At 30.2% G+C, this 72,089-nt stretch overlaps 5 protein-coding genes across 5 annotated transcripts; 4 read left to right on the forward strand and 1 right to left on the reverse strand.

The window, feature by feature from the left end:
- Positions 1 to 5,666: 5,666 nt before the first annotated feature.
- On the reverse strand, positions 5,667 to 8,980 carry LOC114192477 (uncharacterized protein At2g38710). Its single transcript, XM_028082212.1, has 5 exons — positions 8,684 to 8,980; positions 7,890 to 8,009; positions 7,645 to 7,759; positions 6,331 to 6,424; positions 5,667 to 6,150 (listed from the first exon to the last, which is right to left on the reverse strand). Exons 1-5 carry the CDS (start codon positions 8,785 to 8,787, stop codon positions 5,948 to 5,950), a joined length of 636 nt encoding a protein of 211 aa, XP_027938013.1. The 5' UTR covers positions 8,788 to 8,980; the 3' UTR covers positions 5,667 to 5,947.
- A 20,136-nt stretch (positions 8,981 to 29,116) lies between these two features.
- LOC114189658 (guanine nucleotide-binding protein-like NSN1) lies at positions 29,117 to 36,766 on the forward strand. Its single transcript, XM_028078290.1, has 10 exons — positions 29,117 to 29,135; positions 32,272 to 32,516; positions 32,847 to 32,931; positions 33,057 to 33,230; positions 33,322 to 33,476; positions 34,660 to 34,921; positions 35,736 to 35,921; positions 36,042 to 36,253; positions 36,358 to 36,608; positions 36,646 to 36,766. Exons 1-10 carry the CDS (start codon positions 29,117 to 29,119, stop codon positions 36,713 to 36,715), a joined length of 1,659 nt encoding a protein of 552 aa, XP_027934091.1. The 3' UTR covers positions 36,716 to 36,766.
- A 10,522-nt stretch (positions 36,767 to 47,288) lies between these two features.
- On the forward strand, positions 47,289 to 51,596 carry LOC114192810 (putative expansin-B2). Its single transcript, XM_028082631.1, has 4 exons — positions 47,289 to 47,504; positions 48,062 to 48,174; positions 48,472 to 48,662; positions 51,069 to 51,596. Exons 1-4 carry the CDS (start codon positions 47,315 to 47,317, stop codon positions 51,391 to 51,393), a joined length of 819 nt encoding a protein of 272 aa, XP_027938432.1. The 5' UTR covers positions 47,289 to 47,314; the 3' UTR covers positions 51,394 to 51,596.
- A 1,977-nt stretch (positions 51,597 to 53,573) lies between these two features.
- On the forward strand, positions 53,574 to 54,756 carry LOC114192771 (expansin-B15-like). The gene is made up of 4 exons (XM_028082584.1): positions 53,574 to 53,785; positions 53,914 to 54,026; positions 54,130 to 54,314; positions 54,380 to 54,756. The coding sequence occupies exons 1-4, from the start codon at positions 53,608 to 53,610 to the stop codon at positions 54,699 to 54,701; spliced, it is 798 nt and encodes a 265-aa protein (XP_027938385.1). The 5' UTR covers positions 53,574 to 53,607; the 3' UTR covers positions 54,702 to 54,756.
- A 2,809-nt stretch (positions 54,757 to 57,565) lies between these two features.
- Positions 57,566 to 58,486, forward strand: LOC114190266. The gene is made up of 2 exons (XM_028079079.1): positions 57,566 to 57,942; positions 58,141 to 58,486. Exons 1-2 carry the CDS (start codon positions 57,566 to 57,568, stop codon positions 58,484 to 58,486), a joined length of 723 nt encoding a protein of 240 aa, XP_027934880.1.
- Positions 58,487 to 72,089: the final 13,603 nt, after the last annotated feature.

A 72,089-nucleotide genomic window follows, 5' to 3' on the forward strand; every position in this document is an offset into this window, starting at 1 on the left:
GTAATTATACAGTATCATTACAACGTTTTATCACTTTTTAAGGACAAGGTTGTCTTGTTTATATCAACAAAATAAAAAAGGTTAATGTTGAAGTCAATATGAAATTTTTTAATAATAAATCTTGTTGAGTTTGTCTTGGAAGATGTTAATCTATATATAAAATTTTTAACGAATTTTTTGAAATACCGAGTCACTTTTTTTGTTTTGGGTCTGTTCAACATAAGCATATAAGTCACTTTTGACACCGATTTTGGGCGAACCGAATTCTATAATCCTCTTTTTTTTACCTCGGAAAAGTTGTCTGAAATTACAAAAATGTCACCGCGTCATTATATGTTTCAATTCCTGGCCAACCGAGTCATATAAGACGAGGTAAAAATGTGATTCTACACTAGTATAATAATCTAATATCTCTTGGTTAATTTAATTATGTTTAATCTTATAATGTTAATTATACTTGGCATTTCATGTAATTGAGATGTACTTATTATTTCAATTTTACTAAATATAATACTAGTTAAATTGTTGGAAATAAACATAGACTATAAGGTATATAATCAAATTTACATGGTTTTTTACGAATATACTTTTGATTGTTGATTTATAATATTAAGTTTACTTTTAATCTTGTAAACTCAGTTGGTTAATTTTAATCCTTAAATTCTTCGAACCTTCTAAAATAAATTTTGCAACATCTTGATTGATGACTTAATTTAATTAAATTCATATAATTATACTACTAAGTAATGTTGTAAGTTACACCGGAAATTAATTCCAAAAATTTTGAATTAAAAAAAAAATACATAGAATGAAAACATGTGCAATATATTAAAATACATGTTATTTTATACTTGTTTGTATTAAGTTTTGTTTATGTTTGGTTTTGTCATTGAAATGGTTATTATTATTTATAGAATAAGAAGTTATTGTGCGTAAATATCTGGTGTGTATCACATCATCACCGATCACGATCAAATCATCAACAATGGGTACTTACTTATCACCATTTGTCACCACTAATCACTAAAATGATTATCACGTAACACATTTTTCTGAATCATACTTATAAATAGTGGCTGGGGATATTGTAGCAAATTTCCTAAATTGTTATTGTGGACAAACAACGTGTCATCACTGTGCATGGGAATATCATTTCATTCAAGAATATTGCTATTATACCCGTGAGTATCAGAGTGGTTGGTGCTTTAAATTTTCTGCAGGTAAATTCATCTTATTTAGAAGGAAATATTTAGAATTTATCTTATTATAAATATAAACAGATTTATGAATACATTTTTTCAAGGAAAATATAAACAAATTATCATTTTAATCTATTCTTTTGAAATATATTTCAAAATATTTTATTTAAAAGTAAGCGCATCTTAATATATATTTATAATTAATATTATATGTATGTGATAGGAATCTAAGTGAGTCTAAGTCTCACATTAGCTAAACATGAGAAAGTAGAGTACTATATGAGAATAAAGATTCATAAACTTATTCTCTTAAGGTTTTTGGTTGAGAGTAATGTCAATTTCTTATGTGGTTGAACTCAGACGAGTGCAATATGGTCCTAGTATCAAAAGTCTTCCTGACAAAACTTTTAGGTAAGCGTGTTAAGAAAAATGATGGTACAGAAAAAGGGAATGAATTAGTATTTTAAAAACCTTTTCTTAGTAATAAATTTTCAAATAGCCTTCTTACAACAGTGAATTATGAAATTTTATTAAAATGTAAAAAAATAATATCACATGTTAGCATGAAAATATGAAAGAATTTAAGATGTAAAGAGTAGAAAATGTCAATCATCACAACTTTAACGAGTCACTATCTTAAAAGATAGATTATAATCATATGTCACGTACGAAATAATACACTCAATCAAAATAAATAAATTTCTTTAAAATTTATGAAAAAATTATACAATCATGCAAAACTCTATTAAGACCTCTTGTGATTTTTCAAAATATTAAATTAAGACCATGAGTATATCGAATTATTTCACCTATTTCATTCGAGTACAAAGTTCTAAGAAACTTTTAAAAGGTAGAAATTCGATTCTAAATGATTTAAACTAATTAACTCCAAAATTCTTTATGAAAAGCTTTTATAATAGTTGATTTAATCTAGATCTAACGAATTAACAAAATCTTTATTTAAACTAAACTCCAAATAATCAATTATGGCTTAATATAATTGATTGTCTCACTTATAATTAATAATTAGTTATAATATGATTTAATCAATTATTTATAAATCTTTCGCTTAAACAAATAGCTTATGTTTTAATTGATTTATGATGTTTATAAAACATTTTAAAACTATTTCAAAAATATTTAAGGTTCTCTCAAAGGAAAAAACAATTAATATTAATATGCATAAACTAAAAAAAAAAGTACTAATACATGATTCACACACATCAAGAGATAAAAATATTACACAATTAATTGTTCTAAGATACATAATAAAAACACAAATTATATTTTAAAAAAATTTAAACTTCGCAAGAGTCTTGATAAACAATGTGTCACTTTTTTATGATGACGCAACAAATTCCATGTGATAAGATATGTGGCACATATATAATAGCATAAAATACACTTTCTCCTCCTTTGGGGCATCTACAAAATTAAGAAAATAGATAAAGAAATTTATTTTATTCATTGAAAAACAAGTTCACTATAATATGATACAAGCAAATTGATAGAAGGTCATATATGAAGGCCATATTACACTAAGATTCCCCAAAATTTATATAAATTTCATAATTTTATTATTATCTTTAATTAATTGTAGTGATTATTCAAAAGAATCAAATTTTACGTATTTTTCATCTAAAATATCATAAATTGCATAAATATTTCAAAAGTAAAGCAAATTTAAACAAAAAAAAATGTATAACTAATAACCAAATAACTAACAAATGTTATGAAAGTATTAAACCATTGTTACGTATTGAACTTGAAAGATGTGATAAAACATATTCAAGTAACTACTCACTTTTTTAAAATATGTAAAAGTCAATACTTATAGCAAATAAATTAATGGTTTTTTCAAGAGTCCTTCTTTCAGGTTTACATGGTAGTTACTCCTTTGAATAAAGTAGTGTAATAAAGATTTTGGTATAGTGTTTTAACAGTGGAGTTTTTTGGAAAATATCTGGTATATAGAGAATAAGTTAATCTCATATCATATACAAGAGAGATAAAACAGGGAAAGGAAATAAAGAATAGTTAAATCAATATATTTATGGGGAGGTTAGAAATTAAGTTTGATCATATTCAACATTGTAGAAAAACTACAGTTAAAGCTCTCATTTGATATTTTCAAATATTTTCTTGAAAACCATAAAAGTTTGAACTAGTTGAAATGGTTTTTAACTTGTTGAAATGTTTGAATTGATGAAAACAAGATTTAAATCAATTAAAATACTAAAGTTTTTGTTCAGAAAACCATTTTATTATGTTCTAATTGATTAAAATATGAATCAATTGATTAAACCCACCGAAGAATATAATTCATCCAAAAAAAAATGTGAATTATGACAATTTTTTAAACCATCACAAATGTAAATGATAACGGTCAAAACCGACACAATATATAAAATAATCGTCACAATTTACACAATTTTTTAACTATAATTTCAATTTCAATTGATTAAAATCTATGAAAATACACGTTTATGAGAAAAAGAACATAACTTGGAAATTGGTTAGGTTTTCATTTGTGAATTTTTATCTCTCCTTATTTAAAAAACATATAGTATTATGCTTGGTTACATGAATAAAAATATACTTTGCTTCCTCATCTTGATTTTGCTTGTTTTTGTTTCTTTGTATTTAAAATGTGAATGTTATTAGTCTATATTTCTATAATTCTACATTGGTCTTGTGATTCTATCATGGCTTCTTCCTTAATTCATCTAGAAATAGAATGAATAGTCTTTTTTTGTCTATCTAGACCTTGTGGAGATTTTTTATACAAATATGAAGTTTTAAGTGATTTCAACCCATTAAAATGAATATATGATTTTTGTCTATCTATAGAATGAATAGGAGAACTTTTATTCATAACAAAATTCTCACTATTTCAACCCATTAAAATGTGAATCATCAATTCATTAAAATCATTAAAATGTCATTTTAAGTGATTTCAATAAATTAAATTGAAATTTTTTTAGCAACTCATTTTACAATGTTTAAATCAATTGAAACAGGTCTCAATCTATTCTTTTTATCAGTTTAGCAAATTAGGTTTCTATCTTTAAATGTCTCTAAGATAAATTGAAATAGTTTTTTGAAGTATGTATTTTACACATTTGAAACTCTTGTTGGGAAATAAAAATATCTTTCTCAAAACAGTCTTTCAAATATTTTTTGAAAATCAAGACTCAAGTTTTAAATCCCACTTTTATTGTGAATCACCTAGCATTGCTTCTAGAGGAAAGTAATCCTTGTGCATCATTGTGGATGTGATTTCGTTCCAATTTTATCTCTCTAAATGTGTAATTAGTTTCTTGACAAAGCTTTCTTGTAAGGGTCAACGAATATAATTCTTGATGTTATACTATTTTCCTTATTTATTAAAGTTCATTTGAATCTAATACATGGTGCATGGTTATGAAAAATTAAAGAACATTTAAAATAACATTTCTTGAAGTTGAAAGTAGATATCTTTGAAATTATTCATTGATTCAAAGTTAATTCTTCATTCACTTTGAAAAGTTTATAAATTGTTTGAGAGTGTAATTTACTTCCCCTGTTGAGCTTAACCTATTCTTTTTAACACTATAAAAGGAGAACTATTTATTGAGACCCCACGTAGTCCAACCCTAATATAATAAATTGAAAAACGAAACATATTTAAATAAATTAACTCACCTAACTCACTAAAGTATGATGATGAGTTTAGTCAAGTTGCAAAATTTTACCTCATTATAAGCTAAATTAAGTTTATTTGCATGTGAACCCCTTTAACCCGTTTTACAACCCTAATTGGGATAAGGGTGAAGGACAAGTCTTCATGCTCAATCATTGAAGGTATTTAAAGGTGTGGGACAAACGATTAATAAGGTTGACGTATGTTGGATTTTTCTTCTACATTTATCTTTCATTTGGATTGCTTTATATGTTTACTCCACTTGTCCAAACGTTGGGACATCTTAAGATAATGATATATATATATATATATATATATATATATATATATATATAATCTACAACTTAGTTAATTTTTTTTGTGATTGCATAAAAAGTTTATAGTAATTACACATAATGATTAAATCGAATATATAGAACTGCTATATATGCTTAATATTGTGAAATTCACTTGTTATATAGTTATGATTTAATATATGTGATGCGGATTTTAGAATTTATAGAAAAATATATTAGCCATAACTAATTTTGATATTTATGTGAAAATAATTACTCACATTTTATCATTTTATAAAATTAGTTTCAGTTGTTTTTGAAAGGCAAAGATATAGTACATTACTTTCCAAAGTAACAGAGATCTACGAAAAACTCAAGAAACTTTACTAATCCTGAGAGGTGCTGAGATAATAATACATTAATTTTGTTTATATATTGACGTAAAATAAAGTACTTTTTTATTTTTCAACATTGTAAATATATTGATATATTTGTGAACATAGGAGAAAATGAAATTCCTGTAATGAATAAGATTGATGGACAACATTTCAAGCATACAGAAGTTTCATAAACTGCTGAAATAAGTCACATGAAATAAGTTCAAAATCACACAAATTTGAAGAGTATAGAAAAGTTACACCAATCACTTCAGTAGTTAGGGTTAGACAAACATTGGTTCCAACCCTAGGCAAGTGGGTTTTTTTGTCTTGTTTATTTTTTAATTCTATTGTAAATAGAATTCTTTTTCAGCAAATATATTATGCAGCCTTTAGAAAGTTTGGCTGCAGAATTTAGTAGTGAGGTGATTTAGCTGCAAGAATAGGAGCTTCACCTCTTCTCTCCTTCACATAGGAGACGTATTCACTATAATGCATGGTAAACAAGGTGCTTTGGTATCTTGTTAGCTGTAATTGCATCCTAAGTTCATCGGTTATAGGACCATTGTACCCTGATTTACGTATCAAAGAATCAATGGCCTCTGTTTTTGTCCAACCTGAAACCCCAAGCAAAGAAAAACAAGGAATAATGCATCTTTTCATTTCCACCATGGATGGAACAAATTCAAGGAATTTTCAAAAGATGATGTAAATTTATCTGTGGCATCTCAATTTGGTATATCTCAGATATCATTTCCAAAATGTAAAAAGAATATTCAATAGAGAACATAAGTTACCTTCATTGGCAGCCACTTCAGGTAGGTATGTGGCACTACGCCTTGTGCTATACACAGGATCAGAAAATTCAATAATTATACCATGCTTTTCTATCTGCAAATAAACAAACACACACAGTCTAAAAGTGTCATAGAATAAATATTTTATATCACTGAAAATTGTGCATTATCTAACAAACACACATACTGTTTCCTTTCATAGATTGTACCAAAACATTTGCAAACAACAAATTTATAAGAAACGACAGGTCGGCAGAGGAAACCTTCTCAGCAAGTGATAAAACCTTCTTGAACATTCCAACAGCAACTCCTATCAAATCATCAAAATCAGAAGTCTATTGCTTGCAAAAAAACATTGCATGACACTATTAGGGCAGCTAGGTTCCATAGAGCTCCTTCTGTTCAAAGGGAAGGATCAGACCTAATGCTTGAGTCTTAGGGAGGCTGGCTGATTCCAAAATTTGAATCTGTAACCTCTGGATCACTTGTTTCTATCACAACATTACTAGGCCCCATCAAATGTTCCAGAAGTCCATTTTATTGTTCTCACTTTCAACCTTTTTGTTGGGACAACCCTATTGTCCCAATTTATTCATATTTTTTTATTGCTAATAAAAAAAAAAATAAAATAAAACTAGGCCTCATCAAATGTTCCAGAATCCATTTTTTCAATCAAGGTCACTTTTAGTTTCTTCCAAAGTAAACTTCAGTCTTCCTCTATCCTTTCTTAATAAAACTATTTTCTACTTAATTCACTTTTCTCTTAAAGTCTCAAATGTTCTCCTTACAAAACGAATCACTGAAGATAAATTAGAAGATTAATACATGATTCAAGACCAATTTTCTCTTCCAAATTTATTGTGGACAAGGATGATGCTAGCATTTAATCAGATTATGTCAACTACTGAAAATGCAAAAAGCTTCCAAAAGAAACATCAAAGCCAAGGGAAAATAGTTATTTGGTTACAATAACCAAGGCAACCTGACCAGGGAATAACTACAACCCATAAATATTTACACAAACTTCTAACAGAAGGCAAAACTTATTTACAAATTTTACAGATCCAGATTTGTAATCCAAATACATAGTTCATAAACACAAAGAAAGAGTTATGTTAGACGTCCGATTATCCAAGAATCACATGAGAAAATAGAGAAAGAGGAAGAACAAAGATGAACAAGAATAACATAGGATTATATGCAAATAGCAGAAATCACATAGGGGGCAAGTTTTAAAAGCTCAAAGAAATTGGGGCAAAATAAAGACAAAGGGTAAAATAGACCAGAAAGCGAAACAAGCAAATCAGCACATACCTCCCAATCTAGATAATTGTTAGCAGTTTCATAGTCAGTAAGAATAGACACTGTACACTCCAAAAACGGCAGCTCGTTAGCCTGTATGGGTGGAAACCTTCTGTCCCTGAGGGCACTGCAAGATGATTATGCAAGCACAGAACACAAACACATAAGTACTATATTAATGATGCAAGTACGAGGAGCAACGTAGTTAGTTCAAATAAATGTCAACACAACATGAGATACCTATAACATCAACAAACCTGGTCAGTGCATAATCTTTGATTCCATTGATCAAGCTGCGTGCTTCCAGAGTTCCAATGCATCCTCGAAGTCGAGGATCTCCTCCATTCACCACTTTCTTCCATGTAACAAACAATGGGCTAAAAACAAAAACACAGTTGCTTCAAACAAGGACACCATATCATGTCATGTTGTTAACTCACAAGTAGAATTTTGTTTGGCAAAAAAGGACATCCCCAATCAGAAATCATAGATTAATCCCTTACAAGGCAAATAAATTTCTTAACGAATACGTCTTGTAAAATATTCTTCTCCATACCACAGCTCAGCTATAAATTCTGACTTAACTAAACAGAAAACAAATATTTTCTTTCTCTAAACCAAAGACGAAATATTTGTTCCTCCATTTGTAATTAAGTTCTGTTTGGATCAACTCCTCTATAAACAAGAGAGAAAAAAACCTCCCAGAAGTTAAAATCAACCCATGCACTTAAACTTTACAGCAGTTATCTTATCTAACTCCTCAAAGAGGTGCGTGGATTGATTTTTAACTTAGAACAAAGCTCAATTTATTTCACCTTTTTCTTCTCTGGGAAGTGACTAAGAAACTTATGACCTTATTTGAGCATATTCCCATGGTAGAACGAGCAAAAATTAAGAAACTTTTAAACATCACAAAATTTAAACAGTAACTCGTCAAAAAACCACAACGATTTTCTTCCCATTTACAAAGAAAAATACATATTATGCCAATAAAGAAAAAAAATTTATAAAAATTTATAAAAAAAAAAAAAAAAAACGAGAGAGGAATTACTGCTGAGCCTGATCGAAGGCCGGAGGAGGAGCTTCCTGGTTGTTGTAGTGAGCGACGAGGGTGTCGAAGCAGTAAACAACCATTTCCTGGTTCGCCGACACCATTTTTGTGTATTTCTCCGAAAAGGGTCTTCTTGATTCGTTATTGTGTAATTGAAATCAATAATCGGTGGTTGTCGGGGATTTTAGGTTTGGATGAAATAAACTTAACAGAGAGAAGGAAAGAAGGTTTTCCTTTTTCTCTCTCCCAGCTTCTTGCTTGCAAGCAACCAGCACTTTAAATAAATTAATGAAAAAAATATTCAACCTCTCTAACTTTTGTGGTTAAATTATTCAATTTATTTTTCTTTCTTTTTTTATTCCATTTTATCAAGAGGTGTAAACGATAAGGTTGACAAGTTTGGCCAATTTTCAACACTTTTAAGCTTAATAATGTCGGTTTCTTATATATACTATGTTAAGCATATATTACATTGTATATTTAAACGCAGAGTTTTTGAAATATTTAATAATAAATGATATTATGTTTTGGTTTATATCATAATTTGATTAGTGTGAAAAATAATTTGAAAATAATTTGAAGTCTTAATGACAAAATGTTTCATAAAAATTCACATAAAAGTCTCATCAAAGACAATATGAAGAAACTTGTTTAGAAACAAGATATGGTAAAAAAGATAAGACTTTTACAAAGAATAGACAAAGAACTATTTCTCACATCCTATCCATGAAAAACAACATCTTATTTTCAAAAGAAAACTTATAAACAAAAATGTATGAATAAGTAAGCACAACTTATTAAAATTTGATATCCACGAAAATGAATCTTGTTCAATTGTAGATTAGACAACCTAAGTCAAGTAGAAGAGATGCAACCCATGTATACATATCTTTGTGACATATTATTAACTATGTTGATCTTGACACAGTACTAACCATGAATGTCTAAAAGCTCCGTTTGGCATCGCTAGTGATAAAAAAAAAAATTATAGTTAGAAACGTGTGTTTTAACCACTTCATCATATTTCTAGTAGAGAATGCTAGTAAAAAGTCACGCAAACTCTAACAACATTACTTTAAAGCACATTAAAAGTAATAAGATAGTGGCATGTGTTTGATTCGACAGATAATATCATAACTTTGGTGTAAATCTCTAAAGTTATAATGCAATATTTTCTAAACATAATGCATTAAATTAAGATAACATTTTTTTATTATCTAAAATATTTGAATATTTTTTTATTTTCTTAAGATGACAAAAAATTAAGAAAACAAAATGAGATAATGGATAGCATACGAAGACATAAACATAAATAAAAAAAAATCATAAAGTAATAATTACCTACTGTTAAAATAAATAAGAAATAGAAAATAGTATAAATAGGTGTAAAAAGTTGAATAGAGAGAGGTAGTAAGAAAAGAGAAAAAAAAAGGAGAGAGAAAAAGAAAAAGAGAAAGAGAGAGAGAAAAGTTTAAAATATTATTGATTTAATTTTAGTGTTACATATGACGACAAAAACATTTTTATTTATTTATTTATTTACATGTCCAGTCTAATTAAAAAATGGTTATAATTAAGTAGCTATTAAGACTTTTTCTTATTAGTTAAGATCTTGAATTAATAAGTAATATGAAAGTTTAGACATGTCTTAATTACAAAGGAAGTCATTATTATTGTAATCATTAGAACTTAATTACAAGATTAACAAGTAATCCTTATTTATATAGGCATTATTTTAATACATAAGGCATCTTGAAAAAATGCATAGCTTTACTTGCATACAATGATCCCCAAGACTTGAGTGTCACAGAGTTTTCTGCAAGTGGATTCTTCCTTATTGGAATCATCATGTGTGACACTCGAAGATCCTAGGATCGTCCACCTCAGGATCTGTGTAAGAACATTTAGCGCCCACCATGGGACCTCAGTGAAGGTTTTCCTCGACCTAGGCCCTTCATGGTAACCACCCACAGCCAGGCACAACCCTCCCACGAGATGAAGTCCAACCTACAAGCCACCCTCTATAGCCATATCCAAGCTCTATAGCCTCGAGTGTGCAATAGGGACAGTGTCACGAGGAGGCATTCCACTCCTTGCAGGAGCATCATCAGGCTGAGCTGCAAACCATCAACCAAAAGCTCGCCAACTTTTAAAACCGAGGGTCCCGACCTCTTCTAAGGGCCCCATCACCCATGGTGGAGTCTTGGCACTCGTCAAACAACACCAAGTCCACTTGCCAGTCCCAACATAATGTCCCACCCCGTATCCAGCCCCTAGTCCCCATAGAAATAGGGACAATGAGGGGGATGAGTGTAGCCCCCCACCACGAAGTAACCATCAACATGCATTGGGTCACTCTCCAACAAGGAGAGGTAGAGGGGATTGAACCTGGTCCCCTCATTCGGGGGACAGGAGAAGCTCGCGTCGCGCTCGCCACTCTCGGAGAAGCCTAGAGGAGCGACGCTAAAGATGTTGAAATTCGGTTGAATCCCGTCACTACAAAGCGCATTCATGGCAGGGACAACGACGAGATTGACGACGAGCTTCATTTAAGCAAGCCTACTCTCCAATTACCAATGGTTTCCATCCATTCACAACTAGGGTAGCTCGAGCCAAAATCCCTAAAGGAATCACCTTCAATATTCACAAATATGAAGGAACCTTTGACCCAACGACACATCTCTAGGTGTATCATATATAGGTTAGTATCCATACTCAACATGACCGAGTTTTTTGTAGGTTATTTCCCACTACCTTGCATGGCTCTTCCCTAGATTTGTACTACTCGCTGCCTCCAAGCTTAGCCAATTATTTTAGCACTCCAAGCAACATGTTTAAAGCAAGGTTCATTGATCGTAAAGTTGTGCCTAGTACCTCTACCGCCTTCAAATATGTAGAGCAAGGGGATGTAGAGACTCTCTGCCATTTCATGGAGCAATTCACGACAGCCACTACATCTATACATGACCTCACCACTTTTCTGGTCATGCACGCTTTACTTTGCGGGTTTTTTCTCAAATTCCCTCTTCACGGACAAGCTAACGAGCATGGATGAGGTTCGAGAGCGTGTAACTTGATACATGGCCATTGAGGAAAATCGAACGAGCTAGAAGGGTTTCAACCTCAGCCGCAAACGTTAAAGACATGAAAGGTTCTACACCCCCAAGGCAAATAGCCACATCACATTATCCAAGGTGCACCTTCCTCAACGTCAACCAGGATACCGTCTTGAGAGAGACATGCAACCTGGAGCTCATCCAACTTCCCGAGCCTCGCCCACCCCCTCGTCACGCCAACCTGGACAAGGTATGTGTGTATCATCAAGCTATAGGCCACACCACTAACTAATGCAGATATTTGAAAGACCTTATAGAAGATCTAGTCCGTTTCAAGGCCTTAACTCGCTTTGCACAACAATGGAGTAGCTAAAGTCGGGGACAAGGCAGAGGAGGCCAGGGTCGAGGTAAGGGATGCCAAGGATACCAAGGTCGAGGTCGAGGACTAGTGGAACAGCCTAACATGGTTGTACAAACACTAGTAAGTGAGTGACATGATGTCCAACCTCAACAAAGTGCATAATAGGTGGTACGTAGCAAATCATACAGTTGAACCCCGCTATTGAAACCAGAAAAAATCATCCACATAATAACGAGAGGTTTCACCGGAGTTGAAAGCTCCAGGGCTGCCTAGAGGTTCTCATCTCGAGGCGTGCCACCTGTCACATTTTTTTATGACGATTTCAATACCAGTGATCCAATCAGGACGACTTAGTTGTCATCACACCAAAAATCGTCAACTGGCGAGTTCACAAGATACTGATAGACCAGGGGAACTCTGCTAACAGTATGTTTTGGTACGCTTTCAAAAACTTCAAGTTGATGTCAAGCTCGTCCAACCTCACTTAAAGCCCCTCCTCCTCTGGTTTGTCGGAGTTAGAGTTCACACTAGGGGCTACATCGACCTTCCAACAACATTTAATGCCACAAAAGTGTATTGTATCATAAAGGTCATGTATCTCGCAGTTAAGGTAGATACCTCTTACAACATCTTGATCGGAAGAAAAATTTCAACCAGCTCGAAGTAATGGTATTTATCCCGTACAAGGCCATGAAGTTCCCATTTGAAGACCATTCCTCGATCATAATTGTTAAGATAGACATGAATGAGGCCTGTATGCACCACCCAACTCGACAACACCGCTAACGACGACTTTCACAGATCCCCCACAAACATCGCTTAAAGGCTAGGTGCGTGAACACATCCACCAAGTGGAAACCCCTGACATGGGGACATAACAACTTAGTATAGAGTTCGACCCCAATGTCGAACTTTAGGACGACAATCGACCATCTTTCAATGAGCTTATGCAAGAAGTTCCCCTAGGCTCAAGACCCTCCTAGGTCACTAGGGTAGGTACTAATGTCAAGAAAGAGGTAAGATAGTAGATGAAGCGTGTCCTCGCCCAAAAATGTTTTTCTTCAACCATTGCTTCCACAGTTTGAATCTGGTAAAAACATGTGTGTTTGAACAAACGCCTTTCTTAAGATGATATACAGTGTTACATTGAAGAAATATAATGTTTTCTTCGACCAGTCATCATAGCCTTATTTTCAACATCAGTTAAAACTACCTAATTCCAAGCTCTCAACATAATCATAGGAGGAAAGAAGCGAATTGTCATCTTGGTAAGATTCACGATCTTCTATAGTATGGTTTGTAATGTTGTATCGAATAACCTCTGATGTATCTATGTTTGCAAGCAACAAAACATCATCATCTTCACTAATACTAATAATCTCCAAGATATATGGAGAGTTGTAACAGAGACCATGAGGATCATTCTGATAATCAAGATTCAATAATTTTGATTAAGACACAAACAACCTTTCAAACCCATTCTGATCTTTAGCCACACCAAAAAATTACTATTGTGATTGTGAAAAAGACACAAATAACCTTTCAAACCCTCAATGACATACAAAATAGGCTTCACTTCTAAAATGTCATCAAGCATAGAGAAATATCTACAGGTCTTGTTCTGTAGATCATACGAAAATATCTCTAACTCATTCATTTTGAAGCTTCTTCTTGAATCATCATGATAAAATTTGGGATATGTTAACCAACTTAAAGTACTACTCACACATATACCATTAGGAAAAATGGTGGGAACAACATTACATGTTAAAATAGTTCTCTAAGTGTTCCATAAACAATAAACTCTTATATGTTATTTCTGAGAACCATTCGTGTGAGTTTCCAAAGACACAACTTGGTAAGTACAATTCTTTTCCTTGTACCCAAAACAAAACATATACTAACAGCTATAATTCTCTCTGTAACAAAGACGAACATGTGGAAATTGTCTTTAGAAATGACATTAATGTCTAAATTGTGAATTTGAAAACGGTATATTATAAGTTTTTTTCACACCAGTGCAAAAAGGGTATTTGACCGTGGTTATTTTTACTATTTTTTCCTGGTTCCAGAACCGGGACATATAAATTCGAGGCAAAAAAGGATAAGCTTTTGGCCTCGGGTGTTACTCGAGGCAAGAAACTCCTTTCTGCCTCGGTTCTGCAGAGAATCAAGGACATATATTATCTCTTTCTGCTTCGATTATGCAGAGAATCGAGACCATATATTGCCTTTTTTTGCTACCGTTATGCCACCATAACAGTCACCATCACCGTAAAAAATACTTCAATAGAGGCGACACCGAAGGCTAAGTTAGTCCTTTATTATTATCCAAAACCAAGTCAATGGGCTTGAAAATCACGGAGACGTGCAGGAGTTGGCAATCGATGATGGAAGAAATAAAGAAGTGGAACGTGTTTTCAAAATGAAAAAAAAAAAAACTCATTTTCATAGCCATTCTGAGGAACTAAAATTTTAACTACCTAATTCCAAACTCTCAACGTAATCATAAGATAAAAGATGTGATATGTCATCTCGATAAGATTCACGATCCTTTATAGTGTTGTTTCTAATGTTATATCGAATAAACTTTGATTCATCCATGTCTTTAAGCAACACATCATCGTCTTCACTCATACAAATGATCGCAAAGAAATGTGAAGAGTTGTAACCAAAACCATCAGAACCATTATGATAATCAAGATTCAATAATCTTTATCAAGAACTTTCATCATTGAACTTTTTCTTTAGCCACACCACAAAGTTACCCTCATGATAATAAGAAAAACCCAAACAACCTTTCAACCCTTCAAAGCGACAATAAGTATGTTCCACTTCTGAGGCGCCATCAGGCATAAACAAATACCTACATGTCTTTTTCTTGAGATCATAAGAGAATATCCTTAACTCCTTCACTTTAAAGATTGTTCTTGGATCACCACGAAAGAATATGGGACATGCCAACAAACATAAAGTACTACTCACACGTATACCATAAGGAAAAAACAGCGGAAATAGCCTCATATGTTAACACAGTTGTCCAAGCGCCCCCTAAACTACAAACTCTTATATGTTGTTTCTTATAGTCATTTGTGTGAGTTTCCAAAGACACAATTTGGTAGGTACACTCCTTTTCCTTGTAGCAAAACCAAACATATATGGACAAATATAATTTGCCTCCCAATGAAGACGAACATGTGGGGGATTGTCTTCAAAGATGACTTGAATGGCTGGATTGTAAATATGAAAGTTGTATTCTATAAGTTCTCTTTTTTTTCCAAAACAACCACGCACTTGTTGTATGCATACCAAGCCATTGCAAACACCTAAGACCCGATAATCGTGCTCCATTGGGTTATATTCTTGATACAAACGATTAAGAGTTGAAGACGGGTTATCAAATATATTTTGGACAGGACAAATTACAACATAACTATGTGTTATTTCAGCATCAAAGGTCAATAAAATGTGAGTGTTTATTGAATACCTTTGAAGGTGTAGTTGCACAAATACAAAATTAGTTATAAGTCGATTCCAGTCTTTTGAAACTGTCTTGCACCGAGTGACATCTTTCACAGGACACCACGATAAAATTTCCATAAACTCATCTTATCAAAGTTTAATAAATGAGATTTTTAAATCTGTTTTGCAAAAATTTGTACTTGTATTTTTCGATGACATACTAGTTTACAGCTCAACATGGACTAACAACCTTCACCACTTGAAAGTTGTTTTATAGATTATTTAACTAAAGTTTGGTCAATCACCTTCTTTGTTGCTTCGTCGAGGGTGGACCCTATTTTCAAGCTTGGTCAATCACCTTCTTTGTTGCTTCGTCGAGGGAAGGTTAAAGCCCTTGTTTCCCCCACTGGTTTAGATGTGCGTTGTTGTTCACCTTGGGATCAAAGTCCTCTTCTTCTATCATAACATCATTTACTTGGGTTCTTTCGACGTTATTCGTTGTCAGCGAGGAATTGGTAGTTTCAAGCTTGTAATGTGGCATTCCCTGGTCATTTTCTTATCTTTGTGCATCGTTATTATATCTTTTGACGCAGAGGGAAATTTCATGGCGAGGTGCAGGATAGATACCACTATTCCTAACAAGTTCAACGAAGGTCTCCCAAGCAATACGTTGTACGATGTATGAGCATCGATAACTAAATAACGGACGAGGATGGTCTTGGTCAGGCCTCTTTCTCCAAATGTTGTATGCAAATTAATGTATTCTCTATTGGCTACTCTTTCTCATGAGAAGCCATAAATAGGTTGTCAACACCCAATTTCGTCCGAATTATTTTTTTTATTTATTACCTTATTTTTATTATTATTATCATTATTATTATCTTATTTTACTTTGATTTTATTATGTCTCTTTATCTTTCTTTTTTTCTTTGTTTTCAATTTTTTTCATATTTATTTATTTGGAAAAAAAAGTAAAGAAACAAAAAAAAGGTGTGGAGCATTCAATTTTCTGCACATGGTAGATTAGTCATTTCCTCATTTGGTGCCCTACCTCGTACATTGGCTGAACTAATGCAAAAAAGGAAACTGTGCATGGTGACTGACCAGAGATGAATGGATTAATTGAAAAAGTGGCTATGCACATGTTGTTGAGCTTGTTTTATATTTTTTGCTGCAACCCTCAAAAGTGGCTATACATACACCACACGTCTTGTTTTGGGCTTTATTGCTTACAAACACCATTGCTCTTCCCCGGCTACTTCTCGCACCATCATGTTTACTGACTCCACTCCCCCTGCATGTTTTATTGTCACTTTTGGGCTTGTTTTATATTTTACTTCATGCACCTCCCACGTTATTCATGCACCATCATATTTTTGTATTCCACTTTTATTCTCCTTAATATAATTTCATCCTTTTATTTATTTGTTTATTTTATTATTATTTAAAAATAAATAAATATATTTGAAAATTATAAAAATTACAAATATAGAAAAAAATTCAAAAAAAAAAGTTTCCCTTCTCTTTATTATGTCTGTCTGGTCGCTCGCACTGTGTGACACTTATTTTCTAAAAATACTAAAAATATTTTATTTTCTTTTGGTGTTTGTCCAGCCGTTCGCGTCGTGTGACACCATTTTTCAAATAATCTAAAAACAAAAAAATACAAAAAATTTCAAAATACAAAATATCAACATTTTCCAACAAATATCTTTTAAGAACTACGTGATATTTGATTCTCCACTGTGAGATAGGTAGGAGCAAGGTCAGTCTTTGTCAGGTTCACCTCCAAAAAATCAAATCATTTTCTTAAATAGTTTTCCAAATATCTTTTAAAGAACTACGTAACCCTGATTTCTCATTTTGAATGAGAATACGTAGGACCAAGGTCAATCCTTGTCAGGCCCAAAAAATTTTAAAAAATATTATGTTTCTTTTAGCATTTTTGTCTTATTATTTTTAGGGAAAAAATTAAAATTTTAAAAATCACATCAACTTTGCATAATTAATTAAAGGTACCGCCCTCGAACGAGCGTTGTAGGGTGCTAACATCTTCCCTATGTGTAACCGACTTCCGGATCCAAAATCTAGTTTTTCGCAGACTTGTCTTATCTTTATGGTTTCTCATAGTTTTTCAGAATAATTATGGTGGCGACTCCAAATCTCTTTTTAAAATTTGTTTTCTTTTTTTGGTTCGCCGTCCCGTCACGATTCTGGTTGCGACACAGGTTCATCGTAAGGAATCATGGCATCCTCCATAGTTGGAGCTTCTTATACGTCTTTCGATAATGTATGTCTACGAAGCTTCCTCGGTCAATCGGGATCTTCTTTACTGTAAAGTTTTCCATTTCTATCGTGATGACCATATGGTCGTCTTGCTCAAGGTCCACTCCCTGGAAATCCGAATTCGTAAAGGTTATAGGGGGCATCATTTTCCTGTAATCCCTGGACACGTCGTGCACTGATTGTACCGTGTAGAGGTGCTTTCTCTTTTCTGCGAATTATGAGTCGCCCTTAGCAAATCCCTCTGAAATGGTGTTAATGACTCCCTTTAGCGGAGGTCGTTCGTCGTGTCGGTCTCGCCTTCCCTCGTTCTAACATTGGTGTACCCTGACCCGCTGCTCTTATCTTTTATTAGCTTGCCAAATTGGTCGTCTCTCGTCGCTCCTATCATCATCCTTACAAAATTTTATCCTTTCATTTCTTGTTGATCCTTCATTCTCTCTTTTTATTAAACGCCTGAGATGGCCAACCCTGATAAGTTCCTCTACTTTGTCCTTAAAGGTTATGTATTTGTCTATGGTGTGCTTGTTATTACGATGGTATCAAAAATATTTATTCATATTTGCATCTGGCAGGCCCTGGAATTTCCTTGGGGGTGGGATGCGATCTGGTTGCAATGCTTCCTCTAAAATTTGTGATCTGGGCGCATTGAGAGGAGCGTATCTAGTGTATCTGATTTGCTTTCTTTCCCTTGGTTGTGCTTGGACTTGTCACGTACCCTTAGAGGCTTGTTGTGGCAACCTATTGATCTCCACCTTCTCCACTACGATGACTACAATTTTGGCTTACGCCTTATACTTCCTCATGTCCTCCACCCTCATAAACTTGGCGACGCGTTGCCTTAATTCATTCATGTTGGAGGGTTTATGCACATCTCATCTACGAATGGGCCTATCTGCAAACTGTTAACCATGTCATGCAGGATTCTCATAGAGTCTAGGTCTTTCACCTTAAGTGTTGCGGTCCTAAAGCGATCGATGTAAGCCTTTAAAGATTCTCCCTCTTCCTATTTTATGTTGAGTAGGGAGATGGAAATGACATCGTGCCAACGAATTGTCTTAAGATACATGGTGAAGGAAGTCATTAATGTATCGAAGTAATTTATAGAGAAGGGGCAGGTTGGCAAACTAGTCTAAGGTTAGTCCCTGCAAGGTTAACGAGAAAGCCTTGAATAAAATGACGTCGTTGGTGGAATATAGGTTGATATGGTTTGTGTACACGAACAAATATTTGTCAAGGTTGGTCGTGCCATCATAGCTTATTGTGGGTGCCTTCCATTGCTTTGGGAGGGGGGTTTTCGTGATCCCATTGAAGAAAGGGTGGCGACGATTGTTGTGGGTAGCAATGGAGTTGTTGGTTACCCTTTTGGTGGATTGGGTGTGATTATATTCACTTTCCTCTTTGGTATCGTTGATCATGGCTCTTGGGCCTGCATGCCCAGATTTGTTCACTCGTTTTCCTTTGGTGATCTCAACTCTTTTCTTCAACCTTGTGTTTTCCTCCCGTAGCACTTCCATTTCCTCCGCATTCCTCTTCTTGTAATCGACAAACTCTTGTTGCATTTTGGCCTGAGCCTCCAATATGACTGTCAGGTTGACGAAATGGCTGGCTCCCCTAGCTTCTATACCACGGGTACTTCTTTTGGACACCATCTTCAAATCTTCTCAGGTCTTCAATCACAGTTTTCTCTTCACAGGATATTTATCGGCCCCACAGTGACGACAATTGTTCTTACAGGGACAATATATACCATATGAAGCTCTTCGTACTATCTTTCAGGTCTCTACAGTCTTCTCTACGAGGGTAGTCTATCTACAACTCTTGGACATGGAGGAGGGTGCTTGCAAAAGACACTTTGATACTTAAGTTAGTCAGAGCTTATAGGTTCTCGAGACAAAATACTAATGTAATAATATGTTTCGTAAAACATGTCTTTTATAATGAGTTTTATGGGCCTTATATGGTTGGACCTTGATCCAATAGTCTAATTACGATTAGTTACTTACTTGCAGTTACTTCCTTCATGAATGATTAGCTCTATATTGTCATTGGCGGATCTTAGTTGATCCGTATGGGGCCATGGCCCCCCAAAAAATTTAAATGTTTTTAAAATTATATACAATATATATTTTATTTATGAAAATTAAATTATATATTTTTATTTCTTTTATAAATTATAATATTAATGTTAATAAATAATAAAATATAAAATTAAGGAATAAGGAATAAACAATTTTATTAAAATATTTTTTATGATCTCTCTTATTATGTTTTGATTACACATATTTATCTCTTACTCTCATATATTTCCTTTTGTTTATGAAAAAAAAAAAAAGTTAGACAGACACAAACTCATCTTTGTATTCTGATTTTTCATATGTTCTAATAATAAAGGTAACTCTTTTTTGTCTATATTGATGGGGAATATTGTTTAATAAATAATATTTTTTTATCTCATGAATTTTTTATGTATTTTTTTTTGAATATAGAATAAAAGTTTATGTATTATATATTTTTTTCATAATCGTTCCGTGACACGATTATCATAATTTTTTTTAACAATTACATCTCTCAATTTTGTATTAAATTTGGATAGATGATGGTATCCTAGGATAGATTTTTCTTTTAACATATACAATACTGTGCACAATATTTACGTGCATAGCACGGTTTTATTCTACGTTTAGAATTCGATTTCCGGGCAACCGAATTCTAAATCCAATTTTGCAATTTTTTTTTCTTATACCAGTCTGAATTCGGTCCCAAGGACCCGAATTCTGTACTGGTTTTTTTATTTTTAAAATGATGGAAAGATAAAGTTTTTTTAAAATAAATATAATTAATTTTTATTTTTGTTGTTAATAAAATAGAAATAATTAAATAAATTATTTAATATATAATGTTTAATGTGGTGTTGTATTATTTATATTTTAATGTTTATTAAATATTTTAAATTAAAAAATTTGTTTGAAATACGAATTATTTTTTATTTATATATTTATATTTTAATTTGTTTATAAGAATTTTATTGATAAAATATTTATTTTTACACAAAAATAAATAATGTAAAATTTATGGTTAGAATTTATAGTAGGTATTAAGTTTAAGGTAAATGATATATTAACATCCATTTATTGAGAACTTCACTCACAAGTTGACGTTTTATTGTCATTTTCTATTTTATTTTTAATTTTTTGAATTTTCACGTTGGTTTTCTTTGGAAGCAAGCAAAAAGAGAAAAAAAAAAAGGTGGAAATGCAAATTGGAAGGGAAAAAGCAAAAAGTGTGAAATGATGTGTGAGACCACTGTGCAGTATTTTTGGTTACCCATGGCTACATAAGTGCTAACCTATGGTATACATTTTGAACATGTGTGAAAGGATGTATAAAACTTATTTCAATCTTCACTCTCTTCATTATCAGTTGGGAGTATATGTTGGTGAGTCAAGGAATAAAATTTTTGTAATTTAATTAACAACATATGAATTCATTCCCTATGTGCCAACCCGTGACTTAATAAATGGTAACCCAGGTGCAATGTTTTGCACATGAATTTTTTCTTTCTTCAATAACTTCAATAGTGGCACTTTCATGCCTTGAGTTCATATGATAAAGTTAAATCTTCATACTCATATTCCTTCAAATGAGTCTAGTTTGCCCCTATTTGTTGTTTGGAAAAGGAAAATAAAGGTGTATATATTTCTTATTCACTACCAGTGTGTAGTATTTTTGGTTACCCATTGCTACATAAGTGTTAACCTGTGGTATACATTTTGAACATGTGTGAAAGGATGTACAAAACTTATTTCAATCTTCACTCTCGTCATTACCAGTGGGGAGTATATGTTGGTGAGTTAAGGAATAAAATTTTTGTAATTTAATTAACAACATATGAATTCATTCCCTATGTGTCAACCTGTGACTTAGTAAATGGTAACCCAAGTGCAATGTTTTGCAATCCCAGAGAGGTTCGTCCGGTAGGAAAATTTGTAGTCAGGTTAGATGAAAGGTGGTGCGATTGTGGAAAGTTTCAAAAACTACATCTACCATGTTCACATGTTATTGCAGCTTGCAAGCATGCACATCACGACTTCAGCATGTACATAAGTCCACATTACAGGTTGGATGTCATCGTCAAAGTATATGACAATTTATTTGGCGAGTTAAGACATGAAGAATATTGGCCACCATACCAAGGGCCACAGGTTTGGCCTCATCATGCCACAAAAAGGACTGAGAAGGGTCGTCCTAAATCAAGTAGAATTAGGACTGAGATGGACATTAAGGAAGGAAGACAATCAAAAAAGTGTTCCTTTTGTAGAACTGAAGGACACACAAGAAATCATTGTCCTAATAACCCTGCACTTAGATGATTCACATCAAACCACTTAGTTTATGTTGTACTTTTAATTGTGTTCAATAAACTTGTACTTGATTCAATTCAATGGTACATCTTTTCTTATTATCTTTTATTGTTACTTATTTTACATAAGCCAAAAACAAATAACAAAATTATTTAAAATACAATAATGAAATGCTTTTAAATTATTTTAGTTATTTCCATCATTTTTAAAATATTTTTAACAAATTTTCAATGTTTATAATATACAATTTTTTAAAATTATCAAAAATTAAAAGATAACTGTAATTTTGATATTTATAAACATCTATTAAAAATAAATAATATTACACAAATTATAAAAAAATTAAATTAAATTAAATTGACTTTTATATTTTTAAATTGCACATAAAATAACTTACTACACAATATAAAATATATTTTTAAATCAACAAATTTAAAAACAAAAAAATATTATTTATTATTTTTTTTCTTTCAAATAATACCTAAAATAACTAAAAATACAATTCTATATCTATTTCTAAAATATATATATTTAACCTTTAAGATAAAATTTTTACAAAAGATAAAAGATAAAAAATAAATCTTATATCTATTTTATTACAAAAATTTTAAAAAATTAATTCTAATTTAAAAAAAAAAACCAAGTTCAGAATTTGAATATCTAGAAACCGAATTTTGACTTAGAAAAAAAAAAATAAACATAACAAGTTGGAATTCGGTTTCCGGAGGACTAAATTTCCAACTAAGATAAAAAGTGTGTCATCCATTTAATATTAATGCACAGTATGCTATTCACGTAAAAAAAAAAAAAGCGGAACAGTGCTGTCTCGGAAAAAAATCTCCTAAGATATGCAGCATGTTGAACAATGCAGTTTTTAGCTACCATAACTTTTGTTTTAAGTTGTGCGATCTTCTTCTTAAAAGATAATTGGAAGATTTATTATAAATGACATTGAAATTGGTTAAATGAATGAGTTAAATCTAAGGTATACATAGATTTTTTTTTTTCCTATTATGATCCGTGATTTGTTGGTAATTATTGAAATTAATGATGGACTAGGAATAGTAGAAAGGAATATTTATATTTTAAATTTGTAATAAATAATTTAAATTATTGATAATTTATTTTAAAACTTATGAAATCAAATTTAAAAATAAATATAAAATATGAAAGATTTGGTAGACAAATAAGAAATCAAAAAATATTTACAAACAAATTACCATTATTTAGAGACCACTATAATGATCTTTTGATCTTTAGAATATACTGTAATTATTAAATTGATTTCTGTATAATATGTCACCAAATTGATCTATATATAAAATATCACTAAATTAGTTTTTATATAAAATAGTTATCAAATTCATTTTCATATATTTTATTTCTAAATTGATTTTTATATATTTGATTACTAAATTAGTTTCAATATAATTGATAGTTAAGTTAATATAATTGATAATTAAGTTGATATTGCTAAATTGGTTTTAACATAATTAATTATTAAATTAGAAATTAAATTGATAAATAATATTAATTATTCATTTTATTTTATTTTATTATGACTATTAAATATAGGTTAAAAGTGATTTGTTTTAATTTATTTTAGAAACGATAAAGACCACCGGTTCTATAACATGCCATATAAAAAAGTAGAAGGGTTAAAATTCTGTTTTTATTAGTATAAAGAATTCACATATATAATAAATATATATAATTATTCATTAACATAATTTTAAAATATAATAATACTCATATATATATATATATATATTAATTTATATTTTTATAAAATTAAATTGTACTAAATTATAATAATAAAAATTTATAAATTGTAACCTTACTACCGACTAGTATTTATCAAAAACAAGTGCTAAATTATTTAAGGACAAAATATTAAAAAATTCGGCTTCAGTCTAAGAAAATCCCTTTTAAAATTTATGGTACATTAAGATTCCTTTTATAATATATTTAAGTACATTCTCTTATAAAAAAAATTTAGGCATATTAAAATTCACTTTTTGGTATATCAAATTAAACGATGAGGTTATAAAAAATTATCTTATATCACTATTTCATAACAAATAATAAAATCAAGAAACAATGTTTTGATGATGTTCACTAGCAATATATGAAGAATTATTTTTAAGAAAGTATCCATATAGTCTAAAAAAGCATAGGTAATATTACAAATTTTCTGTCATGCTATTCAACAAAATATAAATAAAAAAATTATACATTTTTTTCATGCTAATTTATAATTTAGAAAAAATTGTTTATAAGACGGTTAATTGAGTAATTTACTATAAAAATTATAATTAAAGATTAAAGTATCAACATATATAACTTGACAACCAAATTAATTAAACATTCAAACTATTCGAATATAATTAAGCAACATTATAGCTTTTAAAAATATGAAATTGTGAACAAATATAATAGAAGTAGTAAATAATTATTAAAAAAATAAAAAAATAAAAGAAAATTTAAAAAAAAAAAATTCTAAAAAAATGTTGGTGGGTTAAGTGGGTTAACCCACCTTCAACCCGGCTCGAACTCGTTTAACCCGTAGATTGAGTAAGCCGGGTTGAGTTCAACCCACTTTTAAAAAAATTGAATTTTTTTCAACCCAACCTGACTCGAACTGTGGTGAGCTAGGTTGGCTCACGGGTTGAGTGATAAACAAGGCAGCATATTCATTATTTAAACCATTATTAAATTATATGCAATTTTAAGAAAACATACTTTTGCACTTTCTTACAATACTGGTCTTCACACATTTATTATCGTCAAATGACCTATAAATAAGGGAATTGAAAAATGTTATTCAAACTTTTAGAAATTAAAATAAGATAAGACTTCACCAACCATAAAACTGAAACCTTTTCGATCACAATTCAACCATTCCATTCACAGTTTAAATCAATGTAAAATCTATGTGGACAGACGTCTTCCTTGAGAGCACGTACATGTTACATTGAAGAAACAAGATGTGATATGAAACCATTGCTTACAGAGACCATCGTAGCCTTATTTTCAACATCTTAACTACCTAATTCCAAACTCTCAACGTAATCATAAGATAAAAAATGTGATATGTCATCTCGATAAGATTCATGATCGTTTATAGTGTTGTTTCTCGATACAAAACTTTGATTCATCCATGTCTCCAAGCAGCACATCATCATCTTCACTCATACCAATGATCGCAAAAAAATGTGGAGAGTTGTAACCGAAACCATGAGGAATATTTTAATAATCAAGATTCAATAATTTTGATCAAGAACTTTCATCATTGAACTTTCTCTTTAGCCACACCACAAAGTTACCCTCATGATGATAAGAAAAACACAAACAACCTTTCAACCCCTCAAAGCGACAATAAGTATGTTCCACTTCTGAGGCGCCATCAGGCATAGACAAAATACCTACATGTCTTGTTCTTGAGATCATAAGAGAATATCCTTAACTTCTTCACTTTAAAGATTGTTCTTGGATCACCACGAAAGAATCTGGGACATGTCAGCCAACATAAAGTACTATTCACACATCTACCATCAGGAAAGACAGCGGAAATAGCCTCACATGTTAACACAGTTGTCCAAGCGCCCCCTAAATTACAAACTCTTATATCCTGTTTCTTATAGTCATTTGTGTGAGTTTCCAAAGACACAATTTGATTGGTACACTCCTTTTCCTCGTAGCCAAAACCAAACATATATGGACAACCATGATTCACCCCCAATGAAGACGAACAGGTGGGGGATTGTCTTCAGAGATGACTTGAATGGCTGGATTGTGAATATGAAAGCCGTATTCTACAAATTTTCTTATTTTCCCAAAACAACCTAGTACTTGTTGTATGCATACCAAGCCGTTGCAAACACCTAAGACCCAATAATCGCGCTCCATTGGGTTATATTCTTGATACAAACGATCAAGAGTTGAAGACGAGTTATCAAATATATTTTGGACAGGACAAATTACGGCATAACTATCCGGTATTTCAGCATCAAAGGTCAATAAAATGTGAGTATTTCTTGAGGACCTTTGAAGGTGTAGTTGCACAAATAAGAATTAGTGATAAGCCGATTCCAATCTTTCAAAACTGCCTTGCACCGGGTGATATCTTTCACAGGAAGCCACGATAAAATTTTCATAAACTCATCTTTTTGAAGGCGACAAGAAGACATTGATAACCTAACTATAATATGTATATGGAAACGAACTCAGAACCAATGAAACTCCACAACACAACTAAACGGTGAGAAATGTAAAAGAAAACATGAATTAAAGGTTAGAAATGTAAGAGAAAACATGCATCGAGAGAATAGAGTATACCAGTTTCTTGAACTCCTAGCAAGAAATGAGAGAAAAGTCGAGATATCTCCCCTGTTTCTTGAATTCCAAGTAAGCCAAGAAATGAGAGAAAAGTTAAGAGAGTGAATCTGAAAAAAGCAAAAAATTCGTTGAGAAACAAATGCTGATATCATGAAAAGAAAGTGAAAAAAAAAAAACGTACGTAGAGTTAAGAAAACGGTGAACAACGAACCTGAGTAAAGAAGAGCAAAAAACGGAAGAGAAAAGAGAAAAGTTTTTCTGTGTTGCATGACATGCAAAACGAAGGTGGCAATATATAGAAGGTTTCATATATATATTTTTGTAATTTTAAAATATAATAATATTCATATAATAATTTTTGTAACATAATTTTAAAATATAATAATATTCATATATATATATATAGAGAGAGATAGATATATTTATATTACTTTATATTTTAATATTAAATTGTAGAAGATAATTATATACTAAATTATAATAAAAAAATTTATAAATTGTAACCTTGCTACTAACTTAGTATTTATCAAAAGCACGTGAGAAATTATTTAAGCACAAAATATTAAAAAATTCGGCTTAAAGTAGCCTAAGAAAATCCCTTTTAAAATTTTTGGTACATTAAGATTCCTTTTATAATATATTTAAGTACATTCTCTTATAAAAAGAATCTAGACATATTAAAATTCACTTTTTGGTATATCAAATTAATCGATGAGGTTATAAAAAATTATCTTATATCACTATTTCATAACAAATAATAAAATCAAAATAACAGATTTTTTTGAATATCATATTTAATATGGTTAGTTTTACCTTTTAAAATTTAAACTAGTGCTATACCCGTGCATACGCACGGGTGCTGTGTTTTTTATTTTTTTTTAATTTTGTTATATTTGTAATGAATGATTATTTCATACATATCATTATACAATTTTATTGTTTATACAAATAATAATAAATATTATAATTAAATATTATTAGAATTAGTATAGATAAATGTTGCTTTAATTTTTGTGTTATATTTTTTAATGAACTAATTCAAATTTGGTTATAAATAAATTTATATATTTTATTACTTCAAATAAAAATATTATTGTTTATATGAATAATAAATATTAGAGTCATATATTATTAGGATCAGGATGGATTAATGTAACTTTAATATTTTTAGTTATAGTTTTTAATGGAGTAATTTAAAATTGGTTACAAATATCTTCTGATATTTTGTTACTTGAAATAAAAAAAATATTATATTTTTTAATATATTATTTTAAAATTGTTTACAAATAATCATAGATATTTTGTTAGATGGAAAAACAAAATATTATGTTTTTTTAATTGCTTACTATAAATAAATTGGTTACAAATAATATTATGGTTATTATCATTGTGATATTTATGTATTAAAATGTCACATGGTTATTGGTTACTATAATCTTTGGAAGGATATATTAATTAAAAGTTTAAATATAGTTGCAAAAGTGAGGAATTGTTTTTTTTTAATATTTTGGGATACAAAATTACAAACATTGAAAGTTATACATGGAAAAATGATGTTTTAAGAGGGAAAAAAACTGTTTGATGGATTTGTTTGCGTTCAAAGAAGACCGTATCAAGAAGATTGTGCACTAAAAAATTTCAAAATTCATTACCGTGATTTCATAAGTTTATTTCCAAAATTCGTTACCATGATTTCATCCTGAAAAAATAAATTTGTTTGTATATAATATGAAAATGCATTGGATTGGAAAACAACTATTAATTCAATATTTGTATAATTATTGTTATATTTAATAGAAAAATTATATTAAGTGTTATAATATAATATCTAAATAAATAATTTGATAATATTTATATGAAAATTTATTTGCTTTAAATTATAAAATTGATTAGTGATGTGTAATTAAACATATGAAAGGTTGAGATGGAGTTTACACTTTTCTATATAAAATATAAACATAAGATATTTTAAGAATTCAAACAAAATAATAATAAGAATAACAATCACAATAATAATAATAATGATAATTATTGTAATTCTAATACAAAATAATAATACTATTAATAATAACATTAATATTAATAATAAAAGTAATAATAATACTAATATTTATTAATACTAATATTTACACTAATACCACTGATACTAATAATAATAATTCAAATAATAATAATATTATTATGAATCATGTAAAAAAGAGTAATAGTATAAAAACAATTAAATAACTGATCAAAGTATTTTTAGTAATAAATATCTCAGAAAAATAATAATAATAATAATAATTTTTAATAATAATGTTAAAAATAATACTAATGTTAATAAAAATTATCTTATATCACTATTTAATAACAAATAATAAAATCAAAATAACAGATTTTTTTGAATATCAAATTTAATATGGTTAGTTTTACCTTTTAAAATTTAAATAACAAAATATACAACAGACTCCTTCACCCTCTTCTCTATTCTCTCCACGCCTCTTCCAAAATCTGTTGGCTTCTTCTCTCCCTCTCCGTTTTGTCTTCTGACTTGTCATCTCTCTTTTCTCCTGACGATAGAGAACACACTATGGTGAAGAAGAGCAAGAGTAAGGAAATTCTAATCCCTGTTATTGTTATATATCTATAATAGTATTGCAAAGTTTTGCAGCGGTTACAAAAAAATCTCTCTTCTTTTTGGATGATGTAACTTGTTACAATGAGATCAATGTTGATCCCACATCATTTTTTATGGAATATTATTTTTGACATCAAGTTTCAATTACATAGAAGTGTTTTTTACGCAAGCAAGGAATTTACATATTTATGTTCTGATATATTTTTTCCTACGATCTTAAAGATCTATCTTGTAAAAATAAGCACTATTCTAGCCATTACATTACACATAACACAGCACAAGCATAGAGAGAAGCCAAAATCAAAGCATGGGTTTACTGTGGTGGCGAAAGGGGAATAAACCCCAAACCCAAGACAATTCCCAACCAAACCTATCCTCCTCAATTCACAAATCCAATACAACAAAACCTCTCGCTGAGGGCACAGGCATAAACAGCGACGTCTTGCCTCAAACCCTTATTGTGTTTCCTTCAAACCCTCTCAGTTTCATCTGCTGGAAGAAGCCCGCCAGATCTTTGACAGCGTCCAACATATGCGAATCACGTGCGGCTCAGGCGAGGGCTGCGGCAGTTTTTTGCAGCAATGTCACGGTGGCGTGATTGGTGCTTTCGGTGTCGTCGTGGCGACAGCAAGCTGGTATGGGTTTTCCATGGCTTCCAATTAGGAGTTCCAGAGGGAAGACGAGGAGAGGCGTCGGTTATGCAGCAGTGAAAACCTTCTCACTGACATGAAGAAGGCACTAGAGAGGATGACGCCACGGACAGTGTCGGTGTTGCGGGAGTGGTGGTCGTGCGAATGAGGACGGTGGTCGGCGGAGGCGCATTGCGGTGGTTGCTGTGTTTTTGTTCCCAGGAGAGAGAAGGGAAACGTGATGAACGGTTACAACATGAGTTCGCCAGAGATGAAAAATAAACTGCCCCTCCTCACGTCTCTAAGAAAAAGGAGAAGCTACGAAAAAAAAAGAGAGGTTTTAATGCATCAAGATAGGATTTGAAATCATGGTTGAACTGGTGGTCCCTTTATTGAATAAATTTAATTGTTTGAAAAAATGGTGGTGCGCCATGGATGTGCATTCTACGGATAATATTAAGGTGTGAAGTTGGTCCATAATGTTTTGAGATCAAAATGAACTTTCGTGAGAGCTTATATTCAATGATGAAGTTATACACGGCGGATGATATCATCAGGTATTTTTTGTTTGCCTATCATGAATATTTAAGACTGTGGGGGTGTAGGTAATTTTACTCGATTACTCGAAGGATTTGAAAAAAAAAATTGAGTGAATCTAATCCCATTTTCAAAGTAAAATAAAATAACTATTTGGGATATGGCTTTTCATCTGATGATTGATATATGCAATTTGATAGTTTCTAGAATTAAGTTTTTTAAAATTTTATTCTAAAATATAAGTTGTTCTATATGAAGCCATGTGATTTTTATTTTTATATTTTTTTTAAAATAAGATCATAAGGAAGGGTGATAGTATTAATTACTATCCCAAAAGTGTTATTTAGAAACTTCTTAGGAAGTTTAGAAATTATAAATAAGTGAATATCCCTTATGATACTAACTAAAGAAAAATAGAGGAGAATTATTTTCTCAATCTCAGTATGCCAGATAATTAGGAGCTTACTACTTGTGATGGTCTTTTCTAGACCAGGTGTTGCTTATGCAGTATGTAGACTAAGAAGATACTTAATATTCTAATTAAGAATATTGGGACTTATGAGATGCTTACGAGATTTAATGGAATATGTCATTGAATATAGTGGATTTTCTCATTGTACTAGAAGGGTACAGTGATGCTAATTGAATCTCTGATTCAGACGATACAAATCTATTAGTGCTAATAGATTCACACTTGGGTTAGTGTGATTCCTTGGAGATCAGCCAGGCAAATGATATTGCTAGATCAACAATATATATGAGTATGTTGTTCTTGAAAAGGGCTGATAGTGAAGCTGAGTAGTTGACGAACTTCTTAGCTAACATTCCACTAGGAATGAAAATACATTGTGATTGCCAATCAACAGTAGCTAGTGAAACAATTTTCATTGAGTATATGAAGTCAAGATGGAATCTAGTAGATCCTCTAACAAAATCCTAGGATGAAATATGATTATAGAAACATCGAGGGGAATGAGAGTTGAGCCACTTGCAACAAATAAGTGATGGTAACCCAACCTTTGTGATTGGAGATCCCATGAATAAGGTTCATATGGGTAAGAACAAGTCACTTGTTAGTTCTGATAGCACTAAATTAATTGATTGATTTTAATCAATTATGTCCATTCCTATGGTGTATGTGAAAGTGCTAGAGATTGCATTGTTGAGAGGTTAAACTTTGTAATTAAAATTCTTTGAGGTGTAAGAATTTTAACTTAAACAAAATTTTAATGATTTTCATATCCCTTATTTTAATGATAAATCGCTAAACACACATAAAGTGTCCTTGGTTCATATAGCTTGCTATACCAACTACACTGCGTGTTAAGTTTCTCAATCTAAGATTGGTTCATATAGCTTGCTATACCAGCTCAGATGCATTACTTCCTATGTGAAACCCAAAATTTTCTTTCTTTCTTTCTTTCTATATCTTATCTTTTGTAATATGTGGGGGATTGTTATATATTGATAATAATATTGCAAAAATAATAGCGATGCAGTTGTTACAACGTGAGCAAGCCTCCCTCCTTTTTAGGATGATAGCAGCGAGATCTCCTCCACATGTTGATCCCACATCCACTTTTTATGGGATATTACAAAGCATGGATTTTTAAATCCATTCAACACACAACCATGTTTTGGTCTCTCCTTTTCTTATTTTCTTCTTTTTCTCTCTTCTCTTATATCCTGGGTTATTTATTGTTTAAAGAGTACTTTTTCTTGCTAGTTTCTGTTATCCTCGGAATATATCCGAGATGTTCCTGTCATATCCTGGGGATTTGCGCATATATTGCGAATAAATCCTTAAGGGCAGTGTTTTTTACATGCCTCAGGAATTTACATATTGATCTATTTTTTACCAGAGTTCTTTGATATCAGTAGTACACATTGATTTTGTTTGTTTAATTTTTTTATTATTGTTGTGAATTTTGTGCGTTGCAGAGAGTAAGAGTAAGAGAGTTTCATTGAAGAAGAAGTACAAGGTGATACGGAAGGTGAAAGAGCACAACAGACAAAAAGCGAAGGAAGCGAAGAAGCTTCGGCTGAGTGGGAAAAAGAAGGTTGAGAAGGATCCTGGTATTCCCAATGATTGGCCCTTTAAGGAACATGAACTCAAAGCCCTTGAAGCTCGAAGAGCGAGGGCCATTGAGGAATTGGAGCAAAAGAAAGCTGAACGCAAGGAGAGGGTAATTGTTTTATCATTATTGAACTCCCATTTCATGTTATGTTACGAGATAAGCTAAATGAATGAATAAATAAAAAATGTCAGGTAGAAGTTTTATGTAACCTTGTTCATGTAGAAAGTTGTTCATGGACAGGAAGAAAGATATATGATAGAAGATAATGAGGGTGCTTGACTGTTGGTATATTAAAATGTTTTTGTATTATTGTATCACTGAAGATTGATGTCCACTTCAAAATGGGGTGGGAAAGAGAGGAGTGCTACTAAGAAAAGAGTCCTTTGTGATCTCTGTTTTCCTTGCAGTTAGGAACTTACTATTCATTCCTTGTTTCAGGCTCGTAAAAGGAAATTGGGCTTGCTAGAGGAGGAAGATGACTCTAAGTTGCTAGAGGATTCTAAAAAAAATACTAATGATTTTGGTAATGCTGCAAAGACCAGAGGTGTGCATTTATTTGTACTTTCCTGACAGTTTGGTTAGTTTGACTTTAAGTGCTTACTTGCCTGTGTTCTGACCATTGTTATTTTTGGTTTTCTTATTCCATAGATAGCTCAGATAGAGCCTTTTACAAGGATCTTGTTAAGGTCATTGAAGCCTCTGATGTCTTACTGGAGGTCCTTGATGCCCGGAACCCTTTGGGGACTCGCTGTCCTGAGATGGAAAACATGGTGATGAAATTGGGTCCTGATAAACGTCTTGTCTTGGTTTTAAATAAAATTGGTAGTTTACTGATCACATTTCATTTTTGTCTCCTTTCTCCATTTTGGTATATTTATTTTTGTGCTGTCTAATCATTTGACCTATATAATAGATCTTGTGCCTGAAGAAGTTTTAGAGAAGTGGCTCAAATACCTTAGAGAAGAATTACCTACTGTGGCCTTCAAGTGTAGCACACAACAACAAAGATCAAACGTTGGAGCTGATACTCTACTCAAATTGTTGAAGAATTACTCAAGAAGTCATGAGGTAACAGATTTAATGATGATAGTTGTTTGTAAAATTGCAACTTAATTTTGGTTCGGGTATTGTGCTTCCCTTCATGGAATTTTATCTGATATATGATTGAGAAACCTTTATGTATTCACTACTGATCCTCTTTTGGTACGTAAGGATGTGGTTGTATATGTGTTTCCCTGCATTCTAGCCTGGGATATTTTAAATATATGATGTTGCTAATGTGCATTGGATGCACTGTCTTGACATGAAAATTATACAATAAGGGACGCCTTCACTGGAAAAACCAACTTAAATGTTGTCAAATTGGCAAACCTAAATGTTGAACCAAATATAAATTCAGAAGGTTTTGCAAATAATTCATAGTATATATACTTAGGGAGAAGTGAAGAACCTAAGTGAGTTGGTTTTCATTTTTTGTTCTTACATTTAGAGTCAATTTGAAGCAACTTTTGCAGGTGGATGTGTCGTGTGCACCGGATCAAAAAGAAAAATAAAGTGGTAGATCACGCTATTTTTTTCACAGTAGAAATTAAATTATTACTAAACCCTATGTCTATGGTACTTGCTCTTAAAATAATATCACCTCTTGTTGGGACTTGAGAATTGTTGGCATTGGTGTTCTCTATGTTGTTGATGCCTTTTTCTGAATCATAGTTTCTACTGTAAGATAAGTATCAATTCTGTTAGATAGGATTTTTTCTTACTGTTGTAGTGTTGGTGCTATTTTATCCGTTGAAAATGATTTTATTATCCAAATATATTTTATTTTTAGAATCAGAATAGAAATGTCTGTTTAGGTCTAATTTAACTCTAAAAAAAAAGTGAAGTTTGCGCCTAGTTAAAAGCTTGCACACACACAACAAACACACATATTTAGTCATCTAGGTGACACTGATCTCTGACATTTGTTTGCTTGTGCATGAATGTGCCAACTTTTGGTCAATCACAGGAAAAACTAAATATACAGTTTTTAAGTTGGAAGAATATGCTTTAGTGTGGATCTTCGTGGGTTATCATTGCTACCTTTTGGGGATTTTGCATATGACTTAATTTTTATTTTCCTTGGTGTAATTTTTTTTTCTAGTCTTTATAATGTCTATTGCTTATCTATTAATTGTTTTGTTTTTTCTGCTTTTGTCTTTTAATTGTAAATTATTGATTTTTTTGTTGTTTTCCTTCCTTGTCTTGACAGATCAAGAAGTCAATAACTGTGGGTTTGATTGGCTTGCCCAATGTGGGTAAGAGTAGTCTTATTAATAGTTTAAAAAGGTCTCATGTTGTCAATGTTGGATCTACTCCGGGGTTAACAAGGTCAATGCAAGAGGTTCAATTGGACAAAAATGTTAAGTTGCTAGATTGTCCTGGTGTTGTTATGCTGAAGTCTCAAGAAAATGATGCTTCCATTGCCTTAAAAAATTGCAAGAGGATTGAGAAGTTAGATCCTATTAGCCCAGGTATACCAAGTCATTCCCCCCTCCTCTTATTATCTGGTTATTCAGGTTGTTTATTTGCATTAATTCAGTTCGAAATGAATGGTAGAAGATTTATAGGTATTTTACATGAAAAAATAGTAAAAGAAAATGAACTTGTGAAATTGAAGAAATTCTATTCAATTCTACAAAAGTTTGAAGTATTTGCTATTTTTTGGTGCATTTGGTTTGACTAGTGGCTATATATAAGGGTGTTTTTTGTCTTTAAATGTGTTATGTTATGTCTGTTTTTAAGCATAAGTGCTATTGGTCCATTGTACATTTTAATTTAACATCTGGTTTTTCAATTATAAATTCAATAATTTTCAGAATCGTTCCCTCTTTACAACTTCCCTTTACTTCTGTGTTAACAATGATGGTGTGAATGAGGTAAGTCCGTGGGTCGCTGGGTGTGTACATTGTATTTTACTATATGGTTGTGTGTGGTTTGATCTAACCATTCTCAGGATGTCGGTGATAATAACACCCTTTCATTAGATCTTGTCACTTATCCTGGTTATAAAATTGAGTTCTGTTAGGTTTTAAAAGTGCAACTGATAGGTGATGTAGTAGAACGTTGGATTTTTCAATGTGCGGGTTGTTGGATTATGTTTCCTGTTATCTTGTTTTAGATATAAATTAATGTTTGATTCAGTAATGAGAATTCTAATTTCCAAAACACTTAGAAGTTTGCATGATACAATTATTTTATTTATGGAAAATCCTGATTTAAGCTGTACTGACTCTTGTTAAGTAAATTGAAAGACTTATTTCTTTTCTTTTAACTTGGACAACGCAGTGAAGGAAATTCTAAAGCTCTGTCTGCCTGAGCAGCTGGTAACTCTGTACAAAATTCCCAGTTTCAATGTAGGTGATGTTGACGACTTTCTGCTGAAGGTAGCTGAAGCTAAGGGCAAGCGCACGAAGCGTGGAATATTTGACGTTGCTACTGCTGCAAGAATTGTTCTTCGTGATTGGAACGAGGGTACGCATACATGGAATTTCTTAAATTATGATCAGAGAACTGATTACTTTTCTGTGTGTTGAAGTTAAAATTGAGAAAGAACTAAACGGAAAAATTTCTCTTTCTGTTTGTATGTTTCAGGTAAAATCCAGTATTATACCATGCCCCCAAATAGGGATCAAGGTGAACCTTCAGAGGCGAAGATAGTTTCTGAATTTGCAAAAGAGTTTAACGTTGATGAAGTCTATAACAATGAATCTTCATATATTGGGAGCCTTAAATCTGTTGATGACTTCAATGTTGTTGAAGTTCCTTCAAGTCACCCTCTCAATCTTACTGAAATGATGTTGGAGGTTTGTTTCTTGAAACCGTTTAGAGAATTGACTATTGTTGATATGAATCGTATGCTGGGAATTTGAGTGTTTTCAGACTTACTAATTAAAGCATTCTGTTGTAGGATGAGACAGAAGCGAAGTCAGGTGACCAAGGCGAAGGTCCCGGAAATGTGGGTGAGGTGGATGAATCCAAGGAAGATGATGGTGGGAAGAACAAAGATAACAGTGCATCAAGTAGGCAAAATGAAAAATTATACACTGCGGACGGTATGCATAATACAAAAATGTGGCGCGCAGAGAAGAAGAAAAGAAAAAAGGCTAAGAAAGCTTCAATGGATGGTGATTACGATTTCAAAACTGATTATTTCCAAAAGGGAAGGAGCATCAATGGGTTCTGAAAACAGCCAGAGTGAGGATTCTGGTGATGAACCAGTCAACTCTGAAGTGCCTATGTCTGCTATCCAAATTGATGAATTATAAACAAGCCAGCACTATTTAAACCATTATTAAATTATATTCAATTTTAAGACAACATACTTTTGCACTTTCTTGTTTATTGTTACAATACCAGTCTTCACACATTAAAGCTTCTACTTCAAATTACTCCTTTTTCATATCTAAAATCAACTTTAAGAATTTTGTCACTAATTAGAAATTTTCGTCTCGATTGAGCTGCATCGCCCTTGTCTTTATTTTTATTTTGTGCGTTTGATCTTATCTTAAGTTTGCAAAAGGTTTTAGGTAATTGCTTCCAGCATCTCTTCAATTTTTTAATATGACCATTTTATTTGTATAAAAGTCACTTTGGAATTATAAATTCTGGACTAGGCTTTCCGAAGATTTTGAAAATTTTAAAATAATATTTTTGGAGCAAAGTTTCCCAGAATAAAACTTCCGATATGAAATGGGATTTGAAAAACATGAAATATTTTTTTGAAAAAACCATTTTGAAATTAATTCTTTTAGCATTTTCTCTCTTCTTCTGCAGTAGCCTTAGGTGACTGTTGCAGCTATGGGAGTGGTGGTGAAAATGGAAGTGTGGGTATGATGGTGAGGGATATTTAAATATTTTCCTTATATTGATGAACACAAAGAAATTGATGGAATGCAGGAAGCAATGGCTAATGTTTTATAGAGTGAGGGTCCTTAAATAGACTTCTTTTACTGTTCAAATTGCAACATTTGAAAAGATTCTGCATAATTCTGTATATTGTCTACACTCTTTTTCATTTCCTGTTCTTATACTACAACCAAATAAATTCATTCAAAAATTACAATATAAAAGTTTCTTAAAGTTTAAATCAAATTTTCCTATACTAAAATTACAATAAAATAAGAATTTGTAACACCAAAAATTTTAAAAACTATAAAAAAAGGAAATTACAATTTTATTACAGATAAGGAAATTTATTTCTACTGAAAACATAATATAATATATGAAAATAATCCTCCATCTTCTAGTTACACATATCAAAGTTCATATATGTTTATATAGATGAATTTGATCCTCAAAAGAAAATGCAAATTTAGTCTTTCATTTCTCAATTGTGTATATGTATATTTAAAAGTTAATATATGTACTGAATTTGATCCTCAAAAGAAAATGTAAAATAAGTGAAAATAGTTTTATTAAAAATGTAAAATTGTGTATATTTAAAAGGTAGGGAAAGATTATATGTTTCTTACTATGCAAGTGTAATTTTTTATTGTATTTTTATAGAAGTATTTGATTGTCTCAAATATATGATAAATGGAAGAGGATAGAAGATAAAGGTAAAGAAAACCGTGATGGTATTAGTATTGTGAAGACTTAAATTCGCTACTCAAGTACAAAGTCAAATTTCAATGGAAAAAACTTAAATACATATGATCATTTTACCTCATAAAATATTTATTTTGGAATTAAAAAAAATGTATGGTTCAATATAAATTTAAATGGAAAGTTTTTAATAAATAAATTAAATAATTAAAATTGTAGTCAATGTAAAAATATAATTTGATATAATTAAGAATGTATGGAATTCTGAAGTATAGAAGCATCGTTTTAAAAAATAAATTATGACAAGTAAAATAAAAAACTGGGTGAGAATTTGTCAACCTGAAACGAAATAAACTACATTTTCTTTGCATTGGAAAAAGGAAATATATTGAGAAGTCCATTCAAGTTCATATAATATTACATTTCTTTATATTTACTTTACCTATAAAGCAGTCAAAATATAAATATATTTGCGGTAAAAGTCAATCATTGACATCATAGAAAATCTTTACAATCTTAGACTATTTAAATTAAATTTTTATTCTCGTATTTCTCTCTTATAGTACTTAAATTTATTTTTATAAAGTAAAATCATGGTCTTGTTTCATGGGAGGAAAGGCACATGGGGTATTTGGGACCCACTGCGATATATTAGGTGATAAAGTGACGGCATGAGAAGGACGTCGTCGTTTTGGAAGAAATCCAAATCACGCTGATGCACCGCGAAACCTGGTGAAAATGAAATTAGTGAAAGAAAATTTCAATACTAATAATGCTCACGTTGGTGCCTTAAGATTGAGATCACATTTTATGATTGAAAATCAAAATAAAAAATAAAATGTATTTTTAGGACACATTTAGACAAACTTCTTTATAAATTTTTTGACGCTAGAAAAATAATAAATAAATTTCTTTATAAATTAAAATTAGTTTATTTATATGTTAATTTTTATATATTTAATTTTTATTATTCATGTATTTATGATTTGATTTATACTTCAATATTTGGATGAACTGATCACCCAATTTACTATGTTCACTATTCATTAATAGGACAAGCTTTAATGAAAGATTAGTTGTATTTTTGGATGAACTGATCACCCAATTTACTATGTTCACTATTCATTAATAGGACAAGCTTTAATGAAAGATTAGTTGTATTTTTGGATGAACTGATCACCCAATTTACTATGTTCACTATTCATTAATAGGACAAGCTTTAATGAAAGATTAGTTGTATTTTTATATTCTTCTAATCTCTCTCCAAATTTCAAGAAAGTAGTTATTTTAGTGAAAATAGTTTTTTTTTTTAATTGGGTATTAAATTTTGTTTCATGTTACGTCCTACCTCTATAAATAGTATTCTTAACCTATTTTAGTATTTTATTCCTTAAGATTTTTGTTGAGTTTTTTTGTTTGATCCCTTCGGTGGAATTTTTTCTTAATAGTATGTTTAGATAAAGTCAATTTAAGAGAATAATTTATTTATTTTAAAGAATTTTAAACACTTTCATGAAAAATGATATATTTAGATGAGAAAATTAAAAGAAAATTGAAATTGAGAAATTTTAAGAAAGTATTTCAAATAGCTAAGATAGTAGAATTTGAAATTCACTCAAAAAAGAAAATTAAAATTTCTTAAGTTATGGAATTACTAATTGGTTAGGACATAAAAAGTCCACAAGTCTAAAAATTCGAGTTGAGTTAAGCAAAAAGGTCAAGACAAATCGATTTAGATCGAAAGTCGAACCGAGCCAAAAGTTTGGTTGAATTTTAAACCAGATCGATTTGAGTTGAGCTCTATTGAAAGTTGGTAGAGGAAATTATAAATAAAACTTTATTGATTCTACCACAAAATTTGTTGGCTAGTTTTTGTAAATTCTATTTTTAAACAATAGGAATAATTTTGTTTACTATTTTCATACCAATTTGGGAAATCTATTTTAATTTAAATATTGTGTAAATGAGGAATGCATGTGGATGTTAATGTTAACAGATAAATGAGTAAGACATAAATCAACATATAGGTTTGCCAACAAGTTACCCAAAGTTTTTATGATAACAAATAATAAATATCAAGTTTTGTTTGAATAATAAGTTTGTCAAAGTGTGAATCAATTTAGTTTTCTTAGCTATAAAACAAACAAAGAAAGATTAGACATCTTATATAGAAGAACAAAGTGTGATATGACCTCAAGATCAAAACAACCCCAATAGTTAAAATTGTAATCGACATAATTACTAAATTATACTATGTCGATTATTATTTAATTGGCATAGAAAATTAAACAGTATTGTCATGAAAGTCCCCACAGTAGTGTAATGAAATACTAAAAACTAATTATTTTTTTCAAATTGTTCAACTATAAAAGAATTAATAACTAATAACATCCTCTTGTTTTTATATTCTCATATAAAACAAATAAAGGAAAAATTCAAATCGAAGATAGTACTTCAACTTATATAATAAATAAATAAAAAATTCACTCAATATAATATACACAAATTATTTATAAAAGAATATCAAATAAAAAAAATTAAAATTCATTTAATGTTATATCACATGTTTTTATTTTATAATTTCAACTATATTAACACTTGAGTAGGGGTGTCAAAGTGACTCAATCCGGCTCACACAGGTTATTCACCACGAGTTAAGCTGAAAAAAGGGTCAGCTCAATTTGGCTCTCTTTTTGGTGAGCCAAAGATTTTACAACCCAGTTTGACCCATCACGAATTGGTGTGTTAGTGGATTGACTTACTTACGAATATATTCTTTTTGCAATTTATGTACATATTTATTACATTATAATGAAAGTGATTTGACTTTGAGTTATATTTTATTATAGTGAAATGAAAGTGTTAATCTAATTTTTAAAATATTATTGTAAAGATAATAGTTAAAGATTGAAGTATCAACTATACAAACCTGTGATGAACCGATTGACTCATAAATCTATTTTGACATTTTTAAGCTTGATATACAAACTTTAAGTATCAAAAAACTTTAATAGGAGGACGTTTCACATTAGGTGGTGCTTGGGAAGGAGAAGAGAGGATAGTGGAAAAAAAATTTAAATAGGAAACAAAAGTTAAGTTTGAAAAACGACTTGGAAATTGCTCTTTTCTAAAAAATTGGCATCGTTTTTTTTTTATCAGCAATAAAAATTATGAATTGAAAATAGGGACAATAGGGTTGCTCCAACCCTTATAAAAAAAAGAATATGCTAGCAAATACACCAACAGACAAAACAAAGGATAAATGATCATATTCAATAACAAATTAACAATCGCAAATCCAATCAAAACAAACTTCCCAACAAAATAACAAGGGCTTTTACCTCAAAGCTTCCACAGTATCGACCTCCGAGGCTAAAACCTTAAGGACATGATTGTTGGCATTTGCGTCCTAAACATGAGTATATTCCTTTCCTTCAAAAGGTGGCATAAAATCCTTCTTTCCACTTTCAATGACGAACCTGCAATAGCAAACTTGAAAACACTGGAAAAAGGTGTTGTTTTGTATCAACCTTTATCTGTTAAACAAATGAAGAAACTCAGAGCATCATTTACCATTTTCTTGTTTTGCTTATTTAAAGGATGAGTAGACATTTAAAGGATGAGTAGGCATGTGATTGGGCATAGACACCAATAGTAAGAGAAAGTAGCCATTGAATACTTATTTGTGATCCATGCCCAAACTCTAGTTTATGCTAACATAAAAACTTCCTCAACGTCTACTTTAGTGTTTCTAAAGATGACCTTATTTCTATGATTCCAAATGCCGAAAACAATAGCTAGCCACATGCATCGCCACACACTATTACGTTTATTACTAAGTCCAATGAGTTCAAACTGACTAAAATGTATTCCTGCACTATTATGGTAAACAGAGGATCTTCCTATCCAAGAATCACAGAGTTGCCATATTCGTGTTGCCACCTTGCAAGTAAAAAACAAATGACTCACAGTCTCATCCGTGATTGCACACAAAGCACAAGTATTGCTTCCTAATCTTACTCCCCTATTGTATAGATTATCACGGGTTCAGCACTTTATTAATAAGCACTCTCCATGCAAAAAATTGAGTTGATGGCAAGCCTTTAGTTCTCCAAAACACGTCATATCTAAATCCTCCGTGAGCACTATTTTCAGACATCAACATTTTATAGGCTGATTTGACCGTGTATCCTTGTGTTTCGTCGTCCCTCCAAAGCCACTCGTCATCCTTTGCTATAAAAAGATTTATCCCTTCTATTTGTTTGACCAAGTCATATAACATAGTTTTCTCCCACTAAAACCAACGTCTTCTCCAAGGTATCGACCATACCCACCGATCCTCATCCCAAAAACCAAAATCCCCTAAAGTACCTTCCTTCAAGATTGTATTCGTATATAGCCTTGGATACTTTTCTTTTAACAGTTTTTCCCCAATCCAAATATCCTCCCAAAACTTTATATTTCTAGAGAACCAATTATCTCTTTGTCCACCACTAGTAATTCTCCTAATATCTCTCCACCACCAAGACTCGTGATATGAATCTTTAACGTCCTCTAAGGTTCTCCATGATCCGTACTTAGATTCTAATATATCTTTCCATATCCCTGTATGATCCTTTCCAAGTCTCCACCTCCATTTTCCCAATAGAGCCATGTTAAAACATTTTAAATCCTTTACTCCAAGACCACCCTCTTCTTTAGATTTATAAATGAGATCCCACTTTACCCATGCAATCTTCCTACCTTCTTGACCCCACCCCCATAGGAAGTCCCTTTAGATTTCCTTAATTGTTTTCCCCACACTAACCGAAATTTTAAACAATGATAAGTAATATAGAGGGATAGAAGATAAAACTGAATTTAGGAGTGTTACTCTACCAGCAAAAGATATATATTTTCCTTTCCATACAACTAGTCGTTTTCTTATTTTTGTGACCATATCTTGCCAAAAATCTTTCCTCCTATGATTTGCCCCCACCGATATGCCCAAATATTTAAAAGGTACCTTCATAACACTACAATTCAAAATGGTTGAGAATCTTTGAACCATGTTATCATGAATGCCCATGCTTCCTAGTTTACTTTTGTTAAAGTTAACTTTAAGGCCAGATGCTATCTCAAAACATATAAGGATACTCTTTAAGACCACGATGTTTTGTGTTTTCGCTTTGCATACAAATATAGTATCATATGCAAATTGTAGCATGGTAAAGGAAATCCTCTTTTGGCCCACCATAATCCCCTCGATCAATCCTTTGCTCTCTACTTGTCTAACTACACCTGCCAACCCCTCTGCTACTATAAGAAATAGAAAAGGTGCCAGAGAATCTCCTTGCCTTAATCCCTTTATTGGTGCAAATTATTCCGTTGGACTCCCATTTACTAGAATGGAAATAGTTGACGATTCTAGACATCCCCTTATCCATGACATCGTAATTTTATCCATAACGATTTAGAATGGAAATAGTTGACGATTTGAAAATAGTTGGCATCGTAATTTTCGTAAGAGTTCCTGAAGAAGTGTCCTTGAGAAATATAAGTCAACGAGAAATTAAGTCATGACACACATTTGTTTTAGTGATAAAATAATTAATTAAACTACGGACTTCAATTTATAATATAGGCGAAATCCATTAAAGAAATTTGACGAAAGATTATTATAGGCAATATAATATAACCGACAGAATTAAACTCCAGTAGTGAAGACCCAAAATTTCTGTTCGTATAGAAACTATATTTAATTACGATGGCGTTGAAAAAAATTAATTAAGGCATAAAAAAAATCATGATAAGTCTTCACATATAATGTGAGCATAATAAATATAAATTAAAAATAATGATATACACAGCGTTAACCTGTTACATCGTTGTTCAATCTAAAATTGTTTTTCTATGGCCATATTACGATCATTTAACAACCGTTCCAGACTTCCGGAATCTCCCATGTTACCTATGTTAGTTGCAATTGGACACAAAACAACAAAGTATATATATATATATATATATATATATATATATATATATATATATATATATATATATATATATATATATATATATATATATATATATATAACGTTAATTTTTGTTTGTTACTCTTTGGGTCAATTGTTTCCTTTTATTTTAAATTTAGGTTCAATTGAATTTTTATCTAAATATTAGTGAAATTTTTCGGTGATTCTTAATTTTTATTTTTAATTTTATATGAAATGAGTTAATATTTGTTAGATTTATGTTAAGGTGATTGAGAGAATGCGATGTAGTATAAAATTGGAAATAAAAATCACTTTTGAATGTTTACAATGTCATTTATAGTATTATATAAAAGATTTACTCTTAATAAGTATTTTTTAAATTAAAATAATTAATTTTCCAATTTTATATTTTTAGTGATTATTTTTTAAAATTTAACCAATTTTTATATGAAAGATAAGGGGAATTGTTTGAGCGAAACAAAATAATTGTTCAAATAAAACAAAATCTAATAATAAAAAAATAAAGAAGATAAAGTTTTATATTACCTAGATGAAAAATTTATGTTATTAAACACTTAAATTGATGTTAAACATTTTTATATGAAAAGAAGATATACAATAAATAAAAATATTAAACAATAGTAAAAATATTCAAATTGAGACAAAAAAAACATTTAATTAACATATATCATTTGAATATAATTACATAAATATTATGATATAAGATAAAAAATATCTTAAATTGAAGATAATAATAAAGTCAAACCATTAAAAGAAATAAATAATATAATATATATATATATATATATATATATATATATATATAAAATAGATTATGAATATTTAATAATTTAAATGGAAAAAGAAATAATGAAAGTTAATATTTAAGATAAATATATACATCTTTATCTCCAATTGAAAAGGTAAAATATTTTCTATATCCATTTTCAGTTGGAGATTCTCTCTTAAAACATAAACAAGATCAAACAATACCTAAACAAACGAAATTAGTTGTGATCCCTAATTACATGTATCAATTGAATACAATCTATAGGGAAATTATCGATCAAAACAAAGACAGAAAAATCGAATCTAGTTGTCATACCTACGTCACTATGAAAAAAAATTGAGATAGATGAAAGTTTTTTCTTTCTTTTGCAAAATAATAAGAAGTACCAATCAATTTAATTTTTCTCTAGATTCCCCCTTAAACAGAATTAATGATGTTTAGATAGACAATTTTAGAAGATTAATTTATTTTTGCAAATTATTTAAAACAATTTGGAACAAAACATGTCAGTAGAATAGAGAATTTAAAATTTTATTAAAATAATTAAATTATTTAAAATTATATAGTTTCAAAATTTATCTAAGATATAAGAATTTAAAACTTTTATATTGTTACATTAATGTATCTTCTCTTTTATATTTTTTTTTAAGTTTAATTTTGCTTAGAATATCGTTGACTTTAATAAAATTGAGACATTATTAACTTGATCCATGTTTTGATGTTGTAATTTTAATATATTTTTATCAATCATGAAAACTTATTAATTCAAATTAAAGTAGATATTATTTATTTTTAAACAACATTATAAAATTATTTTTTATTATTAATATTAATTAGGTCAACATTATTTATCAACCAACTCTAGTTCAAAATTTCTTGATAACATTATAATAATATTTTTTTGATATCATTCACATTATTTTTGAATTTGTGTAAATTAAGGTTATTTTAATTTGTTGTCATTTGAGATGGTTTTCAACCAATATCAATTAAAATTAGGTTTTAAACATTGTAGGTTAAAATTATTTTTCTATTAATGTTAATTGGAATTTTCCTGACCAACACAAAAATATTTTTTTAGGTTGATTTGGCTATGATTTTTTTTTATCGATGCTACTAAGAATTATTTTTTATTCACATTGTAAAATATTTTCTTTTTAGATTATGTTATTTCTTATTTGATATTAGTCAGGATTTTCTCGTCAAATAATACCAGGCTATTTTTTGACACATGCGAATTATATTTTTTTTAAATGGACATTTATGTAGTAATTTTTTTAATGTTTCCATTCATTTTTCTTTATCGATGACACCAAGTTTGTTAAGATTTTTTTTAATGTTAACGATAGAAAAACTGCTTACCAACATAAACTAGAAATTTATTTTTGTAAGTAGTTTCTCAATAAATAAAACTTGAAATTTTGCACTGTGAAAGATGAAAGACGCTGAGAATTAATCTCTTAAGAGTTGGGGAATTTTGTGTTATTATGTTCTATAAGGAAATTTGTGTCATAATGTTTGGGTATCCTAAATCTGAAATCTAAAGTAGGCTAATCAATTGTTTCAACAAATTGTACGAATACAATTTTTTTTCATTTAATTTAGTGCTCCTATATATCTTTCTAAAATGTTCAATTTGATCTCCTTATTATTTTTTATTCAATTTAATCCTCTTATTTTACATGATCTAATTTTTTCATTTCCGATTTGAGATCAAATTAATAATTAAGTTTAATTGCAATTTATATATACATACTAAAATAATTTTTTATAATTTATACATCAAGTCACTCCACCTAAAAAATTATTTAATTTTTTACACCCCACCTAAATATTTAACTTTATTACATTTAGGTGGAGTGATTTGGTATATAAAGTCTAAAAAATTATTTTAACATGTATGTATAATTTGTAATTAAACTTAATTACTCATTAGGTTTGAGATTTGAGAGAATAAAATTGATTTTTTTAAAAGGAGAATTAAATTAAATTAAAAATAATAAGGAGACTGAATTGAATCTTTTTAAAAGACTAAATTAAACAAAAAATAATAATAATAAAGAGATTACAAATGAATCAAAACAATAAATCGAAAGATTAAATCAATAATTAGACTTTTTAAATTTGTTGATAAAAAAAATGACACAAGCAATAGTTTGACCCATATATAGGCTAACAAGTTAATATGTAATATAACCCTACATGAATTTTTGTGGTGAGAGTTCTCCGAATATAAAAAAAAAAAATATAACAAAAAAATAAATAAAAGCATATCTTTAGAATGCGTGAGGGAATGTACGTCTTGTACATCAAATTCAAACATCCCACTTGTCTTATTCTTTAAAGAAACAAAATGTCGGACTCAATTGTCATGTGCAATATACTCTTTTTAAATATCATACGTTTTCTAAATTTCCATGTGCAATATTTTTCAAATATTTGGCAGTTAGGAAATTATGCACACTCTCAGTTCTTTTCCTCTATAAATACCGCATCATCCATGCCATATTTCTCACACCATATAAGCAACTATTACCAACACTCTCTGTGATAATATGGCTCTTACACTTCTACGTACATTCTCTCATTTTTTCACCATTGTAGCTTCACTTTCAACACTTCATCTTCTCCCCTCCTCTTCTTTCAACCCTAGAAACATTTCATTTGCTTCATACACCTTCTATTCAGATTGGTCACATGCTCTAGCCACTTGGTATGGACCTGCCCAAGGAGACGGCAGTGAAGGTAAGAACAAATTTTAGAGTATGTTTAGACAATCCATTTGGTGATATCTCATGTTATCAAAAGTCTCACATCGATTAAAAATAACGTCAATTCATAATATATAAGTAAATATAAATCTTATTTTACAAAATTTTGTAAGTTTAAGTTAGATTTAAAGTATACTTCTTAACTTTCGGCGTAAACTATATATTACTAATAATTCAAGTATAAATTTTAGTCTGTTGGAAGTCCAACATCGATTAAAGATAAAATAATTTCATATTGTATAAGTGGAGTGCAAACCTCATCTTATAAACCAGTTTTGTGGGACTGAGTTACGTTTAAAGTTCATTTCGTAACAAGGTCATATAACATTAGCGATGAAAATATTGAATATCCTACCGAAAGAAAGATTCATACCTCATTGTTAAAGTTTTGAATTGAAGGCGACATTGATCCTCTAGGTGGGTTAAGTCATATCTTATGTGTCTCCTAATTTTATAAACTGTGAAAGCAATGGTTGAATTATGGTCGAAAAGGCTTCGGTTATTATGGTTGGTTGTTAATTATATATGTAGGTGGTGCTTGTGGTTATGGAAGCTCTGTTGGGGAACCTCCATTCTCGTCAATGATATCTGCTGGAAGCCCTCTTTTGTATGATTCAGGCAAAGGTTGTGGTTCATGTTATGAGGTAAGCACAACATATATAAAATTAGAAAAAAAAAATGATAAAACACTTTTTCAATGCTCGAAACTGTTAAATAATTCGTGTCTGTCATTCGGTCCATTTCACAAGTAAATTTATTAAATAGTCTATTGAAAAATAACATAAAAAAGGTCAAATCAAAGTCATCTTTAATTTATAAGTAAAAATTTACGCATTACTTTTTTTTTTTTAAATTTAATGAATTTTGTATTAATACTCAGAGAGTCAAAATTTAATATATTAGCTAATTGAGATTTGCATGGATATTTGTTATAATTTCAGGTGAAATGCACAGGAAATAATGGATGCTCAGGGAACCCTGTGAGAGTAGTGATCACTGATGCATGCCCAGGATGTGACTCAGATGCTGAATACCACTTTGATTTGAGTGGCTCTGCTTTTGGTGCCATGGCAGTTTCAGGCCAAGATGAGAAACTACGTAATGCTGGCAAAATAAACATTCAATATAGAAGGTGTGGCTTTTAAGATTACTCACAATATTTTTCATCTATGTGCATCAGTGTTTTATTGAAACAATCGTATCGTTAGAAATAAAATAATTTTATAATATATAAATAAAATACGAATATTATTTTATAATTTGATTTTGTGAGAATAAATTAGATTTAAAGTTTACCTGGTAACATCTAATGTGATAGTGATTAAATTTTTTTATTCTTTTCATTTCTATATTTCTATCATTCCATTCTTATACAGTGTCGGTGGTGTTTACTTCCTGTTAATTAATTAACTATCTAACTAACTAAACCACGTGACAAAGAGAATTAACTGTATATTTCTAATGTGACAACATTCCCATAATTTTATTATATTTTCAATACATATTTCAACCTTCTTGACTTTCCATTTATAATTTTTCTTATTTTGACCTACATCTAACAAATTTTATGGTAAAAACTATATTTGAATGTTTAAATATATTGAGGCATTACCAGTTTATTAAGAAAAAACGATATATTTATTCTAGTTTTTTTAAATAGGTAAGAAAATTATATAATTATGTTTTCATTATAAGTTTTGAAAACTAAATTATCCTTATAATATCGTGTCAAAGATTAATCAGACTGTAAATAAAAAATTATTTTATTATTAAATTAATTTTTCATAACTAGACATACCATAAATTCAAATAAAATAAACAATACAAAAATTCTTACAAAACATCACTACAATAATTTCAATCTAATTCTAAAAATATAAAAATATGGGTTGACGTACTGTTGATCTTACATATTATCACTTTTGTGATTTTTATTAAATATGTAACTTTTAACTCAGATTTCAACTTAACCTTATCCAAATTATATATTTTATTTTATCTATAACTATATATAAAGGGATTCCCTCTTTTGTGTTCATATTTCATAATTTCAACTTTACCTTTTATAATTTAATTATTTATTAAATTTTTAATAATTAAGAGTTACTTTTACAAATTTTATAAAACTATTTACTTATCTCCTTCTTCTTTCTTCTTCTACTATTCATCATCATCAACAATTATTTTTCTCATATTTTCTCCATACATTTTACTTTATTTTTTATAAACATATTTTTATTTTGTTTATTAACTTAATAACATTACAATATCATCAATTATTAATATTATTCAAAAAATACGTACACAGGCATGATAGCACCTGTGTTTATGCTAGTTTTCTTAAAAATGAATTCGCAATGTCTAAAGTGAAGATATTACTTCTTTTATTAGTAAAAACATATATATATATATATATATATATATATATATATATATATATATATATATATATATATATAAAGTATAATTGAGCTGTCTCAATCTATATAAAAAAATCATATACAATAAAGAGAAAGAAAAAATTTGCAACAAATGCAAAAAGTTCCCTGACTGTTGTATTTCTTTTCCCTACCTTAAAAGCTCTATGCTTTGAAAATTAAGTATTTAGAATTTTTTATCCATCCTGAAAAATGGTGACATCTTCAAAGTTTTTAAACCAAACACCACCATCGATACAAGTAATAGTCATTATCAACATTCTTTATTCTTATTAAAGGAAAGTGCTTTAAAATAGTCTGGTCCTCTATTGTTATTGCAGACTTTTATATCTACAAAATTTATTGTCAAAACCCATACACGGTATAAAGTACCAAGCAATTGAATATACAAATTAAAAAGATCTTTTAACATTCGTTTATTTTCTATTAAAAAATAAAAGCTTTTAAACAAATGATTATGATTGGACACAAACACCAATCAAAATATAAAAATTTTACTCTTTAATATTTATTAATTGTTTTAACTTGAGCTACAATAAACACTTCCTCTTCGTCAGCTTTTACGTTGAGGAAATTGTTTATTCACTCGTAAATAAGTTTATTTATAAAACCCTATTCTCCTTGATTTTTATAAAACGGAATAATTAGAATATTTTTTCAACCCATATAAAAAAAGATTAAATATATTTTTAGTCCCTTAATTTTTAGTCAAATTTGGCATTAATTATTGTTCAAAATTTTAGATCAATTTAGTTTCTTATATTAAAAAATTGGATAAATGTAGTCTTTCTAACAAAATTTTGTTAAGTTTATTTGATGTTTTATACGCATTTCTCAACCAATATTGAAGCAAAAATAAGTTAAACGATATAAATAACTCAAATACTATCATAAAATGCGTTTGGAACCTCAAATAAACTTAAACGAAAAAAATAGTTAAAAAGATTAAATACACACGTCTCTAAAGTTGAAGGAGTAAATTAGTTCAAAGTTTTGAGAAGTAACCATTTTCAATTTTCATTGAAAGTTAAAAGACCAAGAACATATTTAACCCTAAAAAAATTATAAACACTAACACCGGAATGAATTTACTTTTGCAGAGTTGAATGCAGTTACCCAGGTGTGTCAATAGCTTTTCGTGTGGACAGTGGATCGAACGATGAATACTTTGCAATACTGATTGAATATGAAGGTGGTGATGGTGATCTTGGGAAAGTTGAACTGAAGGAGGAAGATTCAGGTGCATGGTATACCATGGAGAGATCATGGGGTGCAGTTTGGAAACTTGACAAAGGGTCTCCACTCAATGCACCATTCTCTATCAGACTAACCACTCTTAAATCTCACAGCACCATTGTCGCTAACAATGTCATCCCTAAGGGTTGGACCCTGGCTCACACATATAGATCAATCGTCAACTTCTGAATCCAAACTTTTCTATTGCTTGGATCATCTCCTTCTACCTCTACTCTGCTAAATAAAACTTAAATCAGTTTATGCTATTTCACTGTTTTTTTCTTTCTTTTAATTATCCTTTCTTTTGTTCTCTCTTTTAAATCTTTAATATTTTGGAATGTAAAATTATCAACTTGTACATGCCACTATATATGTATGAGGTTTTGATTTAAGCGGTGGCCATATAGAAAGCATTATGTAAATTCATATAAGGACGAATTTATGTATAAATCTAGAGTTATTATATGTTAACAAAGTTTTTTAACAAATTTTTGACAAACTTTCCTATTTAGGTAAAAAAAATTATTTTGTTACTTTATTTTAATTAAAAAAAATTTAATTTACTTTAATTGCACTTTTAGAAACTTTGTTAAATTTATTAAAAAAATGTTAAACAATATTTTTTTATAAATTTATTAACTTTTGTAACTGCTGTTTTTTCCTTACATATATTTTTGAAATGCTACTTATGAGTATTTATGAGGAATATGTAACGATAATTTATAAATAAATGATAACTATTATATGTAATGATAATTTATAAATAAATCATAATTATTATTGAAATGATACATTTAAGAGACACTTATGAATTAAATATATCATTTATGAATTAAGTATAGTATCTAGAGTTATTATATGTTAACAAAGTTTTTTAACAAAATTTTGACCAACTTTTTTATTTAGGTAAAAAAAAATTATTCTGTTACTTTATTTTAATTAAAAAATAAAAAATTAATTTACTTTAATTTCACTTTTAAAAACTTTGTTAAATTTATTAAAATGAATTTTGTCAAACAATAATTTTCTATAAATTTATTACCTTCAAGTTTTGGGTTGTATCTGCTGTTATTTCCTTACTTATATTTTGAAATGCTACTTATGAGTATTTATGATGAATATGTAACGATAACTTATAAATAAATGATAATTATTATATGTAACGAAAATTTACAAATAAATCATAATTATTATTGGAATGATACATTAAAGAGATATTAAAGAGATATTAAAGTTCTCACTTATGAATTAAATATATTATTTATGAATTAAGTATAGTATTTTGCTAACCATTGTTCTAAGAGCATTGTTTAAGGTAATTAATATGTATTGAATCCTATAAGAAATATATAAGTAAGTGTAATATTAAATTAAATATGACTTAATTATAATTAATGCAATTTTATTTTATTTAAAGACAAAAATGTCCATAATTATTGTACATGTGTATTTCATATTTTATTTAATGTTCATAAAAAAATAATTAAATAATAAAATTACTATGTTTTAATATTATTAAAGATTAAATATAATTAGACATAAGGAAGTTTAAATTAATAGAACAAGCAACAAAACAAAAATAGTGTTAAACATCTAATAAATTTATAAAAAAATAACTATATAAAATGTCTTAGTAAAGACCTTAAAAATTTTAAAATGATTATTCTGTATCAGTATCTTATTATAAAACTTTAAAAGGATGTTTTTTGTCTTTATAAAATTTGTTATATGCATTTATACTATCTTAATTAATGTATTTAATTATTTCAACTTTCAATGTAAAAATGAAAGAACCAATGCAAATTAATTATTATTAACCAATGCCCTTAAGGTACTGATTAGAATTCTCCTTAAATATATCACTAGAAGAAAATTGTTGAATAGTGACCAATTGACCAATAATTATTAGTAACTACAATGACCAATTTATATATCAATTTACAAAACTAAAAATTACTGGTTACTATAATAGTCACTATTATGAATAAAAAATTATAATTAGTCACTAAATTAGTTTTAAAATTAGCTACCATGATTTTAGCTATCAAAATAAATTGATCAATAAACATTAGCTACTTAAATTTTGACTACCAAAATAAATTAGTTTCTAAACTAATTTTTAATTAATTAGTGACCAATTATACATTTTTATTTATAATAGTGACTATTTTAGTAATAATTTTCTTTTTAATTTTATAAATTGATATATAAATTAGTCACTCAAATAACTAATTATTTTTCATTTCTAAAATTTGTTTTTAACTGAGGATTTTCTTATATCGTATGATATACTTGCGGTTCAGCTTATCTAGTTTGCTCCTATAAATACCATACTACGATGCCATATTTCTTACATATACCAAAAATTATCACCACCCAGGGAAGTAACAGTGATACTGTAACATGTCTTATAAACATGCATTGTCTCATCCACTCGCTCTTCTAGCTTCATTTTCAATATTCCTAGTGGTCCCTTCGTCTTGTTTCAACCCCAAAAATATTTTCAATGCTTCCATTGATTCATATTGGTCATCTGCTGTGGCTACTTGGTATGGACCTTCCAATGGGGATGGAAGTGAAGGTATTACAAAAAATAGATTAGTAAAGCTTTAACAATTATTTTGAAAGGGTTAAATAATAAAATTTGTTAATTATATTTGGACAATATAGTACTTTGATACCAAATAATATTTTGTATTATATATGCAGGTGGTGCTTGTGGTTATGGCAGAACTGTTGGGGAACCTCCATTCTCATCGATGATAGCTGCAGGAAGCCCTCCTTTGTTTGAATCAGGCAAAGGATGTGGTTCTTGTTTCGAGGTGCCAATTAAAACATGTGTATTTAGATACTTAATATAAATAATCATTTATATACTAAACATGTTATTAATAGTTAGCATTCGAATTTTGTTACAATATTAAGGTGAAGTGCACGGGGAATAAAGCATGCTCAGGCAACCCTGTGAGGGTAGTGATCACTGATGAGTGTCCTGGTTGTGGTTCCGACGCACATTTTGATTTGAGTGGTGCTGCTTTTGATGCAATGGCAGGTCCAGGTGAAGCCGATCAGTTACGCAACGCTGGCAGAATAGCCGTTCAGTATAACAGGTACGTATCTTAATTTCTATACTTTGATTTTATGTTAACAAAAATTAACGTCTAACTTTTTGCAGGGTTGCATGCGAGTATCCTCGTACGTCTATAGTTTTTCATGTGGACTCGGGATCGAACCAAGACTATTTTGCAGTGATGGTTGAATATGAAGATGGAGATGGTGAACTTGAGAGAGTTGAACTGAAGGAAGATTCTTCAAATTCATGGGAAGCCATGCAACAATCTTGGGGTGCAATTTGGAAATATAACAAAGGCTCACAACTCAAAGCACCATTCTCTATAAGGCTAACCAACTTTAAGTCTAAGACTGTTGTGGCTACCAATGTCATCCCTGCTGGCTGGACACCTGGTCAAACTTATATATCAAATGTTAATTTTTGAATCTTTCTTCATTCCCTGTACCTCTATTACTTAATCTATCATATAATCAAACAAATTCTCCATTAATTTATCTTCAGATATTTTTATTTTATTTTATTATTTGTTATTGTTGATAAAGAAAAAAGTGTTCATTAGTTTGAATTGGATCATTGAGAGAGTTGAGAGAAAACCCTAAATGAATGCCTATATTTTGATAATTACAAGGGCCTGGACAAATTTTTATAATTAGAGACCAATTTATCTTATTATTATGATTTAGACAAATTACCGTTTTTTCTTTAAATATTTATTGGTAATAACTCAATTTATATTGAAGAAAGAAAGTTTTAATTACGGTTTAAATGTGTAAATGTTACTAGCTATGTTATATGTCTTGCCCTTAAGTTTCCTGAGAACTCTTTTTATTATAATATTTATGGATGAATGTGACACTAATTTACATTTTTTACTGAACTTTTTTACAAATAATATAAGGCCCATTTCTTTTTTCCAGCCCTAAAGGTTAGTGGGTTGCCCCTAAGTGGGCCTAAGGGTTGGCCCAGTGTATATAAGCCTTAGGTCTGCCCTAAACCTAGGGTACCCTACACTTCAGAGGCACCTTTGCCCTTGCCCTGAACTCAGCAGCTGCCACCCCTCTGCTAGGATTCGTTCTTCGTCTCGAACCAGTCCATCCCAAGAGCTCGACTAGTGATTCCCGCTCCACGTAAGTAACTCTAACCTACTGTACTTACCTTACGAGGTTTTACATTCGTTTCCACCGATTAAAATCCGAAAATAATCGTGTTCACCGCTGTTCCGCCAGTTCTTAGGTCCATCGCTCGAACTACTGTGCTCCAAGGTTCCGCGTCGAAGTTTTGCTAACTTATTCCAGGTACGGGAAGTTAGGGTTATGGTTTTGAGTCTCTTTTTGAATGGTTTGTGCGTTATTTGTTGAATGTATGGTGGGATCTGCCGTTTGGATGCGTGAGGGTATCTTGCATGTGTTGTTTGGCCGGAAAACATGGCTGTTTCAGTGAAGAACAGAGGCGAGACCTGTTAATCTCGCCCAAGCGAGTCAATCTCGCCTAGGCGAGATGAAACAGGGAGGCCCCTGCGCGAAATCTCGCCCAGGCGACTCGCTCACCTTTTGAGCGAGCAGGCCACTCGCCCAGGCGAGAGGGATCTCGCTTAAGCGAGATCCCGTGATGCCCCCACCCATGTTTTTGTGCTCTCGCCTAGGCGAGGGGGAGGCTCGCCTGAGCGAGACGTCTCGCCTGAGCGAGACCCCTCAGCCTGGGCGAGATGCTGGGCGAGGCTGTGCTATAATTTTGGACGTTCGATGTTTCCCGAGTGATCTGTTTCGATTGGGTATGATTGTGTGATGATGAGCATGTATATAATAGAAAAATTTGTATGGTTGGCATGAGTTACGAACGACGTGTGACGGGTTGGGTATGATGTTAACATGCGAAATGAATGAATGGGTTGGAACTAAAGAGATACATGATTAATATGAGATGAGACCCCAGACTCATTGGGGCGGTGATGATCCGAGGTACGGACCCGAGAGGTGATGCATATGAGGAATTAATTTCAAGGGTTGATATGGGATTGAAAAACATGATTTAATATTCTCTTATTGTTGATTTATGAATGTTGGTCCGTGTCAGCGTCTAATTCCTTGGGGTCTCTAGGTGAGACCTCCGGGGTTGCGCTTCAGTGGTCGGGACGTAATTCCATGGCCCCTGTTAGTGGGTGTTCATGGTGGTGCCCCATCTGTATAACAAGGTAAGGATTCAAGGTAAGGGTGCATCCTGACACTCCGGGGAGCCAGTTAGTCTCACTTAGAGCGGACTGACTCCTGTGGTAGGAGTAGCAGGAGGCCTGAAACTCACTAAGGGCTAACCTTGTGGTGGGAGAGATTTGATTTATTGCAACACTGGTAATACATGGCTCAGGATCGAGAAGCTCAGGTTCGAGCAGGGGTACCCACACAAGTGCAAGCATCCGCTGAATCCGACCAAGTTATACGTATCCGGATGAGTCGAGTCGAGTCGTAGTGTAATGGATGAAGAGTCATAACATGTTTGGTTGCTATGTGGATATGAGATGATGAAAATATGTTTGACTGCATGATTTATGTTGTTAGCTCTAGCTTACCCGTTTTGTTGTATGTCTGTGTTGTATGTGGCCGTTTTTCCTTGCGATGATCATCAACTTGGTTGATGGGAGCAGTTGAGCGAGGTTCTCCGAGTCAACAAGCGAATGGTGATTCCGCTGCTTAGCCATTCCGGGCTGGAGTCTTCCTTGTGTTTATTTAGGGCCAAGGCCCATGTATTTCTTTCCGTATTTCTACGCTACATTCTACGTTGTATTCGTATTCAACTATCCTTCTTTTGTTGGCATCGTGGTGTGCCTAGTTTTGTAGGGGTTGTGTTAGGGACCCCAAGACTACTCTACAGTACTATTATCGCGTGACGTTTCCTTTAATTCCGATTAATAATTAAATGGGACGTTACATTTATGGTATCAGAGCGGTCATTCCTTAGGTCTGTGGACTTGGATGTCCGCTTAGCTTTCTCTGTGTCTTCTGAGTATTCTTAGTTAAATTCTTGCCTTTATCGAGTCTAACCAAGTGATTTTCTGTGTGCCAGTGGATTATGGCACCTCCTCGCCGAGCTTCTCAGTCATCCCAGGGGGACACATCAGATATCGCCAGAGCTATAGAGGCGATGGTAGCAGCTATGACGCAGCAGAGTGCTGCGATGATGCAGCAGCACGAGGCATCTATGCAGCGACAGGCAGCGTCGCTTGAGCAGCAGCAGGCAGTGATGCAGCAGATGGAGGCTGCGAGGGTAGCTGCTGAGGATGCTCATCGGCAGCATATGGAGGCCCTCCGCCAGATGGAGGAGAGCAGGACGACGACCCCTGTGTTTGGTCCTGAGCCACGACCTGTGGTCAGGGAGTGGAGCTTGGAGGACTTTTTGAAGCACCGCCCAGCAAAGTTTGATGGGAAGACTAGTCCTGACGCCGCAGACCAATGGCTGAAGGACCTGGAGCGCGTCTACGACGCCAAGATGTGCCCTGTGGAGGACAGGTTGGCGTTCTCGGTCTATATGCTCACGGGAGAGGCAGAGCATTGGTGGAGCAGTACCAGATCCATCCTAGAGGAGAGGGATGAGCCAGTGACATGGGAAACTTTCAGGGAGAAATTCCTCTCCGAGTACTTTCCAGACAGCATCCGATACGCCAAGGAGGTGGAGTTCCTCCAGTTGACCCAGGGAGGGAAGACTGTTACAGAGTATGCTGAGAGGTTCAAACACCTCAGCCGTTTCTACACGCTGCCGCTTGATGAGGAGTGGAGATGCCGTAAGTTTGAGAACGGCCTCAGGGGAGACATTCGCTTGATGGTGGCACCCTTGTCCATCAAGGATTTTGCTGCTCTGGTAGAGAAGGCCAGGGTAATGGAGAAGATGAAGCGCGAAGTGGAAGGCCAGCGCCCACCGCAGTCACAGCCGCCCCAGAGGATTGGTGGACCATCTGGGTCCAGGCCCAGATATGAGGAGCAGAGGAGACCGTATGATAGACCACACCATCAGCCTCAGGAGTCTAGGAGCTTTCCTCCGCAGCAGGGTCGAGTTCGGTGTTACTCATGTGGAGGACCCCACCCGAGGTATGCGTGTCCACGTAGGGAGGGTTACCGTCGGTGCAACAACTGTGGCAAGGAAGGCCACTTTGGGAGAGATTGCCCCAACCTTTCTAGGGCAGCGACACGCCCTCCAGTTCAGGCACCCCATCAGCATTAGGGGAGAGACAGAGGCAACAGGCCTCAGGCGACGGGCAGAGTGTATGCCATGTCAGGATCTGAGGCATCAGGCTCAGGTAACTTGGTTATGGGTAGTTGCATGATAGCTGGTTCTTCTTGTTGTGTGCTATATGATTCTGGAGCGACACACTCTTTTGTGTCTTTTGCTTGTGTGGAACGGTTGGGTCTGCCGGTGCGCGAGCTGTAGTGTGAGCTTGCGGTGTCTTCTCCAGCGTCGGGTCTGGTCAGGACGTCGTCCTTGTGTGCTAGGCTTCCAGTGGAGGTAGAGGGACGCAGGTACAAGGTGAACTTAATCTGCCTACCTCTACAGGAGTTGGAAGTGATCTTAGGGATGGATTGGCTCTCTGCCAATCGCATTCTGATAGATTGTCGGGAGAAGAAGTTGTTGTTTCCCGACTCGGAGGAGCATGAGTTGGTATCCTCCCAGGATGTTATGAGAGAGCTAAAGGACGGTGCGCAGTGCTACATGATCTTCACACACATGGAGGTGGAGAGGGGAGAGACGACGTCGGTGATACCAGTCGTCCAGGACTTTGTGGATGTATTCCCGGAGGAGATACCAGGGTTGCCTCCCAGTAGAGAGGTGGAGTTCTCTATCGATCTAGTCCCAGGAACAGGCCCGGTCTCGATGACCCCATATCGTATGGCTCCGGCAGAGTTGGTAGGTCTCAAAACTTCTAACTATAAATTTTTAAATTATGAATATTATTTTATTTTACTCATTTATCATTTATACAATACAGTTGTATATATTTTTTAGCTATAATTATTTATATTTATTGTATTTGTTTATTTATATTTGGGTTATACAAAAATAGATATAATATTCATCAAATTAATAAGTTATATATAAATAACTAAATTTATATCAGCGTATAACAAATATAGACATTAAAATTCAAATTTAAGTATAATATTAGTTAAGAAAACTAGCAAAAAATTTCAATTAACTTTCATATTATATTATATTTTTCAACTATCACATGATCCTTCTAATGTCTAAAATTTATTGTATTAGTTAACACACTTTTTTAATCAGAAATATGCAATATAAATATCATAATTAAAAATATAATTAAACTCTGAACAAAAGAAGAAGTTATGCGGTCTTTTTAAACATTACCATAAGATAAAAAGAAAACTAAACTTCTTTTTAAATCATTTCGTAAAAAACTTTATCTAAATGAAGTCAATAGTATCTTTATATATATATATATATATATATATATATATATATATATATATATATATATATATATATATATATATATATATATATATATATATATATATATATATGAAACTTCAGAGATAAAACAGTGCAAAATATTAGAGAGATATTGATATTCAGATAAAGAAAAGAGGTGGGAGTAAGGTATTTGTCAAACTTTCATACTCTTGTAGAAAATTTTAAGAAAAATAAATCATACATTTCACATTAGAAAAAAAAGGAAAGAACAAAAGTAAAATACAACACTCAAATGGAATCAAATTTTAATCACTTTCACTTAATGGAATTAAATAAAAAAGGAAATAACATTTAAGGAATGTGGATAGCTATCATATAGAGTATATGATGAAAGCAAAGAAATATCATTCTTTTTTGAAAAAAAAAAGGTAGATGAAGAAAAAATCATATATATATATGGTTCATATGAGGATATGGTCTTAGATAAGAACAAATATAAAACATCATCTTTCTTATACTCCGATTGGTATTTATGTCCTCTACATTGCATTATCGTTATAAGATACCTACACAAATTACTTTGTACCAATTATAAGTAGCCACTTGGATAATAGAACAATAAACTGAAAGATTACATAAAAGCCATAATTAATTGAGACTAACAAATTTCAGAAGATTTAATTTAGAGAATTTTTTTTCCTGGAAAATGAATAGAGAATTAAGACTCACCCAAAAGGAAAATCTGGTCAAAATCATGATAACTAAAACCAATCAAATACACAATGATTGAGCAAAACATCACAAGAAGAAAGTTTGAAGTGCAAAAATTTTGTGCTTCCAAGACTTTGTTTAGTGTTATTGTAATTTGAAATAATAGAAATATTTAGAAGTTTTTTGAGTTTTCCTAATAAAGTCTAGAAATTCTAGAATGTCTTAACCAGTAAAGGTCGTAGAAAATTTCATAGTGGAGTTTTAATTAGAGAAGTTCTTAGAAATGAGTCTAGATTTTTCTATTATCTCCTATAAATGCCCTATTGTACTTGACATTTTGAAGTAAAAAAGTTTGAGTTCTCTTTTTTAATTATCACCTCTTCCTCTAACATTCTGTATAATTAGAAAAGCATTACCTTATGATCTAGTGTATTGATTCTCTTATGTACCGATTCTCAAACATGTATTGCGGGAGCATTTGGTGAATTTGCTGCTGGGATTGGAAATAGTGATGTTGGTTTTGTTCTGGGAATTAAGAAGCTTATGCTCAAGGTAGCTTCCGCCCAATAATCACATTTTTGGTTTTTATAATAAAAGATATTTTGTCCATTATATATTTTTTTATCATTTATTATCAATTCCACTTCAAAATTTTATATTTGGTAGTTTTAAAATCAAAAGTTTAATATGTCTTATTTTTCTTTTATTAGCTTGGCATGTATTACTGATTAGAATTTGCAATCAGATTAAAATTTGCAACCACCTTTATTGTGAGAAAGAGTTGGATATAATACGAGAGCAAAACATAAAAAAATCATAATAAAGATTTATTTGAATATTTTGGGACAAGAACAAAGATGGAATAGTATCCTTCTGTGTAATTTGTACACGTCAAAAAATATATATATTTTGTGGTGGTAGTTTACCTTTGATATATTTTTAGCGACTTTTTATTGTTAAAATATAATAAAATATTATCAAATTAATTTACATTGTGTAACAATTTTTAACTGCTATTATTTTTTCTTTTCTGACAATAATTCTAACAATTAAAATATTTGTCATAAACCATTTTTTATATGTATAATTATGGCAATTATTTTAACTGTTGAAAATTTCATGTGTGATAGATTTATAATTGTTAGAATTTATAATTTTAACTTTCACAAATATCAATATTTTTTGGACAGGTTATTTAAGGATGAGAAAAGAGATAAATGTATCAAAGTATTTGTAAAAGAGTGACAAACATAAGGTTCTTGCTAACCAGTACCTGACACTGGTTAAGGATAATTAATATGTATTGAATCCTAAAAAATATATAGTTAAGTGTGATATTAAATAAAATCTAACCTAATAATCATTAATGCAATTTTATTTTATTTAAAGGATAAAAATACTCATAAATATTGTACTTGTGTGTATAATATTTTATTTAAAACTCACCAATAAAAAATAAAATAACCTCATATTTGTTAGGTTCTTGCTAACCAGAGTACCTGACACTTGTTAAGGATAATTAATATGTATTAAATCCTACAAAAGTATATAATTAAGTGTGATATTAAATAAAATCTAACCTAATAACCATTAATGCAATTTTATTTTATTTAAAGGATAAAAATACTCATAAATATTGTACTTGTGTGTATAATATTTTATTTAAAACTCACCAATAAAAAATAAAATAACCTCATATTTGTTAGGTTCTTGCTAACCAGACTACCTGACACTTGTTAAGGATAATTAATATGTATTAAATCCTACAAAAGTATATAATTAAGTGTGATATTAAATAAAATCTAACCTAATAACCATTAATACAATTTTATTTTATTTAAAGGATAAAAATACTCATAAATATTGTACTTGTGTGTATAATATTTTATTTAAAACTCACCAATAAAAAATAAAATAGTAATTAAATAATAAAATAAGTATATTTTAATGTTGCTAAAAATTAAATATATTTAATACTAATACTATTACTAATAATAATATTATTAATATTAATACAACTACATATATATAAAGAGATAAACATCTTTGGTGTCCTTTTAATTTTATCAATTTTATCCTCTTAATTATTATATTTTAAATTTAAATAATTATTTATAATAAAAAAATATTTTTCAGTTTTATTATTTTACTAATTTTAGTAACTAATTTTTTAAATTAAAATAATTGTTCAAATATAAAGATAAATGAATAACAAAACAAATAATAACCATTATAATAATATCTTGTAGTGATAATAATAATAATAATACCATTATAATAATATCTCATAATGCTAATAATAATAATAATAATAATAATAATACACTAACTAAATATATAAAGAGATACACATTTTTTATGTCCTTTTTTTGTTTTTACAATTTTATCCTCTTAATTATTATTTATTAAATTTAAATAATTATTCATAATAAAAAAAATTTGTCAGTTTTATTATTCTACTAATTTTAGTAACTATTTTTTTTTTCATTCAAAAAATACCAAGATATAGAGATAAAATGAATAACAAAACAAATACAAAGAGCAAGTACTTAAAATATGATCCCGTAGTAAATAAAGGTAAAATATGTGTCCAACAACAACAACAACAACAACAACAACAACAACAATAATAATAATAATAATAATAATAATAATAATGATAATAATATCACTATAATAATATCGCGTAGTGATAAAAAAAATAATACCAATACTACTACTAATACTAATAATATTAATACAACTACATATATAAAGTGATAAACATCTTTGGTATCCTTTTTATTTTATCAACTTTATCCTCTTAATTATTATATTTTAACTTTAAATAATTATTTATAATAAAAAACTATTTTTCAGTTTTATTATTTTATTAGTAACTATTATTTTAAATTGAAATAATTGTTCAAATGTAAAGATAAATGAATAACAAAACAAATAAAAATGACAAGTAATTGAAACATGATTCCTACACAGTAAGTAAAAGTAAAATATGTATCTAACAATAATAATAATAATAATAATAATAATAGTAATACAATAATATTAGTAATATAATAATAGAAATAATTATAATTAATAATAATGATAATAATACGTATAGTTGATAGTAATAATGATTATTAATTATAGTTGATAATAATAATCCGTGACGGATCTTGACCAATAATTTTAGAGGAGCCAAAATAATTTATAATAAAAAATTTTGAACTCATCAATAATTTATTCGGAAGAAAAATCTATAGTTATTCCTTTTTGAATGTAAATAACCATATTGTGTTCAATAAATTTATTTTTCATCTTATTCTGAATTTTGTTTTGATAATATTCGTTCTAGAAAATGAAACATTAAGAGTTAAATAAAATGAATTAGACTACCAATCAAGTAAAATATCTTTAATTTGTTTGTTTTTGTCAAAGATTGACATAATTTAATAATTGTCGACAAATCCTTCAAATTTTAATGGGTATGAACATCAACAATGAAATGTTGGAGTGAAATTTTAAACTAATCATATGTTTATCAATATACCTTTTTTTTTAAGTTTAAGACAAAAAAATAATTTATCACTAATTACTAACAAAAATATATAATAGTAATAATATTATATATTACAAAGAAGAGTAATAACTTTACTACTAATAATGTTAATAATACTAATAGTAATAATATATAATAGTAACATATAGTAATAACAATTATTATTATTATTATTATACTAATATTTGTTATAATTTTACTAATATCACTATAAATAATATTATTAATAATTAGAAATACTAATACTTATAAAAATATTACAAATAATAATATTATTTATAATTAATATTATAGTTGAAATCATAAATAATGAAAAAATAAAAACAAATTGACTTTTGTAGGATTTGAACTCGGGTCTTTTTGTACTAGAATTTTAAAATGACGAAAAAACTAATTTTTATGACACGTGTCAATAAAAGAAAATAGATAATGTAATAATTTTAGTAGTATCATCTTTTCTTAATATGTAATAGATTAATCAATACTCATATTAAAAACAAACATAAGAAGAACACATAACCAAACCACGAATTTATTTCAACAATATAATTGTAACGTATCATAAATCATCTCTATTCATCATATTTTTCTTCTTCTTTTTGTTATATATATATATATATATATATATATATATATATATATATATATATATATATATATATATATATATATATATATATATTAAAATTAAACAAATTACATAAATTTATCATGTATTTAAAGTAATTGTATATGTATAATGCATTACAAATTACTAGCTAATTTATTTTAACAACACAATATATTAAAATCTATTTACTATTTTCTATACTGTGTACCTTTCCAATAAGAATAATTAAAATAATATTTATTAAAATATATAAATAAATTTATTTATTATATATATATATATATATATATATATATATATATATATATATATTACATTTATATTTTACTCCTAATTATATTTCAAATTAAAAGAATTTATTCAACCTTAAAAGTAACTATACACGCATTTTAACAAGACAACACAGTTTAAATAATTTATATTTTTAACTAATTAATATACTACAAATTACTCATTATCTTTTTATATAAGTTTTATATTAATTTCATTTCTTAAAACAATAATGCATTTTAACTTTGCCACCCAAACACTTCACACAAATTCTTCTTTTATCATTTCTAAATATTTTAAGTTTCCTACTACTATGCACACCATAAGTTCTCAGTGCCTCCGTAAATTCTTCCTTTTCAGCAAAATAGGTTCCAACTTCCCACTTGTAGTTCTCCATACTTTTAGGCATTGAAAAAAAATCCCAAAGTGACCATAGTTGTCTCTATCGTCATCTGTTGTATCACTATAGTCATCATTATCTAATGTTTCAAACTCCCACTCATTATCAGAAATCCTCTGACATACACATTTATATCTTGTGACTTTGTTTGAGTACTCCCACTTGGCCCCAACAATGTCTTCAACCTAAATTTCGCATTCAATAATAGGGTCTTCTCCACCAACTTCCTCCTCACCATCCCCAACAACATGTTCAGCCTCAATCTCACACTCAACAACAGAGTCTTTGTAAGCCTCACAATTATCAACTAAGTCCTCCTCACCCTGAACAGAAACTTGTTCATTAACCACACCATTCACATTATCATGTGCCTCTATACCAACCTCAACAACAACCTCTTCCCCAGTAACCCCATCCACATTATTGGGTGATTCATTGTCAATCTCAACAGCCACTTCTTCCTCAGCATCCCCATCCACATTATCATTTCCCCCATTCTCAGCCCCCACAACTGCTTCTTGCTGACCATCCCCCTCCACAGCAGGTTGGTCCTCTATCATATGAACTACTTGAGGTTCACAGACAAAGTGTACCACATAAAGGTGCACTTGACCATTCAGAGTGGCTATGTTCACCATATGACATACACCTCTATCATCATTGAGCAACTCCAACCTTCCTTCCAACACAAAACCCCCACCTACTGAATACCATAATTCCTTCACATTCACATACCCCCATCTCCCTCAAAATAGACATTATCTCAAAGAAACTCCATCTGCCAAGGTCACAAAATAAAGTACTACTATCTCCCACGTATTTCAGTGACCCATCATTGACAATTCTTCCCCCATGGTGATACACCACTTCAAAATTTTCGTCGTCCATGTCAACTATTATATGCCTAACTCTATATCCCTGCCAAATATAAAAAAACCCAAACAGTAACCCACAATTTACATTCCATACCACCAAGACACCAAGACACCGATAACAATTAAGAAAGAGGGACCACACCACATCGTCATCGTCACATATAATGGGGGACAAACTAATAAAGTAATACTGACTCAAACATTACAAAATACAAAACATTGAAACTACAAAAACATAAAATACAGCGCGCCTAAACACATAAATCAACACCAGTTCAAAATTTAACCTCTACCATAAAACCCTAATCAGTAAATCACAAACAAAGCGAATACCAACCTTTCGTGAACGATGGCCCGCAAGTCGCTCTCAATGTCGCCTTCGAACTTTGATTTCAGATCCCAGTCCCAGCAAAACCACTAATCACGTCAGTTCTTCCTCCACTTCGTCTCCACTTCGACAACTTTCCCCAATTTTATTTTTCTTCTTCTCGTGCATTTGTATTTTAATTTTTCATTACCAGCCAACATATCCTATATCCACGTCATTAGTATAAATTCTTCACGTGTACGAAATTTAATTCACAAACCAACCAGTATTAGTCAACGTTAACCTTTATAACAACGTCAACATAAATGGACTCAATTGATGCACATAAACTAATTTAGAGACACAATTGACACTTTTTTAAATCGGGTACCTATTTGACACACTAGCCCCAAATTGGATATTATACGAGTAATTATACCAAAATCCTAAACTGGGTACTGTACAAGTAATTATACTATAATCTTAAAACTGTAGGTCCCACACGCTTTCAAATATTGAATACAAATTTCCATTTAAACCATTTAATATCAGCTGCATATGAATACAAAGTTGTTAGTTTTTGTTATTATTAAACCCTTTAATATAAATAGAGTGAATTAATTGCGATAAGTAACGCTTTTAAAGAAATAGTTCAACAATAAATACATCACACATCCCCATTAAAAAACCAAAACAATAAAAAATTAAAAAAATGCGTGGCTAAAGAATAATTAATACATATTAATTTTATCATTTTTATATTATATATATATATATATATATATATAAAATCATATTAAAAGTATTTTCATTGTATGCTTATAATAATAACAAAAAGTAAATTATATGTAATTATAACATATACATCTACAAAACCATTCTTTTTAAAATAATATTTTGTATTCATAATTTTTTATAACTTCTTTATAAATATTTATAAACGTTTCTCTTTTTTATTTTTTATCGAAATTGTAACACCCTAAAAATAGAGAGAAATTCTTTCATAGGTTGCATACATCATAGATATTAAGCAAAAGTGACCAAACAAACATGAGACATTATTAAATATATCCAAGATGTAAAAAGAGTCCTTTTATTCAAAGTTTATCTAAAGAAGTTATTCTATCTAATTCAAAATCAAAAGAAAAGGTAATAAAATTTATCTAAAGAAGTTATTCTATCTAATTCAAAATCAAAAGAAAAGGTACGTTAATTATAATTTTGAACATTTTAGAATCAATATCACACCCTGAGCAAATAACCTGCAAACATTTAAACTAGTCGTGCATTCAGTTCAACAAATAAGATTTAATAAAAGAAGCATAGACACATGTATTCGAGACTCAATATCCATATTTATATATTGACTTTGACACAAGAAGCCTTGCACCTGTCATAAAACCTCTTATTGAATTGCACAAACAACTCTGACTCCACTTAGCCTAACAAACCAATCAAATTTCCCTTAACAGCTTAAGTTAACTTATGGCATCCCCAGACAAGGGGTCTCACCCCTAATCTCTCCATAAAAACCTCCTTCAACTCTCTGCACCTAGACTACAACACTCTATGTGAGTTTATAAGCTTCGTAGAGTATAGGATAACTTATAACCAACACATATTTGTAGTCAATTCATAACACTAGCAAGGGTTTGCACTTCTTCCTTAGAAGCACAACCCTCAAACAACCAAAAAATTCAATAATTTCCGTTGTTCCATTCCATGCCTCCACTTTCATACTCATGATAGCATTACAGTTCCGTAGAATATAATCTTCTCAACAATTCCTTCACATTCATGTCACATATCCACAATATATATATATATATATATATATATATACATATATATATATATATATATTATCACATTATCATGCTTTACACTTTACATTTCAAGACACACACATCTATCATTCATAATATACTTTTTTTTTATTCCAAAATCAAACCAAAATAACAAAATAATTGCATAACAACCCACCAACGCATCAAGTAAAAATACTCTTCACAAAAAGAGAAACTTAAAATAGAACAATCTTAAGTGACTGCCTTTTCTAACAACAAACTTCAAGCCAAAGATCCCAACGTCAAAGTGAAGATTCATGTGTCAAGAACTAGCTGTCAAAATTTCAGCTCAATTCAACGGTTAATGAAGCGAAATCCTAATTTTTTTTGGATGATTCAAAGCAAGAAAACCCAACTTGCCTGGCGAGAGGATTACTTGCTCAACGAGAAAGCCTCCCTACCCTCTCTACCATAAATCAATTTTTGCACTCGCTTAGCGAGCGGTTCACTCGTCTAACGAGTCTTAATAACGCAGACACATAAATCTACATAATTAGTGGCATCTTTAGCTCAAATGGGAGTTTTCCTTCAACGAACAAGTCATAAACAACACCAATTTGATAAAAATGACCCATTTGAACTAAGGATACACCGCTACAGATAAACCCCAAATTCATATCATATATCCTTATATCAATCAACACAATTTCACATTATCATACAATTTCTCACCTAATTCAACCAAGATCAATCCGAACTAATATACTAATTTGACCATCAACACATAGAGAACTAAACAACCAAATCAAACAATGGAATTCAAGCGTGCAAAGATTAAGATTAGTTTCCCTTACCTTGATTAAACTACCTTTGTTCTCAAAGGTGCTCTAAAAACCAAAATGCCTTCAACCCCACAAGATGCTCTATTTACACACAGAAACTTCACAAACATGATCACACCATATCATTATGATCATTGATTAGTAGAGACTCACATTAATGATTTAGATGACACATGCAATAGAAGAAGATTGCATGCAAGGAAGAAAACAAATTTGACCTAAGAAAAGGGTAGAAAAATGACTTACTCACTACACCATTTTTTAGTTTAGACAACATCCCAAAAGCAATATATTTGTGGCCTTAAGTTTACGCAACGATTTGGCAACGATTTTTCAACCGTGGAGTTTCCAGTCGTGGCCATTGCTCAAAGGCAACAATTTTTTTTTCTAAGGCCACCAATGTTTTGAAAATCGTTGTCTTAGACAAGTACAATAGACAACACTTTTTTATGAGTGTATAGGCAATGGTTTATTCATAGTTTTAGGCAGCATATTTCAAACATTGCATATTTTTTAGGCAACACATTTTAGACATTGCCAATTCTTTTGGTAATACATTTTAAATGTTGGCTATTCTTTAAGCAACACATTTTATATGCTACCTTTTCTTTTGATAGTTTTTAAGGAACATTTTTAAAAATGTGATTTATTCTTATAAGTTGTATATTTAGGGAACACTTTTTTTTTTTAATGTGACTTATTATTTTGGACTAAAGTTATAGCATTTATAAAAAATAATTAGTTTTTTATTCTTCCAATTTATTTTGAGCAAGATAAAAATATAACCAGTCATATAAATTATTAAAAAACTTATTTATTTTAAATTATGAAATAAATAAGATAATAGACAATTAAATTCATATTCATAAGTTTTGTAATTGGAGAAACCATAAGTAAAAGTCATAACATTTGGTAATAAAAGTAAATATGCAAATACGATAATGTATATGTGAAATCATGATTGTACAACTGAAAACATTAAAAGCTAATGCAATGTCACCTAATATACTTTGAAATTCAAAAGAAATTACAACTCATATTTAAGAAAAATATTAAATTTATTTCTGCATTTTGTGAGTCCTCATGTCCAAGCAATCTTCATCTTCATCCTACAAAAAAGTGGTTTATAGATATATGATTTAGAGAGATAGTGATTTTATACAAAATGAAATTCAACCCTTAGAAATCTTTATATAACTTAACCTTTTATTATTAAAATATTATAGTTTTCTCTTTTTATAAAAAAATCATCAGTCCTCTCAAGCCATTTTCTAGGTTCTCATAAAAATAAATATGTATATGTCAATTGATTGAAAATGGCATAATAACAAAAGAGTAATTAATGATAAAACTAACTTTTGTGATTGATATATATTGTGTGTAATTATTTGACATGTCATTCAAAGGATAATTACTTTAATAGTTAAACTAAGGATAACAATGGGAGAGCGGGAATGAGTTTCAGTATCTCATACCCATGTTCAAAGAAAGAATTCATCTTCATTCATCCTCATACCCAGTGGCGGAGCCACGTTAGAGCAGGCGGGGGCCACGGCCCCCCCAACTTTTTTTTTTTTAAGTTTTATGTGTTTAAAATTTTTTAAATTATATATTTTTAAATGTTTTAAATTATGTGTATCATTTTAAATTAGACAGTAATATATCAAAAATTAATAAAAAATAAATTAGATATTTTTTTATTTTTTTATGAAATACATAATTTAATTTTAATAAATAGTACAATATAAAATTAAATATAATATAAAAAAAATTGTTAAGATAATTTTTATCTTTTTTTATATTGTTTTTTGTGTTTTTTCACGTTTTGTATTCGTTTCTTACTCTTATCTGGTTTCTTTTATTGAAAAAAAAAAAGTTAAGCAGAAACGTCATTACTTTTGTCTTCATCTTTTTCATATCTTCTCTTATTCTTAAAGGAAAAAAAATTTCTCTTGTTTCACTTGGTAGTGCAACACTTGTTTAATATTTAGTCCTTTTTTTTTATCTCATTACCCTTTTGTATATTCATTTTTTTATGAAAAGAGAAAAGCAAATAATGTATTATGTGATTTTTTATAGAGAATTTTTAAGTGTAACTTGATTATCATAGTTATTTGTAGTAATTATGTCTCTCAATTTTTGATTAAATTATAATAAATTATTTTTTTAGTCTTAAACTTGTTTTATAGACAGGTATATTGATAAAAAAAATTAAAGAATAAATTTATTTTTTAAAATTGATAAAAAAGAAGTGAAGATGAGAACAAAAACTTGTGATGACTTTTGAATCGATATGTACATATTAGTAAAATGGAAAATCAATATTTTGCAGATAATATGGTTATTTACATTGAAAAAAAAAAGCTAAAAAATATAGTTATGATTCAATTATTTAATAAGTTCAAGAATATGAAAAAATGAATGACAATATTATTTAGATATATGTATTTTCTGTTATAACTATAGCTATATTAAATTATGTATTACTTTTTCCTGAATTAATGACAAAAATCTTAAATATATAAATTGAGTATATTATTTTGGCTCCCCCATAAATTTTTGCCAAGATCCGCCACTGCTCATACCCATATTCAATGGATATAACATTTTTATCTCATCCCCATCATCACCAGGTAACAAGTATACATTTATATCTATGTCCGTACCGATTCCTTACTAATTGCATATCAATTAATTATTTTTTATAAACAAAAATAAAAAAAATCATGGTAAAAGATACATTATATTATCTAATATTCAATATAAAAAAGGATGTATTCTTGTTTTTTTAATATCAAATATTTATCAATAAATTATAATTGTATACATTTCCATTTAGAATACCAAATAAAATTTTCTCAGAACCAAAATATTTACCAAAATATTTATTAAGTTTGCGATAAATGAAACAAAGTTGATAAAAGTAACAAATACTTTTACAAAATTATATAAAAAACAAATAAGTATCTAAGTTTAACAATATTTTAAATGTCTCTCTCCTTACTTTCTCTAAATTCTAATTAAATCTTTTTTATACACTAATAAAAATTA

Source organism: Vigna unguiculata, chromosome 7 (assembly GCF_004118075.2).
Source record: "Vigna unguiculata cultivar IT97K-499-35 chromosome 7, ASM411807v1, whole genome shotgun sequence".
Classification (NCBI taxonomy): domain Eukaryota; kingdom Viridiplantae; phylum Streptophyta; class Magnoliopsida; order Fabales; family Fabaceae; genus Vigna; species Vigna unguiculata.

Bases quoted from the DNA above. Each gene is read 5' to 3' on its own strand.
- LOC114192477 (XM_028082212.1), bottom strand. From the start codon at position 8,787: ATGGTGTCGGCGAACCAGGAAATGGTTGTTTACTGCTTCGACACCCTC. The intron at 6,425-7,644 runs GTATGTGCTGAT...GTTTATTTGCAG, and splicing joins ACAATTATCTAGATTGGGAG to ATAGAAAAGCATGGTATAAT. The intron at 6,151-6,330 runs GTAACTTATGTT...TTGGGGTTTCAG, and splicing joins TGAAGTGGCTGCCAATGAAG to GTTGGACAAAAACAGAGGCC.
- LOC114189658 (XM_028078290.1), top strand. The intron at 33,231-33,321 runs GTAGTTTACTGA...CCTATATAATAG, and splicing joins CTTGGTTTTAAATAAAATTG to ATCTTGTGCCTGAAGAAGTT. The intron at 35,922-36,041 runs GTACGCATACAT...TGTATGTTTCAG, and splicing joins TCTTCGTGATTGGAACGAGG to GTAAAATCCAGTATTATACC.
- LOC114192810 (XM_028082631.1), top strand. From the start codon at position 47,315: ATGGCTCTTACACTTCTACGTACATTCTCTCATTTTTTCACCATTGTA. The intron at 47,505-48,061 runs GTAAGAACAAAT...TTATATATGTAG, and splicing joins CCAAGGAGACGGCAGTGAAG to GTGGTGCTTGTGGTTATGGA. The intron at 48,175-48,471 runs GTAAGCACAACA...TTATAATTTCAG, and splicing joins GTTGTGGTTCATGTTATGAG to GTGAAATGCACAGGAAATAA.
- LOC114192771 (XM_028082584.1), top strand. From the start codon at position 53,608: ATGTCTTATAAACATGCATTGTCTCATCCACTCGCTCTTCTAGCTTCA. The intron at 54,027-54,129 runs GTGCCAATTAAA...TACAATATTAAG, and splicing joins GATGTGGTTCTTGTTTCGAG to GTGAAGTGCACGGGGAATAA. The intron at 54,315-54,379 runs GTACGTATCTTA...AACTTTTTGCAG, and splicing joins ATAGCCGTTCAGTATAACAG to GGTTGCATGCGAGTATCCTC.
- LOC114190266 (XM_028079079.1), top strand. From the start codon at position 57,566: ATGGAGGCCCTCCGCCAGATGGAGGAGAGCAGGACGACGACCCCTGTG. The intron at 57,943-58,140 runs GTTCCTCCAGTT...AGAGAAGGCCAG, and splicing joins CGATACGCCAAGGAGGTGGA to GGTAATGGAGAAGATGAAGC.